At 54.7% G+C, this 69,410-nt stretch overlaps 1 protein-coding gene and 2 long non-coding RNA genes across 5 annotated transcripts in view; all 3 read left to right on the forward strand.

Annotated features, from left to right (window-relative positions):
- Nucleotides 1-8,728: 8,728 nt before the first annotated feature.
- On the forward strand, nt 8,729-34,852 carry PCDH1 (protocadherin 1). 3 transcript variants are annotated; one of them, XM_073905542.1, is made up of 6 exons: nt 8,729-8,936; nt 16,909-17,771; nt 20,941-23,136; nt 28,393-28,612; nt 29,610-29,648; nt 30,793-30,908. In XM_073905542.1, the coding sequence occupies exons 1-5, from the start codon at nt 8,897-8,899 to the stop codon at nt 29,633-29,635; spliced, it is 3,345 nt and encodes a 1,114-aa protein (XP_073761643.1). In that variant the 5' UTR covers nt 8,729-8,896; the 3' UTR covers nt 29,636-29,648; nt 30,793-30,908. The 3 variants fall into 3 exon arrangements, with proteins under 3 accessions (XP_073761643.1, XP_025708106.1, XP_073761642.1); XM_025852321.2 differs by lacking the exon at nt 29,610-29,648 and having other exon boundaries at nt 30,793-34,852; XM_073905541.1 differs by lacking the exons at nt 8,729-8,936; nt 29,610-29,648 and adding an exon at nt 15,379-15,449 and having other exon boundaries at nt 30,793-34,852.
- Nucleotides 34,853-37,968: 3,116 nt separating this feature from the next.
- LOC141374936 (uncharacterized) lies at nt 37,969-46,580 on the forward strand. Its single transcript, XR_012382151.1, has 3 exons — nt 37,969-38,104; nt 45,923-46,053; nt 46,538-46,580. It is a non-coding gene; the product is annotated as an uncharacterized lncRNA (long non-coding RNA).
- Nucleotides 46,581-58,264: 11,684 nt separating this feature from the next.
- LOC141374935 (uncharacterized) overlaps nt 58,265-69,410 on the forward strand; it is a 21,983-nt gene continuing 10,837 nt past the window's right edge. Inside the window, exon 1 of the long non-coding RNA XR_012382150.1 lies at nt 58,265-58,469. This is a non-coding gene — a long non-coding RNA (uncharacterized lncRNA). The remainder of the gene's footprint in view (nt 58,470-69,410) is intronic.

Here is a 69,410-nt window from a genome sequence, read left to right on the forward strand (position 1 = left end):
ATTGATTATCCAACCATCTTGTGAGATAAGTACATATTACTCCTATTTTACAGAAGGGGAACGAGCTCAGAGAGATTAGATCATTGGCCTAAGGTCATACAACTAGGAAGTGGCTAATCCAGGACAGGACTCCTGAGGCCACACTTTTACCCACCAGCATGTGCTACCTTCCACTTTAAGCCCCTAACGAGATGCCAGTCTAGTCCTTATCACTAGACCTTCATATTCACTCAGTAGATATAAACTAAAGGCATTATGGACTTGAGATTGATTGGGGATCTTGGAAGCTGCCATTATTTCCTTGTCCCAGAACCTGGACCCGATTCTTGATTCCTGGAGTCATAGAAGAGGAGAGATGCCAAAACATCTGGAATTGCAGGAGGAAGCAGATATAGATAGCTGGAAGGTGCCAGTTCCTCAGAGTTGCCCAGCAAAACACTCCTGGGCACAGGCACACCTGCTCAAGAGATGGGCCCACTTTAGTCTTTTTCCTCCGTGCTTTTCTTTTTCCCCCTGTGATCCTGGGGGCTCATTTTAGAATGATGGTCTTGAAGCAGGTGACAGGTGAGCCCAGTAAGGCCACATAAACCAAAACCAGTCAGTGTGTGGGGGGAGCTGCCACTGAAAGTAGGCCCTCCTTTCTTGGGACTGCACTCAGGGCCCTAGATTACCATGTACAGCTCCCTGCTGGCAGTGAGAACTGTCTTGGACAATGGATCACGGTCTCTTCTTTTCCCCTCTCCTTAGTACACTGTCTTCAGCTTTGTTCCTCCAGTGATTAGCAGAGCCTGAGCCAAATTAGACCTGGAATCAGTTTAAGACTACTAAGGTCCCAGAGCTCATGTGGCTGAAGTTTGGTCTGTCACAGACACTTTCTGGCTCATCCTTTCAATTTGCATTGATCCTGGTGTTATCTCCTCTAGTTTGTGAACGCCTAAAGGGCAGAGTCCAGTTTAGTTTGAATATGGTCAGCTGGCATGCATCCTGTACTCCTGCTTTCTTCTACTGTGTTACAGAGACTAGAAAGCTAGAATACATTTCCCTGACTCCCTCACAGTCACTTGTGTGACTAGAAGACAAAAAGGAGGAGAGGCCTTCTTTCTGCTATTTTGGGCTTGCTGCTGGCAAGCAGGATCTTGTAGACATGGGGTTCTCCTTTAACAGCCATTCCAACTCCCTGTCTCTTCTAATTCCTAGATGGCAAATCTCTGGCAATGTGTTCTTGAGCTCAGTCGTTTCAGTGGTGGCATGTTGAGCTCCATCTTCCTGATCATGGCACACACATAGCTCTCCTTGGTACAGTTACTAGGGGTCTATTCCACAAGTGTTTACATTGTTTTTGTAAGCACTGAATTCTCTATATTAACTTCCTTTCGGTTTAAAATACATAGAGTAGGGGCGCCTGGGTGGCTCAGTCAGTTAAGTGTCTGCCTTTGGATCAGGTCATGATCTCAGGATCCTGGGATCAAGTCCCGTGTCGGGCTCTCTGCTCAGCTGGTAGTCTGCTTCTCCCTCTCCCTCTCCCTCTGTGCTTTCCCTCTCTCTCTCAAATAAATAGATAATCTTTAAAAAAATATATAGAGTGGTTTCTGTTTTTGCACTGAACCAAGCCCTCAAAGAACTGTGAAATGACATCTTGGAAACCCTGGGCAAAAAAAGCCAGTATGGTGAAGGGGAGGAATCCAGTTGAGCAGAGACAAAAATTCATTATCATAAATCAGCTTCTCTTACTGACGAACAGCAGGCTTTCCCATTCAGAGCAGAAAGATAGGTAGGCAAAGAAATAGACTTCTATTGTAAGGGTCGTATAGCTTACACATAGGGGATAGACAAGCAAATAAGCACACAGTTCAGATAGGACAGTTCAGGGGCGCCTGGGTGGCTCAGTCGGTTAAGCGCTTGCCTTCGGCTCAGGTCATGAGCCCGGGGTCCTGGGATCGAGTCTTGCATCGGGCTCTTTGCTCAGCGAGGAACCTGCTTCTCCCTCTGCCTGCTGCTCCCCCTGCTGGTGCGCTCTCTCTCTCCCTCTCTCTCTCTCTCTCTCTCTCTCTCTCTCTCTGACAAATAAATAAATAAAATCTTCAAATATGACAGTTCAGAAATCTGCTATAGACCGACTGCTGAATGTGAACTCATGTGTGATGTGTGACCCTTAGACACATATACACAAACACACACACACACATATAACTCAGGATTCTCTCCTCTTTTGAAAATTCAACCCCTTTATTCCCTATGATGGCCCCAAATGGGGTTAAGAATCATGTAGAAGGTGAAAGATGCATATGTGTTAGGAGGATAAGAATCAAGGTGAGGTGGTAAGACTGCAGTGAAAGAAAGAAGAATGGAGTGGGAATAATGAAGGAAGAGCTAGAAGTAGGTGGGAGGGTATAATGAGAGTGAACTTAAATTGAAAAGAGGGATGTAGGTGAATGAAGGGGTGTTTTAGGGAAGATAAGCAAGCAAACCAACCTCCTCATTCCTGGATAACTTCATCTCTATTGCACAGTGGCCTGGAAAATACGAGGCATTAGATATACATTTACTGAACTGGAGAACAAAATTAGGGAGGATGGAGGAGGCAGGATCACACAGGATGGGTTATGTGTATATTAATAACCACTAACATTTACTAAGTTTTACTATGAGCCAGGCACTCTGCAAAGCACTTACATGCATCATCTTAAATCCACACAAGCACTCTATGAATCAATTATTAAATTATCCCCCATTAGTAGATGAAGAAACTGAGGCCCAGATTGTTGAAGTAACTCATCCAAGGTCACACAGGTAGTAAACGACAGAGTTAGGATTTGAATTCTAACTTGTCTGACTTCAAAACCAGTGTTCCTCACCACTACATCATATGTATTCCCCTTTAAGTCAGGGGTAGGTCCATGCCCACCCCCGCCCAGCCAAAAGTTTAGTGGGGACCCCAAAGGACATGGCCCCAGACCTGGCCTATAAGAGAGAAGAGGGCTAGCAAAGGAGGGATGGGGGCAGGCGGCTGGGACAGGGCCAGGCCCCCTGTCTGGGGAGGGACCATATTAAAGCCTCATCTACACAACACAAAGAAAAACAATTTGAAACTTAATCATCTCCCAGAATTATGATCCCTCCCCGCAGCAGGGAGCACATTAGCAGAGCTGAGAAATGATAATTCAGCAGCCCCCAACCCAGCAGGGAGGGAAAGAGAGGAGGAGGGAGAGAGCGGGAGGAGAACTGAAACAGAGGCATGGGGAGAGACTGGGGGCAGGGAGAGGCAGGGCCTGACCTCTCCTGGTTGTTTCTTCTGCCAGGATTGGAGACAGAATTCCAGGGGAGTCGCCGGGTGGCGCTTAACCCTTCAATTCTGCTAAGATAGGGCAGGGGTCAAGTTGCTCCTCAGGTCAGTTCTCAGCACTGATGGATCCCCATGTCCAGAGCTTCACCCAAGCCCACCCAGGCCAGGTGTGGTCTGTGGTCTTGGCCTGGATGGAGGAGAGCTCCCAAGCCCCCAGAGTCCTGAGCACCCTCCTGTCCCATCAAGGCAAGTCTGCACTCTGTCAGGACCCGAAGTGCTGGACAGCTCCCAGCCCCAGAAAAGGTTCTCTGGGAGAGAGCAGGAGGAGTGGCGCAGTTCCCACTCTGAGGAAAAGCGTGAAGGCTGCTGGGAGCTAATGGGGAAAAGGGCTCGGGGTCGTGAAGGGGTCCCGATGGAGAGCTGGTGGCGATCTGGAGACTGGAGCCCTGGGGGCAACTTCTCCAGACACATTCCTTCCTTCTGAGTCGAGACCCCCCACTGCCCCCACCACCCCCCCAGCCCCAGACAATGGCGCCTTCAGCCCCCAGAGATGAATGGGGCCTTTGAGAGCTGCACGCCACGGGGTCAGCAGCGGCCACTGGTCCCGGGGCTGCCCAGCCTCCAGAGCTTGGAGCCACTAGGCTTGAGCTAGTGTGGAGCTCTTAAAGGAGGGAAGGTATCCTATGGTCCCTGTCTTAGAGAGTGCTGGCTCTGGGGAAGAGTTGCATCCTGGATCAGGCAGTTCCCATTAAAGAGGGATTTTAGGGGATTGGGGAGAGAGGAATCTCCCTTCCCTTGCCAGGGGAGAACACAGTTGGGTGTCCCCTCTTCAGGAGGCAGCAGAACAAGCTGCGTTGGGGACAGAACCTACCAAGCTTTTGCTACCTCCTTTCTCTTTTCCCCAAATCAGGGTCCTACCCTCCCTTTGGACAGGGCGGGCCCTGGGTCTGGTCCCTCCTCCCTGTTCCTGTCTCCCCTCCCCTTCCCACACTGCACAGACTACCCAGTTTCTATGGAGACAGGCCCAGGATGGCTCTGCTGGGAGGGCAAGGCCAGTACTGCTGGGAGTGGAGGAGGAGGGGGTGGATGGGAAAAGGAATTGAAAGTAAGGAGCAGGAGGTGAGCTCTAGCTATTCCCAGGTGGGGACATAGACCTGTTGAAAAACCAAACTTTTACTGTTGGGGGAGAGGACATCAAGAAGGGCGGCCAGAGATACAACTGCAATGATGTGATTGAGGCAGAGTCGAGGAGCTCCTTGTTCCTCCAGTTCTCAGTGCTGCAGACATCTAGAAGGCCCCCTCAGAGGGGAAATGAGTGGGTGAAGAAGGAAGGGAGACGGGTAATACCAAGACCTCTGCCCCTTCCTATTTCACACAAGGCCCTATCATTTTACCTCTCTCTGGGGACATGTTCACTTGAGAGAAGTAGGCCCCCAGGAAACCAGAAGGCAGGAAAGAGGAGTAGAAATGGAACTGGTGTGGGTGTTCAGGGCTGCTCAGGAATCACCCTTAGGCAGCTGGACCTAGAGGTGGCCAGAGGCCCAGGAGTATCAGATACTTTTGTGGAATCCCTCACTAGCACCTCCACGGAGGTGTTGGGCAGCAGGCCTGAAGGCTGCAGCTCCCTCCCTCCATCCATCCAGTCAGGATGCTGGGGTAGGAAGAGAAGAAAGTAGAGGTGGCCAAGTAGGGGTTGGGAGCAGATACGTGGATGAAGCCTAAGGCAGGAGGGGTGAGGAGAAGGGTGGGTCAGTGGGTGTAGATGTGTGTGGCTAGGGCAAGTAGGGAACTTCTTAGGGGCTTGACTGTCAGCTCCTGGGAAGAGAGCCCCAGCCCTCACCCCCTCCTCACGCTCCCACCTCAGGCAAAGCTACCTAGTAGGGAGGGACTACTGGAAGTCGCAGAGCCCTGGGAGAACGTGTTGTTGGGGGTCTCTTGGGAAGGGACCTCCCAGGTTATCAGGAGCTTCAGCAAAGCTTCCCTGGAGAAGAGGGGGGAGTGAAAGGGGTCCCTTGGGAGCCTTGGGTTTCCTGGACCTGCGCCATGGGCTCTCTCTTGGCCATAGCCCCTAGCACAGCCGGTTTGGTGTTTGCTTATTTTGGTTATTTTTTGATCAGATATTTTGGCGCTGTGCACACTGCCTCCTGTTGCCATGGCAGCCGTGACAGGGGCTGAGGCACCGTGAGAAAAATACCAAAATTAATGAGTGAGCGAAAGTGCAGCCGAGAGAAAAACAAGGTTAAAAAAAGAGTTAAAACAGTAATGAAAACAGGCTTCCCAGCTCCACAGCAGAGCAGCTGCTGAAGCCTCCCCAGAGCGGCAGCCCCCGCCCAGCCTCGGGCTCCTGGCATCTCCCAGACCTCAAGGCAGAACTCGCTTGCCTTCCCCCACCCAGCCATCCACCAGTGCAGCAACAGACACTCAGAACCATCCCAAGCACAACAGTAGGTCAGCTTCAACAGCAGATCAGTCCCATCTCCGGTTGCATGCTGCCTCCCAGAACAGCATCCCAGGGAACAGCTTCTCCTCTCCTAGGCAACAGAGTCTGGGCTACAGCCCCCACACAACAGTGGTCCAGCTATATTACTAGGAAATGGCCTCCCAGCTACACTTGAGCTTCAGAGCTATGGCTGCAGGCATAATAGCCTCCCAGCTAGAATCCTGCACACAGTAACAGCACAGCCACCAGCCTGGGCAACAGCATCTTAGCTATAGCCAATCCCTGGTATGCTGTCATCACAGCTATAGCTTCGGGACCAATAGCATCCCAGCTACAGTCGTATACACAACAGTGGCTTTGCTCTTATCCCAGGTAACAGACTTCCTCCCAGGTACAGGCTCCTAGCAACAGCCTCTCATCTCCTAGGACCCAGGCAATGGCTCCAGCTACAGCTCTACCTACGTCATATTTTCGGAGAACTGCTTCTTTGCTATGGCCATTCTCAGGGGTGCCAGCCTTACACCTATATCTCCAGGCCCAGTGGCATTCCAGTTACAGCCCTCCCCTCGAAATGCACACATGAACACACACATGTACACACACACATGGCTTGGCGACAGACTCTTCAGTAATCTGGTTGTTGTTCTGGCTATAGCCTATGCACACCAGCATCGTAGCACTGCAACAGTACTTGAGCTGCCATCAGAAACAACCCCCTTTCTGTTACAGTGCCAGGCCCTACAGCACCCTAGTCCTCTTAGCCATAGCCCATCCCAGGTACACACATATTATAGCAAGAACCTAAAGCCACAAGAATATCAACCACTCCCCCACGTAGCATCCCCCAGGCTCCAATCCCCGGCAACAGTCTCAGCTGGAATCTCAGGCACCATTAGTTTCGGGAGCCCCCCAGTGCTCAGTGCTCTACTTGCCAACCAGGTCCCAGTTTGGTATGAGGCCAGGAGCCTGGCTTCTCTCCTCTTCAGATGCCTCCTCCTAGTCCCTGCCCTTTGCCTGCCCTCCTTTCTGGGGGAGACGGTACCATTCCCATATCTTCATTGCCCCAGGCTCAGGCCCACCTCCCACCCAGAGCCCAGCCTGGCAGCTGGGGTAGGAGGAGATGGGGAGCAGGGAGAAGAGTAGACACACCCTGTGTTGCTCTGGCCCAGTTCTGCTCCTACCACTTGGTGCAGGATTTGGGTTTGATGGTGGTGGAGCAGGGAGGATGGAGGAGAACATCTGGGAAATTAGCATTTCCTGCCCAGCTCTGCGGCTGCCTATCTTGTTCAGCCCTGAGCAAGGAATGAGAACAGAGGAGCCTTTGAATGGCTCCAAGCAAGCGGACTGGGGAGGGTTTGCTGCAGTGGGCAGTGGGCACATGCTGGGGGCGGGGAGGATTGGGCTGCTCCTCTGTGGAAGATTTCTTCTCTCTGGGCCACTGATTTCTTCCTTGGAGCTGTGCTCAATGATGAGGAGAGTGTGAGTTTTGCAGGGGACAGAGATCGAGAAGCCACTTACAAGACAGATCCTCCTTTCACTAGCGCACCCCATCTCCCATCCAGAGCCTCCCACCTGGGCTCCTGGGGTTGAGGGCTGGGAGGAGGGACTAGAACAGGGCCCAGGCCAGCAAGGGAGGCTGGCTGAGGGGGCGCTGCTCCGTAAGAGATCTTGGGCAGTCCTTGCTTGCCCCCCTTAGCTGGCCAGAGATCCCACCTCACGCTGAAGAGTGTTCCACAGAGAGGTGGGGGGTAGGGGAGAAAAAGGAAAGAGGGAATAAAAGAGCCGTAGGGATGGGAAAATGGGGGAGGACAGGAAAGAGACAGCGGCTATGACGAATAGAGGCCCGGCAACCAGTCATCCCGCAATAGGCCTTTCCAAACCCAGTGCCAGGCCTTGCCAGGGATAGCCTTCCTCATTCTTCCGTCCTAGGACACCCTGGCTGGGCCTGTGTGTGGTAAAAGGCAGGGGGTCATATGGAAGTGGGGCACTTTGGAGCCTGGGGTACCAAACCCTAAGCGCAGGAAAGGGAGTTCCCAAGCTCCTCAGAGGCCTCTAGATGGCGCCAGAGAGCCAGAGCTGAGCTGAAGGAACGGAATCCGTGTGAGACACGGCGTGTGACACCGTGTGTGACTCGGTGAGTGTGAGTGTGACAGGGAGCCTGTGGCACTGTGAGGGCGTGTGACACAGGCCGTGACACTGCGCGGCCTCGTGGGGCAGGGACCCGTGTGAGTCTGTGAATGTGTGTATGTCACTGGTAAATATGTGGGGCCACAGCTCCCTCCCGCCCTGAGGGCAGGTGACAGGGGGACCCTCCAAAAGCCCGAGCTCTGGCGTGTCACCTCATTCTCACTCTTGTATATTTCCCCCATCCTCATTCTGGAGGAGCCCCCGGGTCCCATTACCCTCCTCCTCCCAAGGTCCCCTCCATAGCCCCACCCCCACGGCTTGCTGCGGCCACCGAGGCTGACCGCTCTGCGGCTTCGGCCAGAGGGGGAGGGGTGGACTTCCCCGGAGCGCAATGGGAAGGGAGGGCCACACCGGGTGATCTGGGGGTCTGCGCGGGAAGAAGGTGGATGTGGAGAAGCAGATGCCCTCCAGGGAAGAAGGCACAGGGGAAGACATTTCCCCGGCGCGACTTCCCAAGAGGCAGGGTAGGGGACAGGTGTTTGAGTGAGGTTAGGAACGGAATTCCGGAGGGGTCCCAGATGGGGGCTCGGGTGGGATAAGTGCAAGGTGAAGACCCAGGGAGGGGGACGGCCCGTGTATCCGGGTCCCGGGGAGTGAGGAGACAGCGAAGGGGGGTCGTGGCTTTGGGGAGCGGTGCTCGGGGTCCCCTCCCAGAGGGACCAGAGCGGTCCCGAGCTCCACCTCCCGGCCCGGAGGGTGGGGGGAGGGCGGGGAGGCGGGAGGGAGGCGGGCAGGCGGGCCAGGAGGGAGGGGGAGGGAGGGGGCGGGCCGGGCTGTGCGCTCCGCTCGCTGCTGGCTCCGCCGCCGCCGCCGCTGCCGCTGCCGCCGCCGCCGCCGCCTCACACACTCGGGGAGCGGGAGCGCGGCGCGGACGCGAAGCCGCCGGGGCTGCTGTGCCCAGAGCCAGCCGGAGCCGCGGAGCCTGAACCGCAGCGCCAGCCCGAGCCGTGCGGAGCCGCAGCCCGGGCCGGGGCCGGTGACGGCTCATGGACAGCAGGGCCGGCGGCCGGCGCTGCCCCGAGGCGGGTAAGGATCCGGTGGCGGTGGAGGCAGCGGCGGCGGCTCCCGGTCGGGAGCGGCTATAGCCGGCGGGAGCTGAGGGAGGGGCGCTCGGCCGAGCGAGGCCGCGGGGGCCCAGGCGGTGCTCGGCTCGCCGGGGCTGAGGTGGGGGCGGCTGGGAGCTCGGACCGGGGGTTGAGGTCTGGGCATCCCGGCCTCCAAAGTCCGCGGCGAGAAGCGGAGCGAGGAGAGGGGGTGCTGAACCGGACCTCTGCCTCGGCGTCCCGCACCCCTGCGCGTTTGGAGCCGCGGGGAATAAGGGGACTCTAGGAGCGCGCCGAATGGAGGTGGTTGGGGGAAGCGCGCAGCCCCCAGTTTGAGGTGGGGGGGCTCCCCGAGGACGAAGCAAGCAAGGACCCTCATACACAACGTACACACACACTTGTTGGGCGACCAGCTCGGATCACCCAGGCGCTTCCGGCTCCCCGCGGGCACCCGGAGGGCCAGACCACGGACATATGTACACGCATACATACATCCGTACATATGTGCACACAGACATACCTCCCGCACGCCAGCGCCCACTGGGGTACCGTCACTAGCTCACAATCCGCTTCAGCGTCTGCACGCTCAGCAGCACCGACACACAACCCGTGGCCATAACAGCAACAGAACACAACCGGGTGTGACATCCGGCGACATGAGCACACAAACACAATCCCGTGCCCTCATGGACGAGTGTCGCGGCCACAGTTCGCAAATGAACACTCAAAACCTAACCTCGCACGTACATATTCCTTTAAGGAACACACCCTAACATAAATTTTGTTACCCACTCCTTGGCCAGAACACAGATGCACAACACAGGTCTCGCTTGCCCCCCTCGACTGCACCCACATAAACACAACCCCAGTGTCTCAGCACACGCCTTGACGGCACACACCCTAACACAGAAAGTAGAACCTACAGCGGCGCCTCACGGGGCGCAAACACAGAATCCACTGCTTCACACATCTTAACACTGGGTGTCACACACACCTTGCACCAACAGTGTCACATTACACCTTGCAGCCTATACACACAAACACACATACTCAGTCTCTCTCCCTCGGAGGCCAGATTCGGTCCGGGGAAGCCGAGGGGAGGTCCGGCGAGCCCCTAGCGTCCCTTCATGTTAATCACGACATTGTTATTGTGACTATCAGCACCGCGGGAACCCTGGGGGCTGGCCGGACCGGCTTCCCAGCCTGCGTCTCCCCCACCCCCACTCTGGGGCCGGGCGGCCGGGTATTCCCGGAACAGGCTGGACTGGCAGGCCCGCCATCCCGGCTCCCCTGGGCTTCAAGGCCCTAGGCCCCTTTGCAGAGGGTGCAAGGCTGGGGCGGTGTTTGCGACCCCCTTCGGGCCATTTAGCTGCGTTCTGCGAGCCACCTGGGTCCCCAGCACACCTGGGTCCCGCACACCTGTGTCCCTCTCATACCTGGACGCCCTTTGTGTCAGGTGCCGGCTGCAGGCCAGAGTCGGGTGTGCGGGCAAGGCCCGGGGGCCCGAGGGGAGATCGCGGCACGCGCAGGAGCAGAACTGGTAGGCGAGATGGACTCAGCTACCCTTGGGAGCCCAGACTTCTGGCCTCAGTTTCCCCAGCAGTGATTGGCTACTGTTTCTTCTAGCTGGAAATATTCGGTGTAGCGTCGAGGTCTTTGAGGATTGAGCGCGGGGCAAAGACCCCTTTCCGCTAGCCGTGAGAGGGTCCGTTTCAGGAGAATGTCCCCACCCGGCCTGGCTCGCCACGCTTTGTGATTCCGGCTCCGGCTCCCTCCCCGCCCCCTCCCGGCGCCCGCTGCTCGGCGGGAGCCGACGCCCGCTTGCTGGGGACCCTAGGCAGAGGGCCGAGATGCGGAGGAGGAGGGATTCCCCGTGGCGGCCCTTGGGGCAGGGGGCGCAAGGGGCCCACTGGCCGAGACACGTTCTCACCGCGCCCCCGCCTCGCCTTGAGCTCCCGGAGGCCCTGTGTCACTGGAGTGGGGGTGGGGCCGCCCGAGTCCGAGGATGGTGGAGGAACAGCCGTCCCCCCCCCACACACACACACTGCTGCGTCCTCTGGGAGGAGACGCCCGCGCTCTGGGTGTGTGCGGGGAGCACCCGCTGACCACAGCGGTGTGGACAGGGGGCTGCCCCGGCGGCGACGGAGTCCAGGACATCGTGCCGGAAGACGGAGGGAGCCTTCCATTACCCGCTCTGAGCCAATCTTCGGTAGCTGCCGGGAAAGAGGGCGCTCAGAAGGGGTTTGTGACAGCCTAGAGGTGGGGGCTACTTGCTTGATGGGTTGGTCTAGGAGGATTGAAATCTGTAATTACAACTAGACCAGGGCGTGGAACGGAATCAGAGAAGAGGAGTGAGAGGGGCCTCCAGAGATAGGCAGGGGTCATGTAGTAGGGGATCTGCTTTCAGTTCTGGCAGCTTTTAGTTTCCCCTGTCTGCCCCAAGCCAGTTCCCAGAGAGACTTCAGCTGGAAGAGGGTGTCTTGCCGGTCTGGCATCTTCCTGGCTGAGGGGCTGCTGCTGTGGCTACTTGGTCAGGGGATCCGGGCTAGAGAGAGATGGGAGGAGAGGGGTGGAAGCACCGGGAAAGGGCCTGGGGGTGGGGGTAGGAGACCTGGGGGTGGGGGTAGGAGACGGAGGAGGCCCTTCTGGTATGGTAGGGAGGGGGCCATGGCCCCCCGACCATGAGCAAGGAGAGCTGGTGCTGCAGAGTGAGATTCTTTCCACAATGTATTGAGCACCTGCTGGCTGTATCTGCCAGGGCCTGTAGTGGGTGGTGAGGATGCAGTATAGTGGTAAGGTACACACCAACCTTGTCTTCCTAGGTCTTCCCATCTAGCAGCAGATGGGTTCGTTTGTTTACTGAACCAAGGAGCACCTACTGTGTGCCTGGTGCTGGAAATAAAATGCTCTGTTCAGTTATTTTATATGTATACTGGTCCTTCATAATAGAATAGATCTGAATGCCACAGATCTCATCTCCCAAATAACTTCCAAGAGGCAGAATTGGTTATTTCCATTTCACATATGGAAATAGGTTCAGAAAGGTGAAGTCACCTGGCCAAGGCCACATGGCTAGGAAGTGGTGGAGCAAGGGTTGGAACCCCAACATTCTGACTCCAGAATGCAGGTGCCTGGAAGCCCTGCAGAGGCTAATAGAGGGTTGTGAGAGAGAGGGGAGAGGAGCTGAGGGCTGTGCACTTGCTCACTGTGGGAAGCCTCTGAACAGCTCCACCCCACACAGCCCTGCTAAGCCCTACCCTGCTCTCCCAGAGGTTGGCTTTGTCCCTTGGTTTTTGTGCCCATGGCGGCAGTGGCTACCGTGTAAGAGTGCAGGGGTAAGGCTGGGGGGTCAGAGCTGACTTGGTCACTGGGACACGGATGGCTGCCTCTGGGTGTTTCAGCATTCAGCAGAAAGTGGACCCTGGTCCCTGAGGTGGGCTGGAAATGAAGGATCCAGGTGAACCCTCACTGCTATCTTCCCTGCCCCCCCTAACAATGTTGACACAGATGGCGGTTTCCTTGGGCTTCCCTGGACTCTGCCCCCTCATACCTCACTGCTGTCCTCAGGCCTGAGAAGAATGAGTCACGGTTTGCCCTGCAGCTCTGCTTCTCAGGGTCCTGGGTGCCTATGTCACTGGGCAGAGGTGGGGACACCCTTGCCAGGAAGGCAGCAAGGACAGATAAGGAGCTAATGGCTTCAGAAGCTGCCACCTGGGACTAATGACGCTCCATAACCAAACCATACCCGGGCAAAGTTCAGGGATGGGGGGGCAGGGGTGAGGAAGGGCTGCCTCGCTGCTGCTCCTGGCCCCTCTGACTCTGTCCCTGCATCCCCAGGGCCTCTGGGTGGGGGGAGGGGACAGCTTCAGGCGGGGAGGCTTGGGGTTGTTCAGGCCTTGAACCCTAAGCCCTCTCTCTTTCTTTCCTTGCCAGGCAAGTTTGGCAGCCCAGGGATGGGGTGGGGTTGGGGGGTGCTACTCAGCCAACATATTCTAGCCTCTGAGACGTCTGTGGGTTTTCCTTCTCCCCTATCCAGCCTTTTCCCCAGACTCTGGGATGTGAAGAGGCATTCTTATTTCTCAAATCTTGACTCAGCTTACTACTTCTGTGACCTGAGACAGTTCATGGTTCTTTCTTAGCCTCAATTTTATCATCTGTACATGGGAGGCAGTGTGGTAATAAAGTACCCATCTCGGAGGGTGAGGAGGATTAGATGGGATAATGTATGTAAATGCAGTTAAGACCTCAGGGAGTGTTAGCTGGGATGATGATGACAACGGCAGTGATGATGATGGCAAAGGTGACAGAATTTGCACTTCTTTCTCAACTCCAGGGGACCTAGTACATCTCTGAGATAGTCTTTCCCTGATAGTGCATCCTGTTTCCTCCACCCTACTGCCAGGGGGTTTCTCCAGGTCCCTCCCCCAGGATCAGAATTCCGGGAAGGGGGGGCAGATGATACTCATTTTAAAGGAATGTTCCAGGTGCTTCATGGGCCTTAAACCATCTTCAGCCCTTGCTTTCACTCTGGGTAGCCACCCCTCCAAACCCATGTTCCCCTAAATTCCTACCTCCCAGAAACACCCTTTTCCCCATACCTTCCTGGCCTTGGATATTTCTCTGTGGTTTCCTTTCCAACTCTGAGGTTGTATACCATAATACCTTTCCTGATTTCTCTGCTGGCTGGAGGTAAGGGATCTTCTAAGGGTGAATGAGTGAGACAGAAAAAGAATATGTATGGTGGGGAGGGGGGCTTCCAGTATCTGTGTGCCTGGGAGGCCTGAGGGGTCAGAGCCCTGGGTTTTGACCCTGAGAGGGGGAAGGATGGGCTTAATCTGTAGCTCTTCTAGCTCTTTGAGCTGCTACAAATCAAAGTCACCCTGACTCTGTCAGATCACAGACCTCTGAATTTATAGCCAAAATTTGTGAGCATTCATTTTTCTTGGAAAAATCTGCCCCATAGTTTCCTAAAATTCATGAAGGGGGCTGTGATCTAAAAAGGTTAGGAATCCCTGTTCTGGAGAGTGAGTGAGGCAAGCAGTCACTGCTTTATTTCTCCTCTGTGTCAGGTTTAGGGTAACTCCCATATAACCCCCACCCTGCCAAGACTTATGCATGGCATTGGTGTGCCGAATGATCCACTGTGTGTGTGCCATGGGGGCAAGGCAGGCTAAGGTACCCAGAAGGGAATGAGGTTCTCTGGAGACAGTCCTCAGGGGGTGTTTGGGTTGGAGCTTGAAAGTAAGATGAGCCCTGTGCCAGGTCCATGCAGGTAGATGGGAAGTGGCTGGAGGGTGGATCCATATGGAGCATTAGATAAATTCCTCCTTCCTTTAAAGAGGTTTAGATTGCAACTAGGAACAAGCACACACACTAATCTGATAACAGTCTCATATACATTGAGCACTTTACTGCCAAGGAGTGACCAGGGAGGAGGTGCGGTTTAGGAGTGCTATGTGAAGGAAGTGAAGTGTTTGACTTGTGTAAGGAGTCTGCATTCACTGAGCATTTGCCGAGAGTCTACTACGGACCTAAACAGAGAAGGATTAAATTTGACGCCAATAGGTTCTTGATGGAGTAAGGGAATTAGGCAAGGAAATAAGCAGTGACCACCCAGAAAGTGCCAGGATAGGCTAAACCTGGGAGCTAAAGTAGTCCTTCAGGAGCTCTTACTGAGTGCCCACTGTATGCCAAGTCCAGGGCAGGGTCCTGAGGATGTAGGAGCAAACAAAGCAGAGGCTCTCTTCTCTGCTCAGTCTTGTAGGAAAGACAATTGACAAATGATTTCTCATATAACAGCTACATAACTACAATTGTAAGTGCTGTAAGGGAGCATTTGTTGAGTACTTCATGTGTGTGCTAGGCATTTAGCCCACATGATCTCAAACTCCCTAGGAAATAGGTGGTGTTATTCCCATTTTACAGATAAGGAAACTGAGGCCCTAAACCATTTTTCTCCTGCTCAGCACCCAGGAAATGGACAGTTGGGGTTCTCCTCAGACTGTCTGATGTCTTCTCCACCCTGATTCCTTACATGTGCCAAATGATTACAATCAGACAGAAATGACAAACGGTCATTGAGTTTGAGCTGTTGTGAGCTCCACGATAGCAGATTGAGTCTATCTTGTATGCTGCTGTGTCCCAGTGCCCAGGACAGAGCCTCGCACATTGTAAGTGCACAGTAAACAGTTGTTGAATGCGTGGTGCTCAGCTCTGTGAACATGCGTGGGTTGGGGCAGGGGAATGAGTGTAGGGAGTGTGGCCCTACCTTCAGGAAGTCTGGCGTTCGTCCGGGGAGCCAGAGAACACAGGCATAGGTGCACAGTACTGGGACTGAACAACACAGGCAGGTGGGCGGGGTCCGGGCAGCTCAGTGATTCATTGCCTTGGGATTGGGGCAGACAATAGTGGCTGTGAGTTGGAGAAAGGAGAGGTCACCGTGGGCTGGAGAGGCCTGGGAAGGCTTCCTGGGGGACCAGAGCCTGCTTTCAGTGGGGTAGGTGTGGTCTATGACAAGGATGGGTAGGATTTCCAGGTGGGGGGGCAGGTATTTCAGATGCAAGTGGGAAGATGGGGAGAGGAGAGGGAGCCTGAGCCCTCTGCTGAAAATGCAGGGCCTGACTTTGGATTTGAATAGAGGGGCTGGCCATGATTTGGTTGGAGAGAAGGAAGGGGTCAAGACGGGGACAGTAGGAGGTCTGGCTGGGGTCTGCAAATGCATGGCCTCAAAGCTGGTGGGGGGGAGATGGGTGGAAGTGGGTTATTGGGGTGATGAGTGTGCAGCTTGTAGTTGGCTATGGCATACAGCGCTCCAATTGGAAGGATTGGGGGGTGGGCACGGAGAAGCAGGTCAGAGATGGGACTGGACCCGTCAAAGGGGGCGGGGCCAGGTATGAAATAGGGGCCAGATGTTTGTGGGGAGAGGGATCAAATAGGAGCCAGATGTTTACTGAGAGACTGGGAGCCGAGCTTGGAGGGGAGTGGTCAGGAACAGGCTGGTGGTGGCATTGGCAGCTCTGTCCCAGTTAGACCTGCTGGGCTCGCAGTTGCTAAGGACAGGCCAGGGCAGCTCCCAATGCCAATTCCAGGGCTAGTCAGCCCTGACCACAGTCCTGACCCCAATCTTGACCTCTACACTCTTTTGCCACACACCTGTCAGTGTCTCCCCTCCTCCCAGTGGAAACATCGGGAGGAAGGGAGGAGGCGGCCAGGGAACCAAGCCGGGGGCAGTATGTGTTTGGGGGGGAGGTGGGTGGCTAACTCCTACTCTTCAGCTCTATAGCTGTTTCCAAGTCTTGATGGGTGCCTAGTTTAAGCTGGCCCTTCATGGGGATGGGGGCATTGGGTGCTCTGGGTGATTACTGTCAGAAAAGAGGGACTTGACGTGTCATATCTCATACGCATATACTGACTGGCACCTCAGAAGGAAGAGAAATGAGACGTCTTTCCGCTCCCTCCAGCCATCCTGAGTGGCCCTCAGTGTGGGGTCCAGGGAACATAAGGGGTGCCTGTGTCTCTTTCCTACCATGTACGTGGGGGGTGCTTCAGGGCTTACCCTTCCACTTGCTGTCTCTCCGTATCTCAGTATCAAGGTAATTACCATGGGTGACTAAGGCAAGGTGCTGGTGAGAAGGAGGTGTTGGGCGAAGCACAGACTGGAGAGCAGGGAGGAGGGAGGGGTAGGAGGGTCAGGGCGTTCCATGGGCGGGAGCTGCTCTAGACCTGGTCCAGGCCCTTACCGGCTCCTCCAGCTGGGGCAGACGCTGCTGCTACACCCAGCTGTGGGTGAAACTCAGGGTTCTGGGTTCTGGCATCGGGGTTCTGGGCTGGGGCTGAGCTCTCGTCATGGGATAGCATATAGATGGCAGGGGGAGAGTCCGGGCCTGGCTTGGGCAACCCTCAGGGCCAGGTTCCTCTTCCCAGCTGACCTCCTGTTTTGCCTCTCCTCCTTGCAGCCTTCCTGATTCTAGAGCCTGCCAGGATGGGGCCCCTGAGGCCCAGCCCAGGCCCCGGGGGGCAACGGGTGCTGCTGTCCCCCTTGCTGCTGGCACTGCTGCTTCTGCTGGCGGCATCCCCAGGCCATGCCACTCGGGTGGTGTACAAGGTGCTGGAGGAACAGCCACCCAACACCCTCATTGGGAGCCTTGCAGCTGACTATGGTTTTCCAGATGTGGGCCACCTGTACAAACTAGAGGTAGGCGCCCCATACCTGCGGGTGGACGGCAAGACAGGAGACATCTTCACCACTGAGACGTCTATCGACCGCGAGGGGCTCCGTGAATGCCAGAACCAGCTCCCTGGTGAGCCTTGCATCCTGGAGTTTGAGGTGTCTATTACGGACCTGGTGCAGAATGGCAGTCCCCGGCTGTTAGAGGGCCAGATAGAGGTACAGGACATCAATGACAACACGCCCAACTTCGCCTCGCCCGTCATCACGCTACCCATCCCTGAGAACACCAACATCGGCTCACTCTTCCCCATCCCGGTGGCTTCTGACCGCGATGCTGGCCCCAACGGTGTGGCATCCTATGAGCTGCAGGCCGGGCCCGAGGCCCAGGAGCTATTTGGGCTTCAGGTGGCAGAGGACCAGGAGGGGAAGCAGCCACAGCTCATCGTGATGGGCAACCTGGACCGGGAGCGCTGGGATTCCTATGATCTCACCATCAAGGTGCAGGACGGTGGCAGCCCCCCACGCGCCAGCAGTGCCCTGCTGCGAGTCACTGTGCTTGACACCAATGACAACGCCCCCAAGTTCGAGCGGCCCTCCTACGAGGCTGAACTGTCTGAGAATAGCCCCATTGGCCACTCAGTCATCCAGGTGAGAGGTCCCTCCATCTAACTGTCAGGGTTCCCACCTTTAGAAACGGGAGCTCAGCCCCACCTGGTGAGAGTGCCCTTCACTTAGGGGTAAACTGCCAGGATACTGTGGCAAGAGCTCTTCTCCCCAGCCCCCAACTGGCGAGACCTTCCTATCCCAGCAGGTGGTATTGTTTTCCTCTATCAAGCTACTTAGTACAGGGGCACCTGGGTAGCTCAGTGGGTTAAGCATCTGCCTTCAGCTCAGGTCATGATCCCGGGGTCCTGGGACCGAGCCCCGCGTCGGGCTCCCTGCTCAGCGGGGAGCCTGCTTCTCCCTCTCCCTCTGCCCACCCTCCCCACCCATGCTCACATGCTCTCTCTTGCTCACTCTCAAATAAATAAATAAAATCTTAAAAAAAAAAAAAGGCTATTTAGTAAGAGTGACATAGCACAGGAACAGCAGTCCCCCCCCCCGCTCCCCGAAGCAGACTCAAGTTGGAGAAACTTCGGAGAAGTGAAACCCCCTCCCAAGTCAAATGATACCCTCCTCCCTAGCCAGGCGAGCCAAGTTGGAACAAGAACAACCTCTCCAGAGATGAGAATTATCTTCCCAACCAGCACCCTTTAGCCAGATGAGATTTTCCTGAAGCTAGAGGACAGAGCCTTTCTTTGCCTCTCTCTCCCTGACAGTCCGATGAGATTATTTTAGCCAAGTGAGTCCGCAGAGTTCTAGAAAACTGCATTCAGATGTCTTGTCTGTACACCAGCTTCCTTCCCTAGGCACAGGGTGCTCATGAGTGTGGGGTGCTTGGCTCAGTGGGGGGTCGGTTGCCTGTGCTGAAGTTCTCAGCATGGGAACTGCCCCAGGGGCTGGGCAGCTTGGTGGGGCCAGGGCCAGGGAGGGAGCAAAGAAAGCGTCCCCGCAGACAGGTGGGCGTATCTCCCGCTGTCATCTCAGCCCTGGCCTCCTGCCAGCCCCAGCTCCTTTCTCCTTCCCCCTGGGCTGGAGCTGTCTGTCTTTGAAGTGAGGGAGCTGAGGAGGGCTCAGCCTGCCCTGTACACCGTTATGGTCCTGGGAAACCCTTCCTTCTGTGTCCTTAAACTGAAGCGGGGCATGGGGAGAAGTTTTAGCCTTTTTTTTAGAGGCTGGTGGACTTGAACATGTAGAAGAGAGTCTGAGGAAGAAAAGGGAGACAGACAGTCAGAGATGGTGAATAATAACAGCCTGGGTGCCAGGCACTGTTCTGAACACATTATGTATATTATGTCATGGAATCCTCACAGTACAAGGTAAGCATTATCCCCATTTCACCGATGGGAAACTGAGCCCACAGAGATTTGGAAACCTGCCCGATCTCACGCAGCTGATGTGTTCCCATCCCACTCTGGCTACGTCCAACAGTCTGGCTTCAAAGCCTGTGCGTGTGATAGCTATACCCCCTTCCAGTGGGCCGAAGCAGGAGAGTGGGGCAGAGACGGGGCTCGGGAAGGGGCAGAAAAGGGAGAATGGGAAAGAGGCAGAAAGAGCTGAGCAAGGCTGGGAGGGCAACAGGGCAGAAGTGAAGAGTCACGGAGACAAAGGGATGTAAGATGGTGGGAGAGGTAGATAAGAAGCCGGGTGACCAGTCTAGAGACAGGGAGAAGTGGGAATCCTAACAAAAAGTAGGTGACGGAGAGATAGACTGGGGGCAGGGCAGGCGACGAGAAGAAACAGAGTTTGGCTCTCACAGGGGTAAACAGGGCCGGGGGTAGCTGGGATGCCCTGCCCAGGTTTCTCCACTGTTGAAAAAGTCCTGGTGCCCGACAGGAAGGAGAGAAGACTGGCAGTGGTTTGAGACCCCACTAGATGAAGTGCCCAGCACTGTGTTACCACTGATTTTCAGAGATGGACAGGTGGATGGGCGGATGAAAAGAAGTATAAATGCTATTTAGGGAGCACTTGCCACGTACCAGGCAGTGTTAGGCATTTTTACAAGTATTATTTAATTCCCACCACAGCCCTGTGAAATAGGTCCTATTATTATCCCATTTTATACATTTGTAGACTGAGGCTTGGGGTGATTGAGTAATTGGCCTAAGGTCACATAGTTGGGAAGTGGTAGAGCTGGGATTTGAACCCAGGACTCTTCTGCGGTGCTCCTCAGAGATTCTGCCAAGTTATAGCTGTCCTGCCCTCCCCGTTTCCCCCCATACACCCACCCCTACTGCCAGCACATTCTGCCTGACTGTGACATGATTCCAACCCTCTGTTTCTCCCTGACCAGCGGTACCTCATGGCCATTCCCACCAGGTTCCTGCTGCCCCATCACCACCCATGTTTGTATAGACTTGGGCTGAGTGTGCGTCGGCATTGGCGTGGGAGGGCGTGCCCACTGCAAAGGGACAGACAGTTCATTGTTTGATGCTGGGATCCCAGCCCGCTGTGAGCAGGCTCTGTGGCCTGCACCAGCCCCTCCCTCTCGGCCGCAGGCTCAGCCGCCCAGATTCCTCAAGTTGGTGCCTAGCCAGCGCCAGCCAGGAGAGAAGAAGCTGCTGAAACAGGTTTCCCCGGTTTGAGAGAAGCAGTGGCCCGGCAGGCTCCTTCTGACCCCTATCCCTACCTGGCTGCTTTCAAAAGAAATCCCCTCACCTGTGGCCTCCAGGTGGGCCTGTGGGTCTCCACTCATGCACAAACACACACGTGCACAAACACCTACCTTCTCACACATTAACATATACTCCCAGTCTCAGAACACGTGTATATGCATGCACGCATATTATAACGCACGTATGTCATGCAGACATACCACTTCTACTACTCACACCTCTGCAGCCCTTCGGAAGGGTTGACGGCCAGTTTAATTGGGTGGAAAGGCTGCCCCAGTTGCTAGTTGGATCCTTATCCCCATGTTTGGGCACACTAGTACCGGGATGGTAAGCAGAGTCGAACTGTGCCCCGTCCCACCTCTGCTAGTTGCTTGTAACACGGGGGACGGTCTGCAGGCTGCGTCTGTGCTCCTCAGGGAAAGAGATCAGTACTATCTGCCGCGTGTCAGCGTTGGGGAAAGGGCAGTCTATGTGCTGCTTTTGGAAAGGGTGCCGCATGAGATGAGTTCTGTCTGCCGTGCTCATGGCAAAGGCAGCTCACGTGTCCCTGGATGTGCTATCCCGGGACTAACCCATCCCCGTTTTCCTCCCCTGCCCTGCAGGTGAAGGCCAATGACTCGGACCAAGGTGCCAACGCGGAGATCGACTACACATTCCACCAGGCGCCCGAGGTGGTGAGGCGTCTTCTGCGACTGGACAGGAACACTGGACTTATCACTGTGCAGGGCCCTGTGGATCGTGAGGACCTAAGTACCCTGCGCTTCTCGGTGCTCGCCAAGGACCGAGGCACCAACCCCAAGAGTGCCCGTGCCCAAGTGGTGGTGACCGTGAAGGACATGAACGACAATGCCCCCACCATTGAGATCCGGGGCATAGGGTTGGTGACCCATCAAGACGGGATGGCTAATATCTCGGAGGACGTGGCAGAGGAGACAGCCGTGGCCCTGGTGCAGGTATCTGACCGAGATGAGGGGGAGAATGCAGCTGTCACCTGTGTGGTGGCAAATGACGTGCCCTTCCAGCTACGCCAGGCCAGTGAGACGGGAAGTGACAGCAAAAAGAAATACTTCCTGCAGACCACCACTCCACTCGACTACGAGAAGGTCAAAGACTACACCATAGAGATCGTGGCTGTGGACTCTGGCAACCCCCCGCTCTCCAGCACCAACTCGCTCAAGGTTCAGGTGGTGGATGTCAACGACAACGCCCCTGTCTTCACCCAGAGCGTCACTGAGGTCGCCTTCCCAGAGAACAACAAGCCGGGTGAAGTGGTCGCCGAAGTCACCGCCAGCGATGCCGACTCGGGCTCTAATGCGGAGCTGGTTTACTCTCTGGATCCTGAGCCAGCCGCCAAGGGCCTCTTCAGCATCTCGCCTGACACTGGAGAGATCCGGGTGAAGACATCCCTTGATCGGGAACAACGGGACAGCTATGAGTTAAAGGTGGTGGCAGCTGACCGGGGCAGCCCCAGCCTGCAGGGCACAGCCACCGTCCTTGTCAATGTGCTGGACTGCAATGACAATGACCCCAAGTTTATGCTGAGTGGCTACAACTTCTCAGTGATGGAGAACATGCCGGCGCTGAGTCCAGTGGGCATGGTGACTGTCATTGATGGGGACAAAGGGGACAATGCCCGGGTACAGCTCACGGTGGAGCAGGACAATGGTGACTTTGTTATCCAAAATGGTACGGGCACCATCCTCTCCAGCCTGAGCTTTGATCGGGAGCATCAGAGCACCTATACCTTCCAGTTGAAGGCGGTGGACGGTGGCGTCCCACCTCGCTCAGCTTACGTCGGCGTCACCATCAATGTGCTGGATGAGAATGACAATGCGCCCTTTATCACCGCCCCTTCCAACACCTCCCACCAGCTGTTGACCCCCCAGACACGTCTTGGTGAGACGGTCAGCCAGGTGACAGCTGAGGACATCGACTCCGGTGTCAATGCTGAGTTGACCTACAGCATCGCTGGTGGCAACCCTTACGGACTCTTCCAGATTGGGTCACACTCAGGAGCCATCACCCTTGAGAAGGAGATTGAGCGGCGCCACCACGGGCTGCACCGCCTGGTGGTGAAAGTCAGTGACCGTGGCAAGCCCCCGCGCTATGGCACGGCCTTGGTCCACCTTTATGTCAATGAGACCCTGGCCAACCGCACACTTCTGGAGACCCTGCTGGGCCACAGCCTGGACACGCCACTGGACATCGACATCGCTGGGGATCCAGAATACGAGCGCTCCAAGCAACGTGGCAACATCCTCTTTGGTGTGGTGGCCGGTGTTGTGGCCGTGGCCTTGCTCATCGCCCTGGCAGTGCTCGTGCGTTACTGCCGGCAGCGGGAGGCCAAGAGTGGCTACCAGGCCGGTAAGAAGGAGACCAAGGACCTGTATGCCCCCAAGCCCAGCAGCAAAGCCTCCAAGGGAAACAAAAGCAAGGGCAAGAAGAGCAAGTCCCCGAAGCCCGTGAAGCCAGTGGAAGATGAGGACGAGGCGGGGCTGCAGAAATCCCTCAAGTTCAACCTGATGAGCGATGCCCCCGGAGACAGCCCCCGCATCCACCTGCCCCTCAACTACCCACCGGGCAGCCCTGACCTGGGCCGCCACTACCGCTCTAACTCCCCACTGCCTTCCATCCAGCTGCAGCCCCAGTCACCCTCGGCCTCCAAGAAGCACCAGGTGGTGCAGGACCTGCCACCCGCAAACACATTTGTGGGCACTGGTGACACCACGTCCACGGGCTCTGAGCAGTACTCCGACTACAGCTACCGCACCAACCCCCCCAAATACCCCAGCAAGCAGGTAGGCCAGCCCTTGCGGCTCAGCACACCCCGGCCCCTACCCCACCCCTACCATGGGGCCATCTGGACCGAGGTATGGGAGTGACAGAGCAGTTGCATCAGACCTGTGGGCTCACCAGCCCGTAGGGGCCAACCCAAGCCAGTGGTGGGAGGTGGGACCAAAGATCTGGGGAGGCCGGGGCCTTGGTGATGACCCTTCTGCCTTGCCCGGGCGCAGAGGGTTAGGCTGAGTGCAAATTGAGGGAGGGTGTGCTCTGTGGCATCCTCCTTCTTGCCCCCTCCCCACTGGGAGAGGCCTGTGACTGTCAGTTCCCGAGACACTAGACCAGCTGCTGGGTCTTGCCAGTGGGGGCTGATGGGCAGGTGAGCAGAAGGGGTGGCAGCAGAAAGGGGGAAGGGAAGTGAAGAAGTCTACTCCAAACCTGGGTCTCTAGCTGAGACCACCCATTGGTGCTTCTCTAGAAGGGAAACAGGGAGACCTGGGGTCCTAGTGGGTAACCGGGTAGGGACTCTGTCAGGGAGGGGGGGCCTCCCTATGCGTGCCTTCTGTGTGTGCTATGTCAGCCTCTTCCTCACCCCAGGCTCCTGGGGCTGGGCTCTGGCTCCCCTTCCCCAGTCCCAAACACTTACCCTGACAATAAAGTTCTCTATTTTTGGAGTTTTGGTTTCTTATTTTCCCGGAACTGAGAGAAGGAGTGAGAGAGACTGGAAGCAGCCCTTTGTCCTTAGGTCCCTACCCAATTTCCCCATCCCTTCTCTTTGCCCCTTCCTACTTCCTAGACCTGCCCTATACCCCAACCCTATCTTCATTTACCATCGTCCCATCTACCCCCACATCTGGCAACATGTCCCCTCACTCTGTGTTTGTGAAGTCTTCTCCCTAGGAACGACATCCTTCACCAAGAAAGGGCAGGTGCACTCGAGTGAGAGGCACCCAGGTCCTGCCCTTTGTCCACTGGCTGGGACTTGACCCTTCCAATCTGTTCACATTGAGCAGACCCTGACAGAGCGTGGGCCAGAGCACCTGGTGAGGGCGAAGTGCAGCCCGCCCTCCTCAGGTGAAGGCAGAGAAGTCCTTGATTATACCAGCCACCTTCCCTTGGGGCAAGATCTTCCCAAGTCCCTTTCCCAGCTCCTTCATCCCAACATCACTCAATGCCCAGCAATTACTGGGCCCTGCCCTGTGTCCCCGCCAGGATCATCAGCCTGGGCTACTGGGAGGGAGGGCCCAGGGAGGGGGAGGGAATCCTCAAGTTCTTTGGGTTGGCCTGCTCTGGATCCCTACTCTTGGGGTGCTCCCTTCTGACTGAGGCTGAGGGACCCTAGCCCGGCCCCTCCTCCCTTCCCTCCTTCAGCTCCTTGCACTGGCCCCCCTGGGCTACTGGCTCTCATTCACTCTCTCTCTCTCCGTCTCTCACTTCTTGCTCTCCGGGGTCTGCCCTGTCTCCGGCTGTGCCTGAGGGGCACTGGGGCTAAAGCCTGGGTGAGGGGCCTCAGGTCATAGGGGAGTCTCTGAGGCCAGAGGCAGCGTGTCTCCGTGGCGACTGAAGAGGCTTGAGACACTCCCAGGAGGTCCCAAGGCACCAGCTCTCTACTCTGATTCCATTCACAAACTCCCCAGTGCCCTGGGGGTACCCCCAAAGTAAACACTCCTGGGGGCTTTGGAGGAGTGGGACGTGGGCAAGTGAAATCTAGTTGCATCTCATTTCTCCTGGACAAATAAGCATCTCTAGGGGGCCACCAGCAACTCCTGACCAACCATTCTTTCTCCTTTGTTTCCATGCTTGCTGCCGCCAGGTCGCTCTTTCTTCTATCCCTTTAGCCTCTTCATGTCTTTTTCTTTCCCAGGGTCTGAGGGATTATCCCTTACTCAGCTGCAACCCAACACATCCATGGAGCCACATTGAACACCTCCTCCCAACATTCAGACACAACCAAACCACAACACCATTGTCATCATCAAAACACATAGGCCAAGTTCCTACTGTGTGATCAGCATGGTGCTAGACGCTGAGGGGAAATGGTCATATTCCTACGAGGTACACGAGTGAAAAGATGAGGCAATTGAGCATCTTAAACATGGCGTGGGAAATGCCATAGTGAAGCTTTTCCCAGCTGGTGGTTCCACTATTCCTTCTGCTACTAGGTGCTTCTTCTTCTTCTTCTTTTTTTTTTTTTTTTTACTCCTTCCCCAAGGTGCGATGGACCATACTCAGCACTTTATGTGGATTAGCTCATTCGATGCTCATAACTCTTTGTGACATAGGTCATTATCATGCTCATTTTCCAGAAGTGAAAACTGGTTAGTGGTGGAGTCAGAATTCAAACACAAGGCATCAGGAAATGTGATTTCCAGAGTCTGCTGTTATCCATAATGCTTTGTAAGAGGGATCGCCTGATTAAGTCAGTTTGGGGAGTAAGAGATGCACCATCACATTAGCCCATTAAAGGCTCCGCGAAGCCTGCAAGAAAGGGGGGAGACCTGTTAAACTTTGTATCACTCTGGGTTTTCCAAACTTATTTGACCATAGTGCCTCCTCCCTTTCTTTGAGGAACACAGTGTGGGAAAACATGCATAGGACATGGGAGTGGGCTCCTGGAAGGAAAATGTCAAATCTGAGCCAGCTCTTCAGTGATGAGCAGGAGCTGGGCAAGAGGTTCAACAGAGTAAGTCAGCTCCTGAGTCAGGAGCGAGCATGGCCAAGTTGGGGACAGGAAGAGGGCAGAAAGGGGAGCGTGAGGGCTGGAGTGGAGGGTATAGGAGAGAGCTGAGAGATGAGATTGGACGAACTGGAGGTTGTAGAGGTCACAGATGCCTCGCCAAAAGTTCCCTAACAGGAAATGGGAGCCCCTGGAAGCTCATGAGTTTTGGATGAACTGAGTTTTAGAAAGTTCACCAGAGCATATGGTGGATATAAATGGGGTAGAGGTGAAAGTACAGGATCGAAACTCTACGGTCTAGACTAAGATGGTGGCCATGGGGACAATGGATGATGGATGGATTTGGCTAAACTTGGGGAGAAACGACCTCTAGGACTCAAAGGATGATTGGATATAGGGTGGGGATTTTGGGGAATGAGTATGACAGCTCCCAGGGTTCCCAGGTAGACATCATCCTTCTGTGTCTGGGTGATGGCATAGTGACGATATCATTGCCCATGCAGAAGCTGATTGAAGAAAAAGAAGAAGTTGGTTTCAGACTTGTTGAATCTGAAGGGCCAGTGGGGATAGCCGATAGGAAATACCCAGCAAATGTCTAGAACTTCAGAAGTTCAGAAGTCAGAGGAGAAGCAGAGGTCAGAGAGATTTTGGATCTAGGCTTTTTAAGATCTGATAGTGATAGAATGATAGGGAATGTTTAGGGTTGAGTATGCCCCGACCCTCCATTTTACAGGAAAAAGGGCCCAAGTGACATGCCTAGTAGGCAGGACTGAAGCTTTAGATGACCAGGTGTAGGTTTTGGGGGGACGGAGGGCTGCTGGCTACCATCTTGGAGAAAACTGGCAAGAGAAGCACCAGACTGCCCGGTGCCTCACAAACCCCTACTGGAGACTGCTCACTTTGACCAGGTAGCCGATGCTCCTTTACCACATCCCAGCCCCAGGTCAATTTTGGGGACCTTGTCTGTCATCACCCAGACCCTTTGGTGTTTTGGATCACAACATGGATCCCAAGAAGGGTTGCCTGTTCGTGAAGACGAGGTGGGAGCCAAGATGGGAAGGCAGTTCTGAGCCGCCTTCCCAACAGCTTAAGAGCTCCTCGTCCTGACAACCTCCCCCACCCCAGCTCCCTTGAATGGAATGAAGATTGTGATGGATCGGAAGGTATCAGGAGGATGGGTCTGCAAACCCAGGATCCCCTCTTCTGGCCTTGATAACATCCTATTGAGGGTTTCAGAGTAAAGACAAAGCAGCCGTGAAGTCTTGGAGGATTGGAGGGAGCCTGGAGACTCAGCAGCAAGAGGGTCCTGGGCCTGAGCTGCTCCCACCCCAGGCTTCCAGGGGCCCTGGGTCTACACCCTCCACAACTCCTCTAATTTGTGGATGGCAGGAAAATCAGTGGCAGTCCCAGGTGGGTGTTTGGGTGACTGGTTGGTTGTGCCAAGTGCCAAGCTGAGGCTGCCAGGTTTCTGGGAGGACGGTTAACCCGTGGCAGGCACACAGGGCTGCTGGCTGGGAGCAGCTTGCCCCAGTTCTACTGCCTCCACCCCAACCCCCCAGTCCAAGCTTCTCAGTCCTGGCTCCACCAAGCTGCAGCCCCTCCCAGAAGCTCCTTCCTATTTCCTAGAAGGAGTCTCCCTTTGAGGCCAGCCTTCCCAATTGCTGATGAATGCCAGGGCCCTCCCCCTATGCCCTCTACAGTTAATACTCTTGTTTCCTGATCTGGAGGATGGGGGAGTTTCCATTGTTCTGCTTCCCCACCCCCAAGGGGCTCCGGTTTGTTATCTTGTTATCCTTGTTATCAGTTTGTTATCGGGCTCCCTTTCCTTCTTCCCTCCCACCTTTTTCCACTGCCAGGCCTCTCCGGAGGGGGATGAAGTGGGGACAAAGGGGCTCGAGTGGGAGGGGACGCAGCAGGGAGTCCCGAGGCTGCCTACAGCATCACGCAGCAGGGGTAGGAACAGAGGATCAGAAAGACATGGGGATCTCATTTGGATGGAGGCAATGGGAAGTTAAAGAGCAATGAGACAGGTGAGGAGCTGAAGTTCAGGGGTGCTATTTGGAAATTAGGGAACTGTACTGGTATTGGTGAGCTGTTTTGGAATGAGGAGTTCATACTGCTTTGAGGAAGCTGTTCTAGAAATCCGACGCTTGCTCGTGATTGAGGCTATGCTGGAATTAGGGGAGGTGGCTGGTATTGTGCTATTCTGGTGTGGGCTGTTCTGGAATTAAAGGCTGTGCCAATACTGGGAAGCTGTGCTATGACAAGTGGTTGTATTGGATTAGGCTTATTGTGGTGGCCTGGGGGCTATAATAAACCTGGGGCCTGTGCTGTGGTGGGACTTGCAGTGTGTGGCCTTGGCTCTCTGGGGAGCTGTCCCAGAATTAAGGGGCAATTCTCCACTGGGGTCTGCGCTTTCTTGTGGGCTCTGCTGTGCTACGGGGCTGGGCCTCTTCTCCGTTGCTGCTGAGGCCTGGGGGGCCGGGAGCTCTGGGGAGGGCCTGGCTAGGGCTGGGGTTGACTCTGGTGGTGGGCTCCCCCCGCCCCCACCCAGGGCAGGCTGGCCTTCCAGCGATGACACCCCTTCTCCCTGCAGTTACCTCACCGCCGCGTCACCTTCTCCGCCACCAGTCAGGCCCAAGAGCTGCAGGACCCGTCCCAGCACAGTTACTATGACAGTGGCCTGGAGGAGTCTGAGACGCCATCCAGCAAGTCATCCTCGGGACCCCGACTCGGTCCCCTGGCTCTGCCTGAGGATCACTATGAGCGCACCACCCCCGATGGCAGCATAGGAGAGATGGAGCACCCCGAGAATGGTGAGGAGCTGCAGCATGGTCAGGGCACCCCGGGCACAGGTAGAAGCTGAGAATGGTGATGTGACTTTAACGATATCCTCCATTTATTGTGCTCTTGTGTGTTCAGCGGCCGTCACTGTGCTGAGTGCTTTCAGCTATGTATTCATTTAATCCTCACAACTACTCTCTGGTCTGAGAACTTGACTCTTTTCTTTACAGTGTGGGAACGGGAGGCTCAGAGCTTGAGTCACTTACCCAAAGTAATACGCAGGAAGTGACAGAGCTGGGAGGGGTTCAAACCCAGGCTTCTCTGACTCCAAAGACCTTGCATTCAGGACCACATTATACCACCTTCCTGGGAACAGGGACCGAGAGAACCATGGCCAGAGGGCTCAGGCAGTGGTGAGGGAAACTTGAGGGACCCTTGAGGTCATGAGGGTCCCTTAATGGGGTCAGAGGGCCTTGAGAAAAGGGAGGGGACCCTGGAAGCTATGAGGAGCTCAGAAAAGGGTCTGATGATCCCCTGAGGGGAGGAGCCAGAGAGGGTCTGGCTGAGGAAAGGGAGTGGGGTGGTCTGGGGAGGGCAAAGGCTTGTCTGGGCGGGGTTTGAAGGGTGATGGCAGAAGGAAGGTCTGGGCCAGAGCAGAGGTCAGTGTGGGAATGGATAGTGGGTGTGCTTTCAAAATGTTTGTGTGGTGTAGTGCGTGCGTGCGTGCGTGTGTGTGTGTGTGTGTGTGTGTGAAGGCATCCATGGTAGCCTCTGAAGGGGGAGAATGAATAAGCTTCCCCTTGGGACTGAAAGACTGCTGCTTGGAGCTGTCCTCAGGTCTTGCCCCCTCCCTTAGTCCAAACTGCCCCCCCGCCCCCCACAAAGCAGATGAAAAGTTCCACTCCCCACCCCTCAGGCACAGGGCCCTTGTCTAACATCCCAGGCCCTAGGTCTCAGAGTGCCCTCCACCCCACCCTGCCCCTCCATGCTCTATCTCATGCCCGTCTCGTCCTTTTTGTGCCCGCGCAGAGCCGGCTGGCCGGAGCAGGCCCTGAGGCGGAGTGCCAGGTATGTGGGAGCTGCTCTGGGGTCTGGGGTCTGTGGGACTTGGCCCAGCACCCAGCCCCGCCCACCCAGTGCCCCTGCTCTGCTCTATGCCACCTTGGGTCCTCCAACCCTGAGCTGAAGAGCCTTGGTGCCTTGAGGGTTAACGACAGAGCTGTCCCCTCCTCACCTTGCACTGGCAGGAGGCCAGGCCAGGGTGGGTGGTATCAGGGGAGCCCCTGCCCCAGGCAGTGAGGCTCAGTCGTGTCCCTGAGGGAGGGTCACCGCCTGGTACTGTCCCTGAGCAAGGGCAGGACAGGGGCAACTATGACAGGAAGTGCTCATGGCCCAGCCGTTCCCATGGAGACCCCCGCTGCCCAGCAACCACACCGGCTACTGATGTCAGGCGGCCAACTCCTATTCCCGTGGGTGTTCTGGGCAGGGAGCCGGGGCTAGGCCAGGGGTGGTGGTTGGCATAGGGGGCTGGAGTGAGGTGGGGAGGGGTTGCATGAGTGTGCTTGTGAACTCCCCACACAGAAGCTCATCCCCTCTCCCTGGCTTTAAAAGCAAGGGGTCACTGTGCTGGGGTAGGGTGGGGTTCCCAGACAGCTACGAGCATGGTGAGGCTTGAGGGGGTTCAGAAGGAAGGTACTGGCCCACCTTCATCTGAGGATGGAGAAGCCCAGTGTAGATTTGTGTGTCCATGCCTATCTGAGGATAGGGGTGTGTGTGTGTGTGTGTGTGTGTGTGTGTGTGTGTGTGTGTGTGTGTGTGGCTGACAGAGATATTGTGCCCTTAAGTGAGGATGGGGGTTTCCTCACCCCCTAAGGATAGGTTTGCTTCTTTAAGGCTGTCTGGAGATAGATGAGGGAGTGCGTAGATGGATTGTGTGTTTGTGCACCTGTCTGAGGGTAGATTTGGTGGGTGTGTTGATAGGAGAGCTGCAGGGTGGCTGAGGATGGAGGACCGCATCTATTTAAGGATAGATTGTCTGAGAGAGAAGAGTCTGTGGTGGATGGTAGAAGGCTGAGTGTCTGTTTGCGGGTGTGTATGCCCGCGAACTCAGTGGGCAAAAGGGGCGTGCACCCCTGTTCTGAGGCAGGGTGTAGGTGCCTGTGGGAAGCCCTGGGGTGGAGCTGAAGACCGTCCTCCCCATTCTCTTGTGCAGACCTGCGCCCTTTGCCTGATGTTGCCATGACAGGCACATGTACCCAGGAGTGCAGCGAGTTTGGCCACTCTGACACGTGCTGGATGCCTGGCCAGTCGTCTCCCAGCCGCCGGACCAAGAGCAGCGCCCTCAAACTCTCCACCTTCGTGCCTTACCAGGACCGAGGAGGGCAGGAGCCTGTGGGCGCCGGCAGCCCCAGCCCCCCGGAAGACCGGAACACCAAAACGGCCCCCGTGCGCCTCCTGCCCTCCTACAGTGCCTTCTCCCACAGTAGCCATGATTCCTGCAAGGACTCGGCCACCTTGGAGGAAATCCCCCTGACCCAGACCTCGGACTTCCCACCTGCAGCCACACCGGCATCTGCCCAGACAGCCAAGCGCGAGATCTACCTGTGAGCCCCTTTCTGGCCGGTGGCCATGCCCCTTCCCCAGCCACCGGCCAGGTCTGAGTTGGGCCCATTCCAGGGTCCTGCTCCTGACCCCTTCAGCGTGGACTTCCCGGCCAGGGCCCCAAGTGGGGGTGAGTACCGGCCTCATGACCCACACAGGCCCTTCCCCCAAGCAGGGTCCAGGTCCTCTCTCCTCACTTCATCCCCCAGCCCCTGGGAGCCTTTCTTCCCCTTTATGGGGCTCCCCCTCAGCTGGTGCCCAAGAGGGCTCCTCTACAATGACTAGGCTCCCTTCCCTCGACTTCCAGGGAGCACCCCCTCACTTTGGGCAGATGGTGGAGTCAAGGGTGGACGACACACTTTTAACTCATTGTTTCCCACATGGCCGACCAGGGCGGAGACAGGATGTCCCCATTCCAGCCCTGCTTCAGGGCTGAACTGGGGAGCCCCTCTCCCTGGGAACTCCCTGAGGAAACTCTTGACCACCAGGGGCTCCCTGAAGGGCTTTTGTTACCAAAGGTGGGGTGGGGATAGGGGTGGGAGTGGGGCGGAGGCCTTGTCTTCCTATACTGCTCCTGGGCTGGCCCACCTGCCTGCCACATGCCCATGCCTGATCCCATCTGGGCAGCCCCCTTCCCTGCTGGTCATGCAGTGTCTGTATATAAGGACCTTGGAATGATGTCCCCATTTCTGCCTGATTTGCAACTTTTCTTGTTGATGTTGTGTTGTCTTGGGGGACCTCTCTGGGGGGGGAGGCTGCCCTGTGCCCCCTCCTCCCTGCCGCAGTGCCCCCCACCCCAGGCCTCTACTGTTCCATGTTGTAAATACCCCTGGGGCCGTAGTGGGATGGGGGTGCAGGCCAGGGAAACAATGGGTGGGTGGGGGTGGGGATGGGGGTAACATTCGCCTATCAGCAGAGCTGGGCTTTTATTTAATTTTTTTTAAAAATACAAATCTCTATTTTTTTGGAACTGTTGCGCTGTGCCCTGGGGGGGGAATCCCCGCTCAGGCTGGCCCCCCACATCCAGATGAGCATCACAGAGGGGCCCTGAGGCTGTGGGGGGCAGCTGGACAGGGGTGGGATGACTGTGCCTCTGGCCTGGTTGGGTGAGTTGGGAGCAGGAAGGTTTGCTCAAGGGGTGGCTGGTTGCTGCCTCTAATAGGGGGAACCTGCACCCTGCCCCCTCCCTGCCCCCCCCCCCCCCCCCCGCCCCTGCCATGACTGACCCATCAGCCTGTAAAACCACCATTGCCTTGATCTCAGGGGGTGGGAAGGGCTGCCTCAGGGCACCCTGGGCTCCAGGCCCCCTTCTTCCAGTTGGGCTTCCCTTTGCCAGGGTCAGGGGTCCCCTGGGGGAGGGTGTGGGGAGATTGGGGGGCAGAGAAGCCCAGTCAGCCATGATGAGGTGGGATTCCTTTCTGCACCTCAGGGGGCCAGGGTGTGAGGGGCATCCTGTAGAGCCCTCATCTCCCACTGTGGCCATCTCAAAGCCCCAGTCCCTCTTCCTTCCAGAAACCCCCACTGCCTTGGCCCATACCTCTCCAGCTCCCCAAGGGGCCCAGGCTGGGAGGCTGGAGACTCAGGGTATGGCCCTTGCTTGACTTAGTCTAAGCTTGGGGGGCGGCCCAAGGGTGGGAGGGGTGGGTACAGGCTGCTGGGTCGTCTGGTGCCTTTGGGAGCTGTGCTGCTGGGGTCTTGGACTCCTGTAACCCCAGAGACCCCACTCCACCTCGGGAAAGCCAGGGGCCTGAAGAATCACCCTATTCTCTGCTCCTTGCCCCTAACTTGGCTTGGGGTAACAGTGCTGGGAAGGAGAGCATTGTCAGGCTGGTAGCCTCAGCATACACAGCCCTTCTATTGAGGGCAGAAGGTAGAGTGGGCTGGGGTGGCAGCAACCAGGTCTGGGGGTTGGCCAAAGGCTCCTTTCCCTGGGGGAGGCCCACAAGTGGGCTGGGGGCTTGATAAAGAGACAGCCCCCTTCCCCCCGCACAAACAGGGCAGGTGCAATAGTGGTAGAGTTGGTAACATGATGTGCCCAGCTGGTGGGGCAGTGGCCTCAAGGGCTGTCCTGGGTCCTGGAGGTCAGGGTTCTGGCAAGAAGATTGTATGAGGCTCATTTGCTTGGTGGAGAGGGTGGTCCAGACAGGAGGCATTCCTGGAGTCAGTGGACTCCCCTGGAAGCCCCTGGTGGCCTGGGCACCCTGCCCTGGTCTTGGAGACCCCTGAGCACTGAGTGGAAGGGCAGAGGAGCATTTTGCACAATGGAAAAGCCAGAAGGAAGGGGGTAGCCCAGATGGCTGGGAGGGCTGAGAAGCACAGAGGAGGAGCCCTTCCTACAGGCGAAGGCAGAGTCCCAGCCCCCTGGTTGGGGTCAGGGCGCCGAGTCTGTCACCACCTGGGCACTCGAGAGGTGAAACCAAAGGTGGGCAGGGGACGGGTGACAGCACTGGGGACCACCCCTGTTGGTCCTAGGTCTGTGAAGCCCTTCCCCTATGCCTTGTGTCGCGTACAGTTTTATGTACAAATGGGCGACATTTGGCCAGAGGAGACCCCCCTCAAACCCAGCCTGACCCAGTCAGTGTCTTCCTAGAGGGGACCTAGTTGGTCCCCAACTCCCTACTTCAGAGCATGTCTCTTGGTAGGGGGAGGGTATTATGGGGACATATTTCTCTCCTGGGGTCCCTGAAGCGTGTCTCACATCCCTGGGGGAGGGTCTCTGGGGCATCTCTCACCTCCGGGGGCTCCCTAGGCCCTTTCTCTCCCTTTGGGAGTCTCTGGAGGGACATGTATTCCCTCTGGGGACCATGGGAGCATGTCTCCCCCCTACCCAGGCTCTCTGGGGAGCCTGTTTTCCTCCCAGGGTTCCTGGGAGTACTTAAGGCATGTCAGTCTTGGGCCATCTCTCTTCCCAGGGAAGGGGGCTATCTCTGAAGCATGTCTGGGAAGGGATGTTTCTGGCCCTCCCTGCATCTCTCCTCTGGGGGTGTCTCTGACCTGCAGCACTTTGGGATGAGACTGGGCAGCTCTGAGTTGTCTTTTCTCCTGGAGGCTCTGGGAAACCTCTCTCCTGGGGATCCGGCCTCTGGAGCCATTTCCTCCCTGGGTGTGGGCTATCTCCTGGTGTTGGGAAGGCTTATGTCGGCCATGAGAAAGTCTCTTAGGGGGCGTCTCCACCGCGGGACTTCTCTGGGAGGGGGGACTGTGTCTCGCCCATGGGGTTCCCGGGCGGGTGTGTCTGCCCGTTGGGGAGAAGGAGACTGTGTCTCCTCGGGTTATCTGAGTGGGGAGGGGGGCCGTGTCTCTCTCGCGTGTTGGGGGGTGGGGTTCGGGGAGGGGGGTTTTGGGCTCGTCGGGTGCCCACACTGGGGTCGTGTTTCTCTTGGTTCGTGCCACTTCCCACCGCCTCGCTCCTCCCGGGAAGGGCCCCCGCCCCGCAGCCACTCTCCCCCACTCCGCCCCATCCCTGGCGCTGCGAGCACAATCCCGTTGATTTGTAATGATTTCTGTCTCTTTCTGTCTTTCTCTTTCTCTGACCTCCCCCCTCCCCCGCCGCGAGCATGCGCAGGCACCGCCCCTACCCCCTCCGGTTCGGTTCGTTTCCGGTTTGTTTGCTGAGCTGTCAATGGAAGACCCGTGTAATTATTCCCGAGCTTTACAATAAAAGTGTGAAAACCGGACCCCACCTCACTTCTTCCGGGCCCTCAGGCCTGCGTCCCCGGGAGAAGGGGGGCTAAGTCTGGGGTAGAGGCCTTGGAGGGGGCCAGGGGACGCGGCCGAGAGAAGAGGGACCGAGACCCATTGGGATGAATCGGTGCCACTCCGGAATGGGGGGGGGGGGCAAAAGGACGCCGACCGAGGACAGACACCTACTCCGTGCATGTCAAAGTGCCTCCCTCCCCCAGCCGCTGCGCTGTGCCCGCCCTGCAGGGCCCCACCCGGAGCGGAGGTGCGGGCTAGGGATGGGGCCGGCGATGAGGCGCGCTGGGGAAGGGTACGCTGTGCTGCTGCCTTCTTCCAAGGGGCTGGTATCCTTTCCTGTTCCCCTTTCATTTGGCAACAAGTATGAACTGCGGAACTGAAGGGAAAAGGGGCGGGAGACATCTGTCGGTCGCTCTCTCTCCCACGCTCAGGAACCAGGGCTGGAGGTCGATTTAGGGGACCTGAAAAGGTCTCACCCTCGTCTCCGACTGCGCTCCCCTCCCCCTGCTTCCGGGCCCGAGCGACCCCGGCCACCTCCGTCCGGCTCCCGGGTAAACACCGGCTGGGGAGAGGTCGAAGAACAGAGACCGGATCAGCCGGTTTCCCGGCGCCTCCTCCCGGGGCGCCCCTCCCCCCTACCCCCCTCCTCCCTCCGTGTGCTTTCGCTCGGCCCGCGTTCCCCCTACCCCCGCCCGCACCGAGTAGGCCCGGCTCCTCGACCCCGGGGTCGGTTCAGCGGCTGGGATTAGCTGAGCGCAGGGACTAATCCTGGATGAGCCTCCGTGTAAACCCGGATCGACCGCGGGTACAGCGGAGGTCGCAGGCGCCCCTGCATCCATTCCTATACGCGGGGCTTCGCAGGGCCTGACGCCCCTTCCCCCACCCCCCGCCAAGTCCCCTTACTACATTCAGAGACATGTGGTTGGATCTGCTGGGAGGGACGGCTGGGGGTGGGAGGGGGGCGGTGTAAGAAGGAGACACCACCAAGATCAGTCCTGAATCTGGTGTTGCAGAGCCTGGGGTCCCCGGGGGGCGAGGAAGGGCTGAGGCCCCTTTGACAGCCTCTGAATCAGGTCAGCTCTCCAGTTCAATGAGCAACCCACGGGCCCCCCACCGATCCTCCAGTTAAAGACTCACAAACCCTCCTACGTGACGGGGGTGACCAGCCCCTAACCTTGAGGCCTCACTTGATAGGACTTCGCCTCATCCCCACCCCTGACTTGGCCAGACAGCGGGCGGTAAGGGGCTCCTGTTAAGGCCTAGCCCTGAAAAAGATGTCACGGGTCAAGAGACATGGGTATCCTGCCCCGGGTCGGTTCACTCCTCTGTAAACATTTCCTGAGCCTCTCCCTTGTGCCTGCCCAGCACAGGGTACTGGGACACCCCAAGAATGACACACCGTCTCTCTGGGAAAGGCAGACAGGTAAATAATAACCATATCAGGTGTTCAGCCCGGCCCTGAGCTGTAAATTCGGGCTGGAGAGCTAAAGGAGGTGCCTCCTCCAGTAGAGTCCGGAAGGCTTCCTGGAAGGGGTGGTGCCAGAGCTGAGTTACCAAGGTCAGATCTGGCCCGAGGCAGTTGTGTGTGCAAGGGCCTGGGGTAGGAGGAGGAGAAAGTGATGTCGCTCAGGAGGGCAGGTAAAATTGGAGGGGGGCAGGGAGGAAGGCAGAACTAGAAGGGCCTGCTAGGCAACCTAAGGAGCGAAAGCGGAGCCATTGTGAGATTCTAAGCCTCTGAAAGAAGAGGTCACATTCACATTCTTCTCAGGTTTTAACTGTCCTCCCCACTTCTCCGCACAAGTTTCTCTGGGGATGCCTAGGTTGGGAGTGGAGACACACCCACAGACAAACAGGAAGGGGAGCCCGTGCACTGTAGGTTAGGAAAGATGTTCCGCACCTCCTTCCCTCACACCTGGCATCAGAGACCGACTTTAGAAATCTGACTGGACTGCTTCCTAGTGGTAGTACCTCGGGCAGGTGACTGCGCCTTTGTTTCTCCATCTATAAAATGGGGATAATAATGCTGACCGTCCCGGAAGATCCTTGTGGGGCTTCAGCGAAACAACGTGTCCATTCTTTGATTGAACACATACCTAACACCTACTATGTGGTAGGCCCTGTGCCAGGTGCTGGCCTTGCAGCTCTGAATCAGACAGGCATGATCCCTACTGTCTCTTGGAACTTCCAGTCCAGTAGAGAAGACAGACAATAAACAAACAAATGAGATAATTACAGATTGTGTTAAAGTGCTGTGAAGGAAACAAACAGTGGGAAATGAAGGAAGATGACTGGAGGTGGGGGAAAGGAAGGGGCTGCCTTACGCAGTGAGGCCTGGGAAGCTTCTCTGACGACACCTGAAGGTGTAGAGCTCAGAACAGAGCATTCCAGGTTCAGGAAAGTGGGGAGCTGAAGCCCTGGGATGGGAGACATGAAAGGAGTTAGCCTGATTCCTCTAAGATGTTAAGCTTCCTGAGGGCAGGAACCTAGGTTTCTTACTTCTCCCACTCTTCTGGACAAATACAGGGTAAGGTAAACAGAAATGGAGGGGATTATCCAGCTTGCTGGGCCAACCTTCCCCCACTCCCAGGCCCTGGAGTGGTGTTGGGGGCTTGCTGGCCTCATCAGTATGTCCATCTGCACGGCCTAATCTGCACTCCAGCTATAATGTACGGGAAAGACCTCTCTGCCCACCCCGATCCTTTCCTTGGACAGGAGGGGCAGGTTGGGGGCCCTCCAGAATCTGCCAATCCAGAGCCTGGACTGAACAGAGTTTAGTATCTGCCCCTGTAGGGGCTGAGGGAGAGGATGTGTCCCTGATGAATATGGCCCGGAGTTTTAGGATCATTGGGGCCTTTTGGACTCTCCCCCTTGGCCTGGGTCTCCCTTCAGGGAGACCTGGAAGAGAGATTTCTTGCACATGGATACGTTTCACACACAGCCTCCCCCCCCCCCCCCCCCCCCGTGCGGCAGAGCACACACAGCTCCTCTCACACACTCACCACCCAGCTGCACACTGCGTCTCCATGGCAACCAGTAGGCCTGGTCCATGGATGTTAGAAATAAGTGCCAGAGGAAGAGAAGAGAGAGAGGCAGAGACAGAGGAGAAACATCAGAAATAAAGAGACTCAGAAAGACAGCCTCCCAAGGAGGACCCCACGCTTTCCTTGCAACCCCTGCCAGGGAGGCTTGAACGGATTCAGGGCCTGAGGATGGAGGGGCTCAAGGTAGGGACTAGAGAGTGGGCCGGGGGCTGTCTGGACACAGGTAACGGGGACACAAGTGGGCAATGGGGGGAGGAGCAGAATCAGGGAAACTTGAGTGACAGTCTGGAGTCTTGGGCGCAGAATACTGGGTCTGGGTAAAAGACAGATGAGGGGGGCGGATGGAGGTGGGAGACTTGGGGGGGAGCTCCGTTCCCTTCCTCCCGGCCTAATTGACTGTTCAGGCTGAAACCGCCTCTTAGTCACTTAGTCTAATTAGAATTGTTCTCGAGAAGACAGTGGGGGAGGGGAAGGAGAAGCTGGGGTGTGAAGGGGGAAGGGTGGGTGGAGACAGAGCTGGGGGGTGGGGGGAGGGGAGTAGGAGTTCCTTCTGTGACCTTCCATCCATTCCCTCACCATCCAGTGGAAGGGCTGTGCTCTGACTGTCCAGGTTGTGGGTCAGTGTCCGTCCGAGCCCTCTGTCCCCAGTACGCTCTCAAATGGCCCTGCTTTCTGCTCCGCCCCTGTGTCTCTGTCTGTCTCTTGCTCTGCCTTTCACTCTCTCCCTCTCTGGCTCCCCCTCTTTATCTCCTCACCTTCCTTTTCCCATTTCCTCAGGGTCTCCCAATCTCTGGCCAACTATATTTGTCTAATGAACAGGTAAAGTATTTAGGAATTCTGGCTGGGGCTGAATCAGGAGGAGGGGGGAACAGGGGAAGGGAATTATATCGAGAGCAGTTTCATCTTCTGGGAGTAAGAGGGAATGGGACAGGGCGCCTGGGTGGCTCAGTTGGTTAAGCGACTGCCTTCAGCTCGGGTCATGATCCTGGAGTCCCGGGATCGAGTCCCGCATCGGGCTCCCTGCTCGGCAGGGAGTCTGCTTCTCCCTCTGGCCCTCCCCCCTCTCATGTGCTCTCTATCTCTCATTCTCTCTCTCAAATAAATATATTAAAAAAAAATTTAAAAAAAAAGAGGGAATGGGACAGACACTGCCTGACATGCCTCCCCTGTCTCTCTCTCTCTGTCTCTCTCTCTCTCTCTCTCTCTCTCTCTCTCTCACACACACACACACACACACACACAACACACACCCTCTCTTCCCACCCCTAACTAAGGTGAGACCTTTTTGGAGTATGTAGGAGCTTGGCTTCTGGAGCTGGACTCTCTGGGCTGCCTTAGACAAGTTACTTAAACTCTCTGAGCATCATAGCTTCTCTAGCTATGAAATGGGGATAATAAATCCTAAATTTTAGTGTGGATTTAAGGCGATGGTGCATGTAACCGGCTTAGCACAATAAATTGTAAGCGCTCAATAAATGCAGCTTTCCTCATAGCTCCCAGACTCCTTTCCTCTCCCTTCTGGAGCCAGGACATCTGCATCTTCTACATTCCCTCCTTATTCGGCTTCCCCAGTCTTCCGGGCTGAAAATGACCTCTCAGTTCCTAGACTCACCCTCCTGGCCCGCTCCCAGGGCTGCACAGGGCGGGGGGGGGGGGTGTGTGTGTGAGAAGGTAGGCTTGGAACCTGCCCCTGGCCACAGGGTTAGGACAGACCCTCCTCCTCCAGTCTGGGGTCCAGCCTTCCCTTCTCTGCAGTACTCCAAGAGGTGGAAAGGGGACAGCCATAAATGATGTAGGGGAAGTGTACTTGCTGAGGGGGACAATAAGGGATGAGCCACGTCCAGAAACCTAAATATTTCATGGGGCTGCAGCACTGGGAAGGGCAAAGTCCCCGAGCTGTGTTTGTGAATGTGCTCTGCTCGCAGCTCCACGTGGCTTGGAGCTCTTCCACATGCCCAGGGCCCTCTGCACGTGCTCCAACCCTCAAAGTGCTGCACCCACAGAAAATTGCCCCCGATGAACTCTTTCCTGGCCATGATCTCTCCAAACCCCCCTCAGCACATGCACATTTTATTTCTTACAGCTATAACAGTTTGTGCAAGTTTGAGGTCATACTGTGACATGGTCATGCTTTTCTCACCCATTCAATTCCCCCTTTAGATCCTCCAAGGATGGGTGCCCTTGCCCCTCATCTCCTCAGCATGATCAGGAAGACCCAGTAGTTGGAAAAAGCTGGTGGGAGGGGAGCAGGGGCAGAGGGGGCTGGGGGTGGCTGGGAGGAGGTCTGAGGAGGTTGACAGAGGAAGAAGGTATCTATTAGAGCAGGTGGGAATGGGTGGAGAGCAGCAGGGTCTCCTGGCTTCGGTGTCCACTGCTTACGGATGAGCTGGGAGACCCTCCCTCTGCCAAATCTCTGCCTCCAGGTGGCCCCTGTTCCCCACTCTCTCTGACCCTTCTCCTGACTCCATATCTAAGTCGGGGATTAGAAGGTGCCCTTGGAGTCTCTGTCACAGCATCCCCTGTGTTCCTTTCCTTGACCTTCTCCCAGTCTATCGTCATTTCATTTATTTGTTTACGTGTTCAATTTCTGTCTCTTCTACTAGAATAAAAGCTTGCAGGGGCAAGCATCTTGTTTAACTTATTTATCACCACTCAAAATGTTTGCTGAATAAATGAATGAGTGAGAGGAAATCTGCTTGGGGATTCTGTAGCAACAGCATGGAAAGGGAGCCAGAGGGTGGGAGGGTGGGCCACAGGTGAGCACGGATATGGGCCACAAGGACTGAGCAGCAGAGGGGGAAGGAGGTGTGGAAGGTGGAAGGAGTAGGTGGGATGGGGGATGAGAGGGAGGTGGGGCGGGGCCGAGGGAAAGAGGTGGGTGTGAGGAGGGAGCTTGGGATGGAGGGAGATGGAACTAGAGCCAAGGCGCATGGGATTTGGGGGAAGGGATCCAGACTCCCAGAGGGGCTAGAGGCAGGGGCTTTGGGGCAGGAGGAGGTCAAGCTTGGAATAGGGAGCCAAGGACACGGTGTGCTCTCAGCAAGGCTGTGCTTGGAATTTGGGTCTGGGGCTCGATTGGGTGGAGTGCAGAACCTCACCAGAAACAGCTGAGCCTGGCAGTTTCCCAGGGCCTGCTGGTGCCATCGCTGTCCCTCTGACCCACCCTCACTCCCAAATCTGGCCCGGATGCCCAACCTCACTTCCCCTCCCCATACCCTTCTAGGCCCATAAACAGGAAATGCCCCAGAGTGGGCTGGCCAGTGCTTCCCTCAGAGACCAGCCTGGGATACTCCTGAGTAGGGGCGGGGTGCACAGAGCCAGCAGAGAGGTCTTAACCCTTTGATTACCCACGTTATAGCCAGGGAGGCCCCTTCAGAAGCCTCCATCCTCCCAAACCAAAGGTGACAGCAAAATTCACTCATGAGCTTTAAGCCCCCTCCGGAAGCTGGGGATGCATGGCTCTGCCTGGTCCCTTGGCCCTCTCCCCAGCTCAGGGGCTTCGTGAGAATGGGGACAGTGGTCAGAGCCGGGGTGAGGATGGGGAGACTCCCATCAGAATGATAGTGTCTCCCCCAGAATTGGCCAGAGTGGCTGTGTGTTGGGGGGGGCAGTGGAGGAGATCGGAGGTGCACACCTGCAGTGGTTGTCATGGCAACCTGACTTGGATCCCAAGAGGGTGACCTCTCCCCCAAAGCCCTGTGCAGCCTGGAACTCAAGAGTGGACACACACACACACACACACACACACACACAGGGCTTTGCAGAACTCTATTTCTGAGAGGCCTCTCAGCTTCCTCTCTCTTCTGTCTACTTCCCTGGGTGAGGCTGAGACCAGGGATGGAGCCAAGAGAAGGGGATGTGTTGGCGCCTGGCAGGGGGAGGCCCCCCGCAATGGGTGTGTGTGCTCCAAGTGTGGTACTGTAGGGTTGTGTGTGCAGTGTGCCTGGGGTGCTGTCCCAGCATGTGTAGAGGACATGCGTCTACTCAACTGCCCACCCCCAGTCCCGAAGCCAGACCACACAGAAGAGGGATTTGGGAGGGAGATGATTATTAACAAAGACAACAATAAGCACAGTTAACCTTAACTGAGAGCTTGTTAAATCCCAGCTGTGTGACTGCGGTGCGCATTTTTCGAGGCAGTGTCTCATGTGATCCTCACAGCTACTCTACAAGGTAGGAATTATCAGCCCCATTTACAGATAAGAAAACTGAGATTCTAAGAGGTTAAGTAAATTGCTCTGGGTCCAGGAGCTGGAAAGCGGGCAAGATTCTGCAGGAGGAGAGGAGCAGAGGCGGGGGCTCCAGCCACCGAGGCCATTAGGCTCCATGGGACACTCCCGCTCCCGTGCTCCCGTGCTCCTTGGCAGGGCTGCTCTGGTACCACGCCAAGAAGCAGGACCTGGGGACCCCAGACCGTGGTGCCTGCCTGGCCTGGGCTGGGGCAGCTGAGGGCACCTGTGAGGGCTTGGGGACACCGAGCAGGGGGCATAGTGATCGGCACGAGCCAGGGGTGTGGCTGGCAGCCTTGCTCCCGGTAAACACGAGGAGAGGTTACTTCACAAGGAAACAGTAATTAACTTTAATTAGCACCTTGCGTCTCGGAATATTATTAACATCTCAATTTCTCTAATCAAGGCAGCAGGAGAGGGGCGGCATCTGCCTTGCGGACTCCTTCCTGGCCGTGCTCCCTGGCTTGGCATGGTTCCTGCCAGGCCCCCACCCGCTGGATGGCACCCCGCACACCTCCTCAGAGGCAGGTTGCCAAGGGGAGCTGAGGAGCGAAGGGACCTGGACCGAGAGGGCAGAGAGCGCAGGTCCAGGCCAGGCCCATGGGAGCTGGTGCTGGCAGCAACAGGGCAGCAACAGGGCAGGAGGACGGGGGGGGGGGTGGCAGGGCTCTTTTATTTTTTTCTTTTAAAGATTTTATTTATTTGACAGAGAGAGACACAGCGAGAGAGGGAACACCAGCAGGGGGAGTGGGAGAGGGAGAAGCAGGCTTCCCGCCGAGCAGGGAGCCCAATGCGGGGCTCGATCCCAGGACCCCGGGATCATGACCTGAGCCGAAGGCAGATGCTTAACTCACTGAGCCTGTCTGGCGTCCTTATCTTTCCAAGAAGACCATCCACACCAAAAGCCAGGCGAGGCTGGTGTCCCCTGATCCAGAGAGCAGACATGGCGGCTTTCTCCATGCTTCTATTTCCCTCCCTCTTTGAGCTAGCCTGTCCTCCCTCTTCTCCCCCTCAGTATCTTTCTCTCCCTTCTCTCTAATTCCCCTTCTCCTTCTCCTTGTTACAAGAGGGGTGGGAGGGTGCTGGCTTCCACCACTGGGGGCACAGCAATGGGGACAGGCTAAATCCTGTCCCCAGGGAGTTTAGAATCCCGCAGAGGAGATAAGGCTTGGGTATAAAAAACTCTAATTGGCCTCCATACAGATAGGCATCATAATGGAGCCAGAGATAAGGGGCTGTGGGGCTTCCAGAAAGGAGGCAGGAATGGGAGTGGCAGGGGCCCCCATTGCGGGGGCACCAAGACAGAGACCATCTCCGGCACCACGAAAGCAGGAGATCCTGAGGCAGCGAGGGCACTTGGTGCTGATCGGCCCTTGTCAGCCCTCTTCAGGAGGACATCACGGAGGCAAGGCCCTGAGGGCACAGGAGGTGACTCTCTCTTCATTTTAGCCACCCTCGGTGGCTGTTAGCCCTGCTGCGTGTCTGATATTAATAACCGACTATCCTCCTTGGGCTAATTACAGTGGCCTGCTGCTTGCACAATTTGGTATTTATTTGGCAGCGGTCTCGTGGCTGTCACCCCCATCCAACTAATTTGTATTTATTGAGCACCTATTATGTCTTGAGGGCAGGGTCTGCCCTTGAGTGGACTCCAAGTGCCGGAGTTCTTCTCTACGGGGACTGGAGGGTCATGGTGGAGCTGCCTCCAGGCTTGGACATTTCAGCAAAACAAGGGCAGTGTTCGCAGGCAGTTCCCCATCCGGAAGAGGCTGGTTCCACGTTGGCTTCGTCAGCACCCCTCGCCTGCTGCTGTAGCGGGGCATACAGCTTCATCTTTGCACAAGGCCTCCCATCTCTATTTTTATACCATCCAGAGGACAGCATCAGAAGACTAGGGTTCAACTGTAAGTCTCGTCCAACATTAACTCCGAGGGCAGGTCAAATGTTCAGTGACGACTGCGATCTCAAACCCACCTAGGTGGGGAGGGCACACATCATTTGATGTTATTATTTACCTTGGTTCAGAAAACTGATCACGCATCCCGTTGCCAGGTGGAAGGTGGGACCAGTTTCGTTTGACCACCCCAGTGTGGGCCACGGAGCAGGGTTGGGCACTGGCTTGTCCTTGGCTATGACTCTGCCAGTTAGGATCATCTATCACTGGGGCCTACGGGATCTCATTTAGTTCTTGCAAGAACCTGGAGAAGCAGGATGGCCATCTTAGAGCTGGGGAAATCAGACAAAGAGGTGAAGCCACACAGCTGGTAAGAAAGTGACAGCGGAACAAGACCAGAACCTCCGGTGGGGGCAGACTCCGGATCACTTTCTTATTTACGGTCTCCCTGTCAGAACCTGCGGCACTGGGGGAGGCCCAAGGGAGGCCCCTGCCCTCAAGGACAATAAGAGAATGGCCACTTGTCTCCTAGCAGACCCTAGCTCTCCCCTCCCTCCTGTAACTCCCCCTCACCACCCACCCCCCCAGCTCCCCAGGGCCCGAAGCTGGGCCTCAGTAATTGTAGAGTAGTCCGCACAGGGCGGGGAAGAATCTGACGTTTCCAAAGGCCTTTTTGATGTTGATGATTATGGCGATGATGAGGCAGTCCGTCTCCTACCAAGACTGGGGCCTTTCTTTGTTTCTCTTACCATCAGGGTCTTTCTGTCTGCCTCTCCCCCTCTCTCTGCCCTGAGGACTGGTGTTGTCGGAGCACCAGCGTTTGCCCCTCTTTGGGGGTAGAAGAGGGCAGACTGGGCCAAAGTGAAACCTAGGAAATCCACCCACCCCTCACCTTCCCCAGGCGGGGCCCAGGGGTGTGCTGACGTGTCATTAGCATAACATTTGCATAAGGAACAATTGAGGAGATTGGAGTCTCGCCTCAGAGGAAACACCTGCAAGCAACTGTGAATGAAAGCTTTTCCCGCCCCCACTCTGAGATCCCTCGCACCCCCCCCACCTCCCACCAGGATGGGGGAAGTGGCTGGAGCCCGCTCCATCCGCTCCATCCGCTCCATCCGATGAGGATGACTGTGTCACGGTCATCATTCACATGGTGCCTGCTCAGTGCCGGGCACCGAAGTGCACGTTCTGTTTCTCTTCAGCTTCACAAGCCCCCTTGGTGGTACATTTTATTATTTTATAATACAATTTGTGGAGGAGGAAGCTGAGGCATATCGGCCACCTCAAAGCCATACAGATTATGTGAGTGGCAGAGCTGGGCTTTGGAATAGGGTGGTGTGACTCAGTGCCCACGCCCTCGGCCACTCAAACACTTGCAGCAGGTGGGGGTACTCTGGGCTTACCTCAGGCACCCAAACCCAGTCTCCCGGGGCCCAGGGGATCCTGGGAGGCTTAGAAGACGGGCTCCAGGACAGGCTCCTACCCACAGGCCCACAGGCTTACACACACACACACACACACACACACACACACACACACACACACGCACAGCCGCTCTGCCCTGCCCCCACTGGTGCTTCTGGAGGCAGAGGAGCTGGGCTGACTTGGCCCATAACCAGGTTAGCCAAGATCCAATTAACTAGTTAGCGCAGGCAGAGCTGGGGGCAGGCAGGGCGCGCAGGAGAGCGGGACGGATGGGTTGGGTAATGTGCAGAGACAGCCAGAGACAGCGGCTCCGCTCTAACCTGATAAGCAGCTCCCAACATCACTGCCGCCTGGCCCAGCCTGGCAGGCGGAGTGGCCTCAATCCTGGGGTGCTGGTGGGGGTGCTGGGCCAGTCTCCGACCCCCCCCCCCCACCGCCGTTCCTCCTCTCCAGACACACACACCGCCCTCAACCTCTGGCCTCTCCTCAGCAACGCTCACTCCTGCCCTGCCTCCCCTAAGGACTATGAGGAAGGCAGCTTCTGCCAGATATTTCCATCCACTCTCCATAGTCATGCACGGAAGGTAAGGGTGAAACGAACGCTTCCTCCAGGCGGGAGGCTGGAGGTGAGGCAGCTGGGAGAATTCATGGGGAAGGGAGGTGAAAATAATAGTAGCCACTAGTTTTGTTTTAAAGATTTTATTTTTAAGTAATCTCTAAACCCAATGCGGGGCTCGAACTGACGACCCCGAGATCAAGAGTCGCACACTCTACTGAGCCAGCCAGGTGCCCCAATGGGAGCTGCTATTTATGGAGTCTGCCATGTGCCAGAGACTGCAAACCATTTATGTGTACTCTCTCAGGGACACGCACAACCCGTTGCTGTAGGTGCTATTATAATCCCCATTTTGCAGATGGGAAAACTGAGGCTTAGAGAGGTTAAGAAACCTACCTATCAAGATAGCTCAGGCTTAAGACCACCATCCCTTATAGTACCTCTGAACCAGGTCTAGGGTTAACAACAATATGACTGATAACAATACTTCTTGCTTTTGTGTATCCCTTTAGAATTTACAAAGGCTCTTTGGATTTACCCTGACAAGTCCATAAGGTAAATGTTTTACTTCTGGCCCCTACTTTACAGATCAATGAACTTGAGGCTTGGAGGGCTTGTGCCCCCAAGCCTCACAGCTGGTGAATAAGAGTCAGAATTGGAAGCCAGGCCAGGTCTTTCTGACTCCTAGTCTAATGCTGTAGAGGAGACAGTGGAAAAAAGTCCCTAAGTCAAGGGTGGGTCATTTCTCTATTTACTTGTTTGTCACGGCCAGTAGGAAGAGTCTGTGTGGGGCACCATGCTGGGCAGGCTTATTCAGGGCTGGAGAAAGCAAAGGGCTTCCTGGCTTCAAGGAGCAGGTGGAGAGGGAGGCCCCCGAAGTTTCCGGTGTCTGGGGACTTGGGGCTGCCTCCGTCAGGGGACTCAGACCATTCTGGTCTGATTTCCTCATGTTTTTCAGAGGCCGCATCTGAAGCCCAAGGGAGTTAAGTGACTAACTACCCAAGGTCACGCAGAAACAGGCAGACACAGCAGATCTCGAGCTTCCTCTCAGCCCTGGGGCCTCCCATTCATTGCAGGATGGGGACTTACTAACCCTGTGAGCTCTGAGTTCTGTCTGGCATCCACCCACCACCCACTAGTGAGGGAGAAGCTGCTGTGCCAACCATCCCTAGGGGAGGCGCCCCTTTTTCCCTCTGTGCTCTCCGGGAGAAGAGAATCAGCTGGATTCTGGCTGCAGTCAGGCAGTCTGGAGCTTTGGGGTCAGGACTCAGGGATGAGCTGAGCGTATTGAGCCGGACAGCGTGGACACAGCATTTGGGCCATGTGTGTAAGAAGATGTATGTGCCTTCCTGAATAGCAGCACCAGAAGGGTTAAGCTGTCCCCAGCCAGTCCCCAGCCCCAGCCCCGGGGCCTGAGGAGTTGTCAGTGCAGGAAGCTGCTCTCCCAGTCCTAAAGGTCTGGGGAGGGGGAGGGGAGCGACTTTCTCAGTCTCTTTCCCAGGCTCCTCAGCCTCCCTGGGGATCCAGCTACATGCCACAGAGGTGACCCTTGACCCATCCCCCTCCACAAGACGGCCCTCCCTAGCCCAGCCTGTAAAGACTCTGCTCCTTGCTCTGGGGCATTGGGACAGTGGGATCCCCCTACTGCCTCACCTCATTTCCCCCACCATCTCACCCATTCCCCTTAGTGCCTAACTCTGCTTTGGTCCCACAGTCACTGTATTCAGACCCCTGAACTTCTTCCCCCACCCTGGCTCTGGGCCCCCAGGCCTCTCCTCCCAGCCCCCGCATGTGTAATCAAAATCTTCTAAAAATAAAAGCTTGGGATTCAAGTAGGCAACTCCGGAAATATACAGTCCAGCCCCGGCCTCCACCCCTGTGGGACAAGGAAGGACCTGTGTACAGAGAAATACCCAGACACGGCTACCCCCTACCCCCTCAGGTAAACACAGGAACCCAGCCTGTTCCTGAAGAGAAAGAAGACAGAGGAGGAGAATGGGCCCTAACAGACAGGGTTTGGGGGCTCCTCTTGGCCTCCCCTGTCTGAAATCATAAGCGAGTGCTCCCCTCCTACTTTCTCAGCCATTGCTTGGAGAAGTGGTGGGCTGTCTCCCACCGTGGCCAGCCCTGATGTCCTGTCAGGACTGAAATCCAGGGAAATTCCAGCAGGTTTGGGGCCCTCTTCCCTGCTCTGCTTCCCAGGAGCAGGCAGACAGCCACTCTGGACGGCACCGTTCAGAGACATCTGTTCTTCAGCCCTCTGCCTCCTCTTGGACCCTGGCCAGGACAGAAGCCAAAGGGGTCGGGAGTGGCATCGCTGAGATCCCTTTCTCTTTCCCAGCTGTGTGATGAGGTGGCCAGAGGAAAAGGGTTTTTACAGGGTCCTGCAGGGATATTGCAGCCCCTCTGTGGCTGGCCCCGGCCACTTCCTCAGGGTGGCAGAAGGACCAGAACCAAATCACACTGGATTTGATAAGATCCACCCCCACACTGAGCCTTATGAACTTCCCAGCTGGAATTTGTGTAACTGCTCAACAACAGTACATCTTGGGACCTCATGAACAATGGTAGTAATTAGAAGAATAATAGCTAACATTTTTTAAGCCCTTGCTATGTGCCAGACCTGGGCCAAATACCACACGTGCATCATTCTCACTTAATCCTGTCAGGAGCCCATCTTTATCATCCGTAACTTGTAGGTGAGGAAACTGAGGCACAGGTTGCTCACAGAGCTGGAGGCCCTAGCCCTAGGTCACACTAGTTAATGGCAAAGCTGGGACGTGAACTCACGGCTGTGTGACTCCCCGGCTTTTCCTCTTTGCGTCTGTGTCTTGGCCTGAGGGTATGGTGCCTGCTGAAGGGGCATCTTCAAGGTAACTGTGGTCTCAGGGCTCAGGTGGGCACCACTCACATCCTGTGGGTAGAGGCCTGCTGGGAGGCCAGGCTTTCTTCCCATCTAGCCTGGGCATCCTTTCTGCACAGGGCAGAGACATGGGCCAGACACAGGGAGTTAGATAATCCCTGGTTCATTCCATTCCTGCCACCTTCAGGTCAAGCTTCAGCAAAGTGGCAGAGACCAGCTTCGGGGATCTGGGGAGTTGTGGCCCCATCAGCTTCATCCTGGGGTCTCGGTGCCCAGCATCCCCACTGCTGGCCTGCAGCCTGGCGGGCCCTAGCTCACCCCAGCCTGGCTGACTCCTGCGGCAGCCTCTCTCCTGCTTGCCTTCCCATTTCCTTTAGTGAGGGATGGGGTGCTGAGCAGGCTGGCAGCCTGGACCGGGACGCCCACAGCACGACTGTGAAGGAGACATCCTTTGTCAGCATCTTGGGGCCTCTTCCCTGCCTGCCACCCAGCCCCTTGTAATTCCCCACACCAGGCTTTCCCATGTTGGCAAGAACCAGCCCTTCCTCTTGGGCCGTGGGGAGCTGTCCAGCTCTCCCGACACCATTTGTGATCCCCAACCAAAAGCAGGCATTTTGAATTGCAGGCTTTTTGGTTCGGACATTATTTATCTGTCACAGGGGAATTAGATGGTGTGCCTGGGAGAATCACACCAGTAAAGTGGGTAACACAGGTCAACAGGCCAGCACCCGGCATATATAGAGTGAGTGAATTGGGGGGTGGTCACTCATGGGACCCCTTAGATGTGTCATCACCCCTGATAATAAGGAGGCTATATAGCATCACCAACTTACCAGCTACTGTTTATTATCAGTCACAAGCCTGACGCTGTGCTGGGCACTTCACACACGTTCTTTTTTTTTAGAAGTTTATTTATGTAATATCTACACCCAACGTGGGGCTCGAACTCACGACCCTGAGATCAAGAGCTGCCCGTTCCTCTAACTGAGCCCAGCCAGGTGTCCCGACACACATTCTTATTTAACATTCGCAATGACCCTGTGACTTAGATGCTGCTCATCCTCATTTTATAGATGAGAAGACTGAGGCCAAAGTCTCACAGTTACTGAGTAAACGAATTGAACCCAGGCCCGCAGATACAAATGGTTTTCTTGTGGTCACTCTGCTCCTGGCTGATTGGCCTTGTGCATGTTCATATGCTCTTCAGATAAAGTTGGCAGTACTTCCTGAAATTCTAAAACTGCTCTAAGCAACTCTGATGGAACAGACATGTCCTGCCACTTAGGTGAGGCTTAGCTTTAAGCCGCTGATTGGCTGCTGGCCAGCACTCACCGCCTGGTACCAAACTCTTCTGATCAACACCTAGTGGATGCTTTTATGTGCAGGAAGCACCCACCAAAAGTCCGTGTCATTATCACAGTTCTTGATAGCTCCTCCCCAGCAGAGAATCCCTTGGCCCAACTTAATGTTGAGCTACTAATTTCTATCCTCCCTTTGACCTTCTCTTTTAGATGCTACCTGATCCTCCCTCCCACTGTGACCTTAGGGGTCCAGGATAAATTCCATTCAAACTGCCCTTCCCCATTCCTACCAGTATGGTCTTGATACATAACTTTAACTCCAGCCCCTCTGTCTGCCCACCCTTTATCTCTTTCTTAATATTTCTCTGGTCACGTCACTCCCGCTCCTCCTCTGACTGTCTCTGGTGTCTCTATCGCTACCTCCCTCCCTGCAGCCAATGCCACGGAGCCGCCCAACATGTGTAAGTGTGATTGCTTGGAAAATGTAACTTTCAAGGCGCCTGAAATTGAGTGACAGTAAACAGAACCTTGGAGACCCAGACATCGTCTTGGGTTTACATGGACTCAGCAGCAGGAACTTAGAAATAAGGCAAGAAGGGAGAGAGAGGGGAATGGGGATGATCAAAAGAATGAGCTGGAGGGAGAAATGGGAAATGAGGAGTGATATTGATTCAACCAGGCCAAAAGCATCCTTGACTGTCAGTGTTGGAAGGGCCCTTAGAGATCAGCCAGGCCGGAGTGGCAAGAGAAGTTTCAAGTCACGAGTTAATGCTGAATGATGAGCAGCAGCTGCCTACAGTGTGTCCTGAGAGGAGAGTGCTACTGTTGATTAGCAATGTCTGCCATGGGCGCAGGATTAGAAATGGTGGTATGTGTGCCAGAATTTACAATCTCTTCACTGTGGAGCAGCCGAGGAGCCCAGAGGGCAAGAGAATTGTCCAAGGTTTCCACAGTGAATTGGAGGCAGATCTCACTCAGGGCCCTCGCTGTCTCCTAAACCCCAGGCAAAAGTTGTACAATTAGATGAAGACAAGGGACCCAGGGAAAGTGGGTCCTCCGTAGGGGATAACCAGTAAGGGAGCAGCTAATCTGAAGCTGTGGGGAAGACAGCGGATATCATGGTCTACACACTGGGTGAATGTTCACTTCTCACTGGGTGACCAGTTGACTGGATGTGCCCAGAAGCCTGGTTGTGCCTCGTCTGACCTCTGGCTTCTCCACCATTGCCCTCCCAGGGGACAAAGAGGCTCTGTGGAGCAGGGGTCCTGGCTCTCTCTCTCTCTAGTCAAAGAGTAGCCAGTCAGAAAGAGACAAGAGAATGGAAAGTAGGCTTGGAGCAGGGGTGGCACCCATTGGGGCAAAAGCACCAACTGTGCAGCAGTGGAGAGGGCTCCAAAGTGGCAACTCGGAGGAGCCAGGCAGGAGGCAAACACAGAGGCACCAGTGTGCGGGTTCGGTGTGTGGGCCACAGGAGAAGAAAGAACCTCCAGCTGACAAGGGCTGCAGAATGGGGATAATGATACCCTGGCGAAGCGGTAGGAGCTTGGAGCCCAGCCTGGCCAGGGTGCTGGCACAGCTAAGCCATGACACACCCCTCACAGGCTGGGGGGATGTGGGCAGGGAGGAGGACGGGGGCTGAGGTGCCCAGCACCAGCACAGCCTTGGGAGTTTGCTCTTGAGCTCCTGCCTCTCTCCCTTCCTCTGTCTCTATTGCTCTTCCTTTCTCTTCCCTCTGTCCCCGCCTTGCCTGCACCACAGAGTCTCCACTGGCAGCAGAAATGGGGAAAGGAGTGGTGAAAATGGTGATGACATAGAAAGATCTGGGGGCTGCTTTAACCCAGATCACCTGTCCAAGGCTACGAAAAGAAACCAGGCTGGGAGAGGTCCAAGAGAGGAGAATCCAACTGGACACCACACCCAGTTTTTCAAGAGAGACAACTAAGAACGAGAGAAGTGAAGCCTTCCTCCAAGTCAGTGTCATGTTGATTGGCCATCCCACTCTCCCATCTTCCTTCTGCTGCTAAGCTGGCCCACATTTTCCCTAGGGCACCACCCCTTTCCTATCTCTGTCCATGTGGTTTAAGAAGGGCTGACTTTACCCGACTAGCCACAATTTCAGGGTGGGCTACAGGGTGGGAGCTGGCCCATCTGTGCCTTTAATCCCTGGGCCACATGATTCAGTAAAAGTTGATCCAGGATGATCAACACTAAACTACTGGAAAAGATGTGCTTTCTATGGGGTTTGCCACATTGGTAGGCTTAAGCCTGGAGCTGCTTAAAACACTTGGGAAATAGACGGGGCACCTGGGTGGCTCAGTCGGTTCAGCGTCTGAGTCTTGGTTTTGGCTCAGGTCGTTTTCTTTGGGTGGTGAGATCGAGCCCCACCTTGGGCTCCTTGCTCAGTGGGGAGTCTGCTTGAGATTCTCTCCCTCTCCCTCTGCCCCTATCTTTGTTCATTCATGTGCTCTCTCTCTCTCTCTCTCAAAATAAATAAATAAATCTTAAAACAAAAACACTTGGAGAAAAGCTACCAGAGTGTAAATCTAACACAAAGGAGAACAGACCTGAGAGTTGGAGAGAGACAATTGCCAAATGACCAAGTGCCTGGATCCAACTACGCCTGAAGTCTACCTCTGGGTTTTTCAGTTATGTGTGCAAAAAAGCTCACGCCATTTTGAGTTGGATTTTTATCCAAGAGACTCGAAGTCAGCTTAGAGAAACAAAGAGAGGCAGAGAGACAACTGCAGGAATGAGGACCACATCTGAGGGGAAAGCAAGGGTATATGTGTCGGGGTGGGGACTGGTGCATGAGGATCACTGAACCTACGTGCAACAGTGAAGCAGGATGCCAGAATTTACTGGAGAGAACACACAGCCAAAGTTGATTCTCCATGTGGGCCAATCTGAGGTGGGGTGAAAACTTTTGTACCACTATATATGTTATCTATCTGTGTCATGACGGAAGTCCATCTGACCCCCAGTCTGCATGGGTTCACATGGCGTGGGGAGGAAGGCATGGTCAGGTGGAGTTTATCTTGACAGTCAGCACGCAGTTGCCACGGATGTCCCTCCTAACAGCTCTTACGATGTAAACCTCATTCCAAGACAGATATTTAAAGACAAATGAAAACATTCAACCAATCCCTGCTTATCACATGCACTCAGCACCTTCCCAACCTCTTCCTTATCAGATGTCCCCAGATTTCATCTAATTTACAGAATACTAAACTTTGTGATAAACAAGAGAGACAAGAGGAACAAAGTCACAAGTTTGACCCCTACATGGTCCAGGTTACACAACTCCAGCACATCCCCAGATGACTCCAGACTTCCTCCTCAGCCTGGAGTGGCAAGATGTGTGGAAACCCTACTGGTTATAAGCTAAGGGATGATCTCCTTGGGCCTTGTCTGCACCAGCTTGTAGGTGGTGCCAGGTGGGGAGGGGATGGGAGGAGGAAGCCATGCCCAGCACAGATACGAGACTCTCTTCCCTTGTCACAGGCACACTGATGTCTGGGCTGGGAGTTCTCCGGGGTGAGAGGGGAGACACAGCCTTAAAAAAAGACAGAGAGGGTGGAGGGTCTGATTCCTGGTGCTTGGGACTTACTTAAGTCTTCACACTTCCCCACCTTTTCCCACGTTCCCTTGCTGGGAAAGAATCGATGCCTTAAGAAAAAAAACTACACAAACAAAATACATATATGTAATATATGTACGTGTATACACTACAATGTGCATAACTATATACAGAAATCAAATATTGTGTTTCCCCTCTCTTACCTCTGTTTTTTTTTTAGAGAGATTTCCCTACCTGTTCAGTTAAGGACTGCCTCGTCCTTTCTTACAGCTTCATGGTCATCCTGTTTATTTATCTACTCCCTTACTGATGAACACTTAGGTTGTTTTGGATTTTTTTTAAGATTTTACTTTTGGGGGACGCTTGGGTGGCTCAGTCGGTTAAGCGTCTGCCTTCGGCTCAGGTCATGATCTCAAGGTCCTGGGATCGAGTCCTGCGTCGGGCTCCCTGCTGAGCAGGGAGCCTACTTCTCCCTCTGCCTGCAGCTCCCCCTGCTTGTGCGCTTTCTCTCTCTGGCAAATAAATAAAGAAAGTCTTAAAAAATATATTTTATTTTTTTAATTATTTTTTTAAGTTTATTTAAGTAAGCTCTACACCCACCGTGGGGCTCGAACTCACGATCCCAAGATCAAGAGCTGTCCGCTCCTCCAACAGAGCCAGCCAGGTGCCCCTGTTTTGGATTTTTTTCTGTTGCATCTCTAATCTAAACATCTAATGTATTTTGTGCAGTGAACACCGAATACACCTTGTGCACATATATGAGTGTTTCTTGAGGGTTCATCCCAGGAGAGAGATTGTTGGCTCAAAGTATATATGAGTTTTTCACTCTGAAAGATACAGTCAAGTTGGAATGGAGACCTTTTTCCTGTGAAGGACCCCTCCCTGGGGCTGAACCAGAGATTCAAGGCGCCTGGGATGGAAAGAACATGGGCTTTCAAATTAGACGTGTTAAGTCCAAATCTTGGCTCCGCCATCTTCTTCCTGTGTGACCTTGGATAAGTCACTTAACCTATCTGAGCTGCTGTGTCCTTAACTGCAAAGTGGGGGACTGTAAGAGCTGCCTCGGGAGGCTGTTGCAAGGATCAAATGGCATCCTCTAGGTCAAGCCTCTAGTATGGGACTGGTGCACAGTAAGCTCTTGGGCGATGTTAGCGCCCTTCCCTTGCATAGACCCTCTACTGTATTCGGCCGGCTTTGGGGAGAGCCTGAGAAGGTGATTTATTAGTGAATGTCATACAGAAGTCAGGACTCCATGGTGGCTTCTTCTAAAGGTCACCCAGGCAACACTTGGAGCCAGGGAACAGTTTCAAGTAGAGCCTAAAGATCTGCTTTTGAGCACACAGCCTGGGGGCCATCTGCTGGAGGACCTTTCACTAAGTGATCCCTTTACCCCAGCCACTGCCCTCCAGGTTCTGTCTCTGCACAAGAGCAGGAATAAAATCTTCCTCAAAAACAAGAGTGGGCTGGCTGGATGTTATTGTAGGGAGTGGCTGGCTTGCTATGTGCACAGAGAACAGAACAAGGACACGGAGAGCACACAGGACCGAGGCTGGGCAGCAGAGTGAGCCCTCTGTCTCGGAGAGCCCATGTGCATGCTTGCGGGAAGCTGCAGGGTTGTCCTGCTGGAGACCCTCCCCCAGAAGGTGGCTCATCCCTCTCGGCTCAGGGAAAGGGTTGTTCCAGGAAGGGGTCTGCAAAGCTGGCGGGGGTGGCCATCCTTTGGGGGTCATGGCCAGATTGTGCCCATAGTCCCAGTCAGATGCCAGAAATCTCAGATCTGCTGGCTACAGGTCAATGTGCTCTGCTCTCTTGAGGCACCCTCCCCCGAGCTTTCAGGGCCATCGGCTCTTCCTTCTGGAGACTACATGGGCCGTAGAATCCAGGACTGGGCCGCCCTTCCTGGGAGAGGATGAGCGTGTGAGCCCCGAGACCGCTGCCACAGGGACTGCGGCAGTGACTTTGGGGAAAGAGGCGGAGATGAGCAACCTGGTGACAGCAACGGTGAGGGGGGCATCAGGCGATGTAGCCTCGCTGAGTGATGCGGCTTGCTTGGGGAGGCTGTGGGGGCCTGGTAAGAACGACTTCTGTCACTGGAGTCTGAACACATGGTTTTCGGTTCCAGATCCATCTATTACAAGCTGTGTGGTCTAGGGGAAATGGCTTACCCTTTCTGACTTCAGTATCTTCATCAGTAAAATGGAGACGCCGATACCAACAGTCCTACCGTCCTCCATCTCTCCAACCAGCAGGAGTCTTTAACATGTCAAAGGGTGAGAGTTCAGGTGGAGTGACTTTGTTAAAAACAGCTTGGGAGGGGCGCCTGGGTGGCTCAGTCGTTAAGCGTCTGCCTTCGGCTCAGGTCGTGGTCCCAGGGTCCTGGGATCGAGCCCCGGCATCGGGCTCCCCGCTCAGCCAAGGAGCCTGCTTCTCCCTCTCCCACTCCCCCTGCTTGTGTTCCCTCTCTCGCTGTGTCTTTCTCTGTCAAAGTCAAATAAATACAAATCTTTAAAAAAATAAAACAAACAGCTTGGGAGGAGGGAAGATGACTGGGCAGAACTGGTCACATTATGCCCAGAATGATTTCTGGGCCCCCTTGGGGCTCCTCTTACCGTGACTATGTTTCCTGGTTCCCAATTCCTGGACTCTGGGGTAGCTAGGATCTCTGGCTCAGTCCTCACTTAGCATTTCGCAGTGATGTCCTGGCTTCTTGCCCAGGCCTCACTCATGGATGTGGGTGCTGACCCTGCAGGCCCCCGGCTCCCTCTGCCCGGCCTAGAGACAGGGCCCGGGCTCTTTGGAAGGAACTAATAGGAGACTTGCCTGAAAAGCCAAATGTTGTGCCTAACAGAAGCTGATTATGGTGGCTGAGGGCTGGGCCTGAGCCGTCTCACCCAAGGAACACTTCACCCAAGGGGCCCAGAGAGTTTCAGCTCTATGCCTAAGCATGATCCTGGGCTGAGTGGGTGGGGGATCGGGCACGAGGCAGGGAGACGTGTCCTCCAGGTGGTCCCTTAGCCCATAATGGAAATAGGTTCCAGAGCCTGTGGCTTCCCTACTTTGTCCATGTCCTATTCATGCTCTAGAGAGGTGGGCAAAGGACAAAGTATGAGACTCTGTCCAGGAGAACAAGCTCCCCCCGCTGAGATGGGAGATGAAGGCCCCTCAGTCCCCACGACTGCAAAAAGAATTTTAAAAAAAGGAATAGCATGGGGGGAGGGGCTGGCTGGCTCAGCTGGAAGAGTATGTGACTCTCAGTCTCGGGGTCATGAGTTCGAGCCCCAGGCTGAGCGTAGAGAGTACTAAAAAAAAAATAAACTTAAAAAAAAGGGAGCGGGATTGACCAGTGCTTGCAAATAAAGTGGGATTGACCAGTGCTTGCAAATAATTGGGAGGGGGCAGTGTGGCGGTGCCGGGCCTGGCAGGGGAGGGAAAGCAGACTATCACTTATTGGGCTCTGAGGAGACACCAGATACTGCGCCTGCATGGCTTCAGTCACCCTCACAACCACCTTGTGAGGTGGATGCTGTCTCCATAGCTCCATTTAGCAGATGAAGAAGCTGAGGGTCTGACAGGTTAAGTTGCGCTGCTGGGAAGAGGCTGGCTCGGAAGCTAAACCCAGGACTGCCTGTCCGCCTGGTGACCTGGAGCTTTGTGTTTCTCACCTACATTCCCCGGCCTCAGGGCCATCCCTCCTGCATATCCCTCTCTCCTGGCCTTGCCTCCCTGCCCCAGCTGCCTCCAACCTACCGCTCTATTCCCCAGAGGTCCTTGAATCTCTTCACTCACTGCTCACTCTGCTTCCTCTTTGGAAACCAGCCACAGGCTTTTTTCTTCCATCTGAGGGATAGAAAATGGTCTCATTCCCCGCCCCCAGGTCCTTCCATCCTCTCATCCATCCAAACCTAAGCATCTCTCTCTCTCCTCCCCTCCCCCACTTCTTGTTTTTTTTTTTTTATCTTTCTGTTTATCCGTCACTAGAATCCACCCCCCTTCCCTCTTGCCTGTAGGTTCTGTGGCTATAATCAAATCATAACTTTTATTAAATTTAAGATTACTTTTTAATGGAATCAATTTCTTGTGTGGTGCTTCTCTGCCTGCCCACGGGCTCCGCAGGCTCTGCGCTCAGCATCCCCACCCGCACAATTGTCTCTGCCGCGGGCGTTTCTGGCTACACGGCCTCGAAGGGAGGGGCAGGTCTGCCAACCCCAAACACCCCCCCCCCCAAGATGCACCTTCCTGTAGAGCCCCAGCTGCACAACCCTCAGCCCCAGGTGCCCATGCGGAGGGGTGGGGGCGGGAGGGGGGACACGGAGGTGGCAGGGGCTGGAGGAGGGAGCCGCACAGAGAAAGACTGAAGGCACAAAACAAACACGGAGCCAAGCAGACATTTCTCAGCCTGTTCATTTCCTACAGTTCTGTTCTCCATCCTCAGAAAGAAGCTGGTTTCTGCCAGTCCACCCCCATCCCCCTGACTGCATTGTGCAGCTGGTGAGCAGGGAGGAGGGGGGTCCGGAGGAGCAGCGAGGAGACTCAGGTCTTCCTTTGATTTAGCGAAGTACAGGCAAGATGCAGAGATGCACCTGAAGCTGTGACCCCAAAGAGAAGCCCCGCTGGGAGATTTGCAGGCCGGACCAGTCAAACCATACAGGTCTGGGGCTTCAGGAGGAAGGGAGACCAGGGGTGCCACAGGGAACATTCTAGAGGTAGGAAAGGGTACAGGGCAGAGAGGGGCCAGGGGGTCATCTTGATGGAGGGGGCAGAAGCTGGGGAGAGGTATCGGGGGAGTTCTCATGGTGAGCTCATGGCGGGGGGGGGGGGGGGGGGGGCCTGTAGCTGGTGCCTGCTGACTCAGCAGAGACTTGGTGGCTTCCTTGAGCTGTCTAGGCAGGCCTGGGCTCTTTTCCAGCTTTCCTGGGAGGCTCCCCAGACAGTCTCAGGTGGACATGATCATGGGTGGACAGGTAGATCTGAGGTGACCCTTTGGCTCTTCACACTGTCCTCAGCACAACTCACTGTGAGTGTCAGGAGGGGTCCCGTCCCTCCAGGTGGGTGGTGCAGAGCTTGGTGGGTAAGGGCATAGCTTTTGGCATCAGGGAGGTCTATGACTCTAGATTCCGATGCTTTCTAACTGTGTGACCTTGAACAAGTGACCTAACCTCTCTGAGTGTGTTTCTTCATCTATAAATAAGGATTTAGTGATATGACAGATGTAGAACATCTAGCATAAAGCCTGGCACATAGTAAGAGATCAATACCTGGATTGTTAATATATGTATTATGTCTTCCTGGCACCAACCAAACACATACATAGAGCTGAGGTGACTGGGATCTAAGCTGAGGGGTAGGCCAGAGGGCAGACCCCACCAGGCATCCCTTGGCTCCAGGACGCAGATCATGCCAAGCCCATAGACCATGGTGTGAGTAATAGTTTCAGGACTGAAACCCAGGACATGGCAGGACGCTTCTCTCTGCTTCAGCAGGGGCTAATGGTGGGAAGCCCACAGAGAGGTAAGGGACTGATGAAGGCTCCTAGACACTGAAGGCCAAGCCCACACCCCCACCCCTGACTCTCAGGGGCACATGAGCCTGAAGGGGGGACGCCCTCTGGGACAGGAATGATGGAGAACTTCCTGCCCCCCTGCAGCCTCTGGGAGCCACCCTGTCAGTTCTGGAGACATTAGTGGGCTCTAACCTTCTTAGGCAAGGTCTAAACAAAAGGAGTCTGTAAAGATTTAATTAGGCACAGTGCATAAATGAACTTTGCTTCCCGTTTCTGTCCTCCAGCCCTAGGGGGAGGAAGAGACTGGTGGAGAATGTGAACAAGGGGCAGGACTGGGAAAGGCTGGTTGTTATGAAATCCTACGTGTGCTCAGCTGGGAAGCAGAGGCCCACATAGCCAGGGTCACAGTATCACTGAAATTTGCAGCACAGGCCCATCAGGGCTGCACTCTGGGGCCTGGCAGCTGCCTTGCCGTGAGAGGCAGCTGGGTCCTCCTCCTCCAGGCAGGAGCTCACCTCTCAGCTTTCCTTGTAGAAGGAGGCTGGTCCAACCTGCTGAGCATCTTCCTGTTTGACCCCTGGTCAAGAATGCTTGATGAGTCTACACCCGGACCTACAGACCTGCATGGTCTTGTCTGGGCCTGGCTGTTCCCACAGGGCCATGACTGGTCACACATGTAGAGCTTTACTGCTCAAGGGGACTTCTGAAGTGTGAATATTACTCACTTCAATTATCCTTTCACTCACAAGGCAACCAAGGCCCCGGGGTGGGGCGGGGTGGGGGTAGTGGGGAGTCACATAGAGTAAGGGCTAGTGCCCGAACACGGTCTCCTGATTCTTCCACCACTGACTGCTATGTTCTCTGGCCCTCACTGCTCCAGTTGTAGCTGTAACCCCCATCTACACCTTACATCACATGCCCTTCCACAGTGTTTCCCATGAGCGGGCACTTTACATGTGTCCCCAGCAAGCCCACGAGGCAGATACTATTACAACCTCCGTTTTACAGATGGGAGGCAGAAGGGTGAAGTAACTAAGCTTAGCTGTAAGGGGTAGAGCTGGAATTTCAAACCAGAATGTCTAGCCCCAGAATCTGGGCTCTTCACTCCTCGATCCTACAGCTCTTCACCTGTGTGCATTTACCTTCACTGTCCCCTTCTTGGGTTCCTTGCTTTTACCATCACTGGTGCCACCACAGTCCCTTCACAATGCATCATTTGCCCATTTCTGGACTCTTGGTTTGTTTTTGGTTATGTTTTTTTCATCTCGACACACAACGTAGGGCTCAAACTCACGACCCCGAGATCACGAGGTGCATGTTCTTTTGACGGAGCCAACCAGGCGCCCCCTAGTTTCACATTTCTGATATCAGTCTAAGCCAGATAATTACCCCGGCCATAAGGGCATGCTCAGGATCATGATCATACTTCCCTTTCTCTGAATCTTCCCCATCATTTTTGCCATCATCGTCTTTAACATTATCTCGTTCACTATCAGCACCACCTTCACCATCTACAAAATTCTTAATTGCAGATGACTGTGAACTTGGAGATCAATGCAGATATAACTCTTGCCTTGGGACAGGAAAAAAGTGCTTATAGTCTCTAGTCTCCCCCAGCCATGTAAAGTCTCCTTTTTTTTTTTTTTTTTTTTAAGAGAGAGAGAGAGAAAGAGCGAGGGGAGGGGCAGAGAGAGAAAGAGAGAGAGAATCCCAGGTAGGTTCCACATCCAGCACGGAGCCCAGCACGGGACTTGATCTCATGATCCTGAGATCATGACCTGAGCGGAAGTCAAGAGTTGGATGCCCAACCAACTGAGCCATCCAGGTGCCCCCATATATAGTCTCTAAAGTAAAGGTACAAGCCAATCAATTGGTACAAGGCAGTCTTATTCTTAGAGACTTTTCTGGAAATAAGAGGGGTGGGGGAGAGAAGTTGCAAACAACCAGAGAGTGTCTGTTGAGGGAAATTAATCAATGGTCAAGGAGATTGCTTGTCATCTTTCAATATCTATAGCAATAACAAGCCTCCAGGGAGGGGGTCGGAGCTCCAAGGGAAAAGAAGATCAGAGGATATTCTGCCCAACCCAATCATCTAATGAACTACAGGGGGAAAATGGAACCAAAGGCAGCTCCTATCTACTTTGGGTGTTGGCCAATAAATACCCCAGCTTCCCAGCACAGTAGCTCTTGCAGTCCCTGGAAACCGTCGGCAAGCACACTGCCCAGGAGTTTTAAAAATTGATTATGGCTTTGGGTCCAAATTCCACCCACATCCCAGCCCAGAGAGTCTGCTGGTTGGCTCTCCATGATTGCTGGCTGCTAGGGGTGCCATCGTCCTGCACAAGATCACGGGAAGAGGGGGCAGTGGCTTCCCGGACCAGAGCCTCCACCTAGAATTCCAGCCAAGTCCTCAGAGCTCCCAGGACCTGGAGGAATTTTTCCCCCTGGTTGTGTTTGGAATTGGCTGGTTTTCTGGGCACCAGGCCCAGCTCAGTTTAATTTTTGTTTATTTTTATGTACAGATTCTCTTCTGTTTGGGGAAGAGCTTTGTAAATTATTATTATTTATATGATAAAGAATAAATCACACCAAATAAAAAAACCCACAATCTCTTTTTCTCAATAGAATTACTAAATTAGGGGCTGAAAGGAACAGCCGATATGCTGGGGTTTGGTTTCAGGAAGCCTTTGGACATGGATTCTCACAAAATCTCTTAGTAAATGGGCTCTGTTGTCCTGGATTTGATGCTACTTACAGCCAGCAGAGGCATATGGGTCCTCTCAGGAGGACTGTGGTGGTTTGGGCCTAAGGGTGCTTTTGGTCCTCCACACATCCCATTCCTTAAGAGATGAGTAGGGCATTTTTAAGTGATTCACTAACTCAGAATGGGAAAAGAAAAGGGGAAATAGAGGAGTTGGAGTTTCTTGCCAGAAACATGATCAAATGCCCAGAAATGGGATTGGGGGAGGGTACATAGGGTTACTTGAATAGTGGCATTATTACATCAGGGGAAAATGAGCCAATCATTTCTTTGCCTGTTCATTAAATTTGCATGCTGCAAATCTATTGGTTGGAATGAAATGAGTCAGGAGGCAGGGATGCAGATGGGCAGAGGAGGAGCTTGGCCCAGAGACTGTCCCCAAGTGGCCCCCACCAGCCAGGGTAGGGAGGAGACCAATTCACCAGAAGCACCATCCTAGCCACCTTCTTGTCCGCTCTCAAGTTTAGGGACTAGAGGAAGACACATCTAGGGCAAGAAACTACCATGGGGCTAATACGCTAAAGGCCAGGGAGAAGGAAAAGTTGACAAAATCTGGCTTTTTAAATTTTTTTTTAATCTCCCAGGATCTCAAGCTACCAGAGATTTTCAAAAACAGGCAGACCTGGCAGCGATGCCTACCAGCTTTTGCTCAAGCTGTGTCTTCTTTCTAGAATGGACTGTTTGTACCTGCCCACCTGAGTCCTACCTTTGCTTTTGGCAAAGCTATGACCACCACTGTGGTTAAGAGTAGGAGCTCTGGACTCTCCCCTTGAGCTTGAATATCCCTTCTGCCACTTAATAGTTGTTGAAAATTTGGACAAGTTGCTTAACCCCCCTGAGACTTAGTCTTCCCACAATAAGAGCAATTACACACACACGGGTTTATAGCAAAGATTAAGTGAGAAAATCTATGTAAAAAGCCCCTAACACACCGTAAGTGCTCAATCAGTCTGGTCGTTATTTTAAACAATACTCCAATAAGTTATCCCCGAGCCCCCCGTCTGGGAATTAACTATGCCCTGTCCCCCCAGTCCATGTGTACTCTGGGAACGCAAAGCTGCTGCTGCTTCTCCTTTTTTTTTTTTTTTTTTTAAAGTAATCTCTACACCCATCGTGGGGCTTGAACTCACAACCCCAAGATCAAGAGTCAAATGCCCTACCAACTGAGCCAGCCAGGAGCCCCACAAAGCTTCTACTTCTAAGGTTTCTACAATTTTTTACAACGCCCCCTGAATCAGCTATTACGTATAAATGCGGCAGTCCTTAGCCATGCTTTGCACTTAGTAGGTACTCAGTAAATCAATAAATGCTTGTTCATTTTTTATTTTTATTTTTTGAAAGATTTCGTTTATTTATTTGAGGGGTTGGAGAGAGAGCAAGCATGACTGGGGGCGCAGAGGGAGAGGGAGAAGCAGGCTCCCCGCCGAGCAGGGAGCCCGATGCGGGGCTCGATCCCAGGACCCTGGGATCATCACCTGAGCCGAAGGCAGACACTTAACTGCCTGAGCCACCCAGGCACCCCAATAAATGCTTGTTTAAAAAGTTGCCTACCTAATCAAATTCCCAAGCCCTGTAAATGCCACTAAATTCTGGCTTCCATACAATGCCTGGTTAGGCCACCCCCAGTAGAATAGGACATGGGGAGCAATGGGAAGTGGGCTGGGGGCCCGGGACGAGGTGGGAGATGGAGCCTATGAGGTGTTTTTCTGCTTCCAGGCCACATGGTCAATCTCTTTCTCCTGCCCCTCCCATAGGGCACTTAAAATTCCACCCTCATCTTTGATTAACCGACAGCTGACCTGAGACATGTCTGTTTGTACAGGTCCTCGTCCAGCCAGAGAGTATAGGTATTGATTTGCTGAAGCAGGACAATGAACTGTACAGGCCACGACGGAATTGTCTAAGAGGACCCTTGAGAGGTGGCCACATAGGCAAAGGATGTCTCTGTGTGACTTCGGACACGTACGCACTTTCCTTTAAATGTCTATACGTTTATAGATGTGTATTTGTGGGTAAATACAGGTCCTTTCATCTTGGAGTCCATTCAGTGATTCATTCATTTGTTCATTTATTATTGACTGAGGTCCTACTATGTGCTAGCAGTACGGCAGATGGTGAAGTTACTAAGACATCCCAAATTCCTGCCCCCACAGAGTTTATTTCCTAGTGAGAGAACAAGAGTAAATATGCAAAGAAATAAATAACTCACTTCCAGATTGTGAAAATGCTATTAAAAATAATAAGACAGCTAAAGCAATAGAGAGGACAGGGCATGTAGCCAAAGCTCCTTTAGGCTGGGTGCGTTAGGCAAAGCCCCGAACGCTGAAAACAAGTCAGCCTCAGAAAAACCTAGGAACAGGGCGCCCGGGTGGCTCAGTCGTTAAGCGTCTGCCTTCAGCTCAGGTCATGGTCCCAGGGTCCTGGGATTGAACCTCACATCGGGCTCCCTGCTTAGTGGGGAGTCTGCTTCTACTCTCTGCCTCCCCCCACACCCAGCTTGTGCTCTCTCTCAAATAAACAAAATCTTGAAAGAAAGAGAGAGAGAGAGAGAAGGAAAGAAAGACAAATCTAGGAACAGAGCACCCACATGCAAAAACTTAGTAGAACTGCTTTAGGACCAGCCACTCTAGGGATTATGTCTTTTTTTTTTTTTTTTATAAGATATGGTCTTCTTCTTTTTTTTTTTTTTTAAAGATTTTATTTATTTATTTGAGAGAGAGAATGAGATAGAGATAGAGAGCACGAGAGGGGAGAGGGGAGAGGGTCAGAGGGAGAAGCAGACTCCCCGCTGAGCGGGGAGCCCGATGCGGGACTCGATCCCGGGCCTCCAGGATCATGACCTGAGCCGAAGGCAGTCGCTCATCCGACTGAGCCACCCAGGCGCCCGGATTATGTCTTTTTGAGGCAAATTTTAATCAGCTCTTATTGCATATACACATTTATGTCTTTCCATCGCTCTTAGAATTGAGTCCAGCTCCTCACTGGGGTCTCCCCCTGGCTTCTTTAGTTCTTTGAATGAGACAAACTCCTTCCAGCCACAGTGCTTTTGCACGGTCTCTTCCCCCCCACCTTAAATGCTGTTCCCTATCCTTGTCCTCTAGTTAAAGCTTGTATCCTTTAGATGTCAGGAATCCTAGGGTGGTCCACCCCTCTCCCTTCCACACTAGATCAGGTTCCTTTGTTAGAAGCTTTCACATTACCAAGTTGCTTTAGTCAGATCCCTTATCTCACTTGGTAATTATGCATTCATTTTTGTGCTTATCTGATGTTAGTATTGGACTTCCCCACCAGAATTACAAGCCTTGGGAGAGCTGGGCTCTTGTCTGCATCCCCAGCTGTTAGCACAGTGCCTGGTGCTTGTAAGGTACTTAACAAATATTTACTGAATAAACACTTATGGATGCTGGGGTCAGCTCTGGGCCCCACCACTCAGAGTCCTCAGTGACACACCAGGCAGCACAGAGGAGGAAAATAGGATGGTGGAGGCACTCAAAACCACAGACTAAAAGGGCCTGGGGGAAGGGTGCAGGGCTGTTCAGCCCAGGAAAAATAAAGACTTGGGGGGCTCCAGGGGCTCCAGGGACAGCCTTGAAATTCCGGGAGGCCTGTCACCTGCCAAAGGGAGACCACATTAATAGGGAGCCAGAAGGTGAAGGACTGGGGTGGGGCTCCCTCTAAGGAAGGCCTTGTTACAGTGACACTTGTCAGGAGCGGCACAGGTGCCTTAGAAAGTAGTGAGTTCCCTGTCCTTGGAGACCCCTGTAGGCAGACAAGAGAGGAGAGAGACCCTGAAGCCTTCATTTCCCTGCCAAGGTACTGCAATGAAGGGTCTCCAGTGGGTCAGGTCCCTCAACCCCAGGGCTAGGCGGTCCCTTCAACTGCAAAATAGAGGCCCAAGGCACCAAAGGGTACAGCGTGGAGTCAGGAGTTGGTGGGGGGGACAGGGTTGGAGCAGGTTGTTTTTCAGCTTCGTTCTGGGTGCCTGCTCTTCCCCCTCCTCCCTGCTTTGTTCTAACAGGGCCTGGGAAGGAGGGGAGGGAGGGGAGGGAGGAGGAGGAGGTAGAGGTAGGGGAGGCTCTTCTGGTACCTCTTAAGTGGCTCCCCAGCTGGAGCGTAGCACACATTTTAAGTGGAGTTTACAGACAATAGATCTCTCTAGGGGTTGGAGGGGAAGGAAGCTGGAATTGAGGACCATTCTGTGAATTCCCAAGTTCTTTTTGTCCATTGTGTGGGGAACAATGCTGTTTGTTCTGCTCATTCACTCAAGGTGGGGGGTGGCGGATAGTTAGGCCCCAGCATTCTGAGGTTCTTGGAGGGGCCGGCTGCCCAGGAATGGGGGACTCTCTCGGGGAAGGGGGGAAGCTGGAGAACCTGGAGAACCTGAACGTGGGCCACCAGGGAGGTGGGGAAGCTGCAAGTCTGGTTGGGTGGGCTTGAGTTCCAGGGAAGCCTTCCCAGATAGAAATAATTGCTTCCCTTCCACTCCTGCCTACCCTTTCCAGGGGATTCTAACTTTCCAAGACTTCTAATACAAACCTGCTATCCAAAGGCTGCATGTGATGGGGGTGGGGTAGAGCTGCTTATTTACCAAGTGACCTTGGGTAAGTCATTTCCTCCTTGAGGTCTTACCTTGCCTTGTTTCCAAGGTTGAGGGTTGGGCCCCGATTCAGACACTGCCAATTCAGACACTCCTTGGACCAAAGCTAGTTGCCCTCCTCTATTCACCCCATCGCAAATCTCACCAAGCCTGGGTCCCTCCCTGACCTCCAGACTGGAGCCCAGAAGAGGCTGTGCATCCTCAGAGTGAAGGAAGTGAGAGCCCCAAGTTCGGTCATAGAACCTCACTAATAAGAATATCCCTACTTATTACATACATTATCTCATGCTGCCTGGATTCAAAGCCCTGCTCTCCCCCTTGCAGACTCACCTTAAGCTCTCTGAGCCTCAGTTTCCCTTCTGCAGAAGAGACACGGCAATAGTGACATCTACCTCAGTGGGCCGTTCTGAGAACGAAACATCACATTTAAGCACTGTGTCTGGAAGGGATGCAGGGCTCAGAGATGTCCACCATATACCTGAATATAATTATTATCTCTGCTTTTCAGATGACGAAATCAAGGCTCCGAGAAGGAAGTAGCATGCAGTGAGTAAATTAGGACATTATGATTCAAACCCAGGCCGTTTGATTCTGAGGCTGAGATGCTGACCATGCTCAGGGCCTCCTGCAGGGATGGGACTGCCGCCTGCTGAAGCAGGCTCCTCCTGACTTTCCAACAGCACCTGCCAATGCCTGAAAGGCCAAGTTTCTTTCTCCCAGCCAGGGCAGTTGCATTGTTTAACCAGGGCTGGGGTGTGGAAGACCCCCCTAGCTCTTCTCATAATCACACCGTAAATTAAAATCCCCCTACCCCTCTTGCATTTGCAAGGCAGTGCCTCATACAGAACGGACACAGGGTCAGGAGCAGCCTTAATGCTCCTGGGCTGAGCTCCAGGGCTGAGCTACAGTTTGGCTGGTCCTGGAGAGAAAAACGCCTGGAGGCTGAGACCTGGCACTGTTGTGCTCTAGGGTCATGGGCTCATCAGGGCGCCTGTCTGGGGCCTGGATGGTCGCAGGACTAGAGCTGGGAGGGACACAGGTCCATGAACGGAGACAGAACTGGGAATGGGAGGAGCAGAGGAACAAGCCTTGGGGGCCCAAAGATGGGGGGACACTGAGCCGTGGCTCTCTCCCATCCCTCTAGTCCAGCCCTGTTCCCACCGCCACTCTCAGCATTTCTCTCTCTGGCTCATGGATCTCCACCCTAAAGGAGGAGAAAAAGGGAGGAATGGGGGAGAGAAAGCCGGGATGAAGCGGTCCGCTTTGCCGGGTTAGGCAGTTCTTGTTCTATGAATGAAGGTGATGTGGGTTCAGGGTGGGGGGAGGCAGGCGGAGGGAAGCACTGGGCAGGGCGGCCTGGGATGGGGTTGCCATGGGAACAGCAGCCTATCAGGAGCCCTGCCTTCAAAGCTGAGGTGCGGGTGTTGCAGGTTCCTAGGGGAGGCGGATGGCGTGTGCATGTCTGGGGTGGAGGAGCAGTTCTGATGTGAGCCCCCTGGGACTCCAGCTCCTGGATTCCAGATCAAAACCCTAACCTGAGAGGGAAGCGGCATCTCGCGATGTTTCCTGGCAGACACCCCTCAGCCTCAAACCCTGTCTTGCTGAATATAAGGCAGGGATGGGGGTGTGATCTGCACTGGGGGAAGGCTGCGAGGCAGGTCCTCTGCCAACCCTACTCTCTCACCTCAAGTGGGGCAGGCGGGAGGGGGAGTGCTTTGTCTTCTAGGCTTGGGTTGGGGGCCAGGCTCCAAAAGGACATGGTTACCTGAGTCCTCTGGCTCCAATTCCCCAACGGGGCCTGGGAGCCTGGGGGTAGGGCTTAGCAAGAAGCGCAGGGGGCTGTGTGTGAGCTCTCCAACTGTGCACTCTCTCCCACCACCCACCACTGTGATCCTCTGGCCACTAGGGGGGGCCATGGCCCAGCATCCATAGGAAGTGAGGGACGGACAGGTCAGTTCTAAGACCCAAAGTGGCCTTGAGGCAGCGTGATGGACAAGAGGAGGGCTCAGTGGCATTTGCTTTTCACGGGGTTGGCCCAGCTAATTCAGGCCCCAGCAAAACCTGAGGGTCTTTGGGAGGCACCGAGCACCCTGCAGCTGCCCATTCAATCCCTGCCTTCTCAAGCGTGATGCCCAGCTCTTGAGGGCATTTAAAACAGCTCTCAAGCACCTACTACTCACCAGCACTGTGCCGGGCATTGTAAGGGAGTTGGGATGAAGGGGGGCAATGGCTGCTTACACCGTGTGTACAGTAGCAAGGAAAAATGGCGGCCCTCGAGTCATGAAAAGCTGGGTTTGAGCCCTCACTTTGTAACTGGGTGAACTTAGGCATCTTATTTAACTTGAGCCTTGGCTTCCTCATCTGTAAAATGGTACCGAGCTCATGGAGTTGTGGGGAGAATTAAATGAGAAAATGGGCGTAAAGCCTTTAGTGCAGCATCTGGCCCGGAGGAAACCCTCAGTAAAGGCAATTACTGTTATTAGAAGTGAACCATGCGAGTGCTAGTGTCGAGCCAGAGGCCAAGTGGCAAGGAGTCTTGGAAAAAAAGACAAATCGATCTGGTGAGAGAATCAGGGAGGACTTCTTGGATGTGGTGACTAATGTGAGCCTGAAGGAAGGGTAGGATTGGTATGGTTGGGGAAGGCCAGGAAGGGTGTCCCAGGTCAAAGGATCTTCAATGATGAAAGGCATTTAGAGCTCTTACTTTATTTTATTTAATCCTTGCTGCACAAATTGGCAGCCCCGGGTCTCCTCAGGGCGCCTCTCTCTCCTACTTCCCTACTTCC

Source organism: Callorhinus ursinus, unplaced genomic scaffold (assembly GCF_003265705.2).
Source record: "Callorhinus ursinus isolate GAN/ISIS: 27379988/994484 unplaced genomic scaffold, GSC_fseal_2.0 scaffold23, whole genome shotgun sequence".
Taxonomy (NCBI): domain Eukaryota; kingdom Metazoa; phylum Chordata; class Mammalia; order Carnivora; family Otariidae; genus Callorhinus; species Callorhinus ursinus.

Bases quoted from the DNA above. Each gene is read 5' to 3' on its own strand.
- PCDH1 (XM_025852321.2), top strand. From the start codon at position 8,897: ATGGACAGCAGGGCCGGCGGCCGGCGCTGCCCCGAGGCGG. The intron at 8,937-16,908 runs GTAAGGATCCGG...TCCTCCTTGCAG, and splicing joins CCGGCGCTGCCCCGAGGCGG to CCTTCCTGATTCTAGAGCCT. The intron at 28,613-30,792 runs GTGAGGAGCTGC...TCTCTTGTGCAG, and splicing joins GATGGAGCACCCCGAGAATG to ACCTGCGCCCTTTGCCTGAT.